General features: G+C 32.8%; 5 protein-coding genes and 1 long non-coding RNA gene across 6 annotated transcripts in view; 2 read left to right on the top strand and 4 right to left on the bottom strand.

Moving 5' to 3' along the window:
• The window catches only part of LOC143238231 (uncharacterized), a 26113-nt gene extending 24737 nt beyond the window's left edge, over window positions 1-1376 (top strand). Inside the window, exon 7 of the mRNA XM_076478288.1 lies at window positions 744-1376. Within this exon, the coding sequence (XP_076334403.1) occupies window positions 744-919 (176 nt within the window). The 3' untranslated portion in view covers window positions 920-1376. The remainder of the gene's footprint in view (window positions 1-743) is intronic.
• A 15250-nt stretch (window positions 1377-16626) lies between these two features.
• On the top strand, window positions 16627-28029 carry LOC143239364 (uncharacterized). Its single transcript, XR_013021150.1, has 2 exons — window positions 16627-16748; window positions 26786-28029. It is a non-coding gene; the product is annotated as an uncharacterized LOC143239364 (long non-coding RNA).
• Window positions 28030-28718: 689 nt separating this feature from the next.
• On the bottom strand, window positions 28719-30599 carry LOC143236133 (uncharacterized). The gene is made up of 4 exons (XM_076474420.1): window positions 30248-30599; window positions 29990-30217; window positions 29686-29760; window positions 28719-28897 (listed from the first exon to the last, which is right to left on the bottom strand). Exons 1-3 carry the CDS (start codon window positions 30597-30599, stop codon window positions 29687-29689), a joined length of 654 nt encoding a protein of 217 aa, XP_076330535.1. The 3' UTR covers window positions 28719-28897; window position 29686.
• Window positions 30600-30898: 299 nt separating this feature from the next.
• Window positions 30899-33736, bottom strand: LOC143237615 (uncharacterized). Its single transcript, XM_076477064.1, has 2 exons — window positions 33581-33736; window positions 30899-31265 (listed from the first exon to the last, which is right to left on the bottom strand). Exon 2 carries the CDS (start codon window positions 31247-31249, stop codon window positions 30911-30913), a length of 339 nt encoding a protein of 112 aa, XP_076333179.1. The 5' UTR covers window positions 31250-31265; window positions 33581-33736; the 3' UTR covers window positions 30899-30910.
• Window positions 33737-43668: 9932 nt separating this feature from the next.
• Window positions 43669-44227, bottom strand: LOC143236131 (uncharacterized). The gene is made up of 2 exons (XM_076474419.1): window positions 44041-44227; window positions 43669-43971 (listed from the first exon to the last, which is right to left on the bottom strand). Exons 1-2 carry the CDS (start codon window positions 44225-44227, stop codon window positions 43775-43777), a joined length of 384 nt encoding a protein of 127 aa, XP_076330534.1. The 3' UTR covers window positions 43669-43774.
• A 478-nt stretch (window positions 44228-44705) lies between these two features.
• LOC143236130 (uncharacterized) lies at window positions 44706-47482 on the bottom strand. Its single transcript, XM_076474418.1, has 2 exons — window positions 47321-47482; window positions 44706-45102 (listed from the first exon to the last, which is right to left on the bottom strand). The coding sequence occupies exon 2, from the start codon at window positions 45084-45086 to the stop codon at window positions 44706-44708; it is 381 nt and encodes a 126-aa protein (XP_076330533.1). The 5' UTR covers window positions 45087-45102; window positions 47321-47482.
• Window positions 47483-55203: the final 7721 nt, after the last annotated feature.

The raw sequence follows: 55203 nt of genomic DNA, 5'->3' as shown, positions 1-55203 counted from the left end.
ATGAATTGAAATTAATGAGTGATTCTGTTGATGTAAGTATTTTTGATAATTCTGGATCTTTTTTATTTTCCAAGTTTACGGATTTACAACGCTAAAATCAGGCGTTCGATTTCCCTCGGTAGACAGAGCAGATTAGCTCGATATGGCTTTGTTATAAACACGCACACACACCAATTTATACTTTAGTTTTAATTTGCCGTTTACGTAAACATTGTAAAGTCCGGATAAACTCGACCACATACTATATTAAAAAGAAAAATGTAGTTAAATATTTCGAATCGTATATTTATCATAATCTCTTTATATACTAATATTTTAGAAGAATTATGGAAAGTCATCAAACTTGTTACAATAAAAATCGATATATATATATATCCTTAATTTAGGTAACGTTAATTATACCATAAAAAATAAAACTATAATCAGAACATTTTTCACATGCAAGTTTCTGAATAAAAGTTAAATATGATATACTGTATATAACCATCTAAATGGATACTAATTGTTTCAGGCAAATCTAAGCCTATAGTACGTCTGATTTATTTGTTTGGATTGTTTATATATGCTTTTGTATTTGCATATTATATACACACACACACATATACATGTGTAAAAGTATCCAGTGTGAAGAGATTGTGGTTTCTTTGTAGTCTCCCTATAATATGTTGTGGAATTATTCATATGTAAAAAGAACATAACAACCTACAACCTTTTAACATTTTATTGTTTTATTTAATTTCTAGAACCAGAGATGAAAAGATGTCAGAATTGTGGGATAAAATTTAAAGTGACGATTGGAGCAAGGAGATTCGGCCATTGTTTCGAGTGTAATCGTAGGCTAAAGGAAAATCCTACTGTACAGAAAAATGATAGCTCTTTCGGAAAATCATCCACGATTTTACAAAGCGCTAATATTTAACTTAATTTTTACCTGTATATTTCTTTACTTAGGTCTATAGAATATATAACAATTTGTAATAGGCAACTAATTTTGAGAAATGATATGAATAATTTGAAATACGATTCCTATCGCCCATATAATAGGATGAATAGTTTTACTCTAAGGAAATTAATAGTCAACTTAAAATAGACTAACTAGTTCTTGAGACAGATTTGAAGTTCAAGACAAATCATTACGTGAAGCATATCAAAGGAAGTTTTATTTTTAAATTACTATATTTTACTAAATACATATGAATTATATACATCGTAGATAACCTAATTACCTAACATATATACATATTACGAAATACAATAATATTCAGTCACAAAAACAATGATTTAAAAATTCGTTAAGAATTGCGATAAAGTAAAATAATTTTGATTAAATATACCAGTTTGAAATGTTTATTACATAAATATTTGTAGTTCACTTAAAAAACAAGGTTAACAAAATAAAGAAAGGTTTTAAAAGCATTGTATTATTTTTCAGGTATATTTAATGATACTGTAATTTCTAAAAGAAAATAAGTTCAACAGTTTTGGAATCGTACTATAATATGCAGTTCATGCACTTACGTAATACCAATGAAAAATGGTGGATTGACATTCAAGAAAACTGCAAACTCCCCTTACATGTATTTATATTTCTATATCCCAAACAAAATCTTAAACATTACAAAATAATAACAGAAGAGGTAATTAGTGTTCCAGTTTAATGGCTATGGATGTTTTAGGTTCTAAAACACAAGATATAAAAAAAATAGACATGTAAGTATAAAATATGACAAAATTTACATAATCTTAAAAATATCCAAATAAACGTGATTAAATTCATAAACATTATATTAGCAAGGATCGTTTTACAAACAATGAAAATAGTTTATTTAATCTTGTCTCTTTCTGAACTGTTAACTGTTCTTTCAGATTTTAAAAGATTGAAAAATATAACACATAAAATAAGTGAAAAGGAATTTGAAACAAATATAACAACAACTATAATATTTACAAGATTAACGCTTGACACTTCATTTCATAACAGATAAACTCTAGTCTTCTATGAATGGGAAACCTGATTCTACAGTATTTACGAGAGTAGGTGTCAAATGCTTCTAAGTCATACTGAAGCGACTTTTAAAAGTCCAAACAAAAACTGCATTTAAAAACATAGGAAGATTGTAGATACTTAATGGTCAAGGAAAGAGAGTAAGCTACACTTTACACCCTTGTGCAAAATAATTGAAACAAATGGTCATTTTACAATATTTTCAGCATGACGGCCGGTGTAGGCTCGCTGGACCCGCTGATTTCCTTTAATAGTCATTTTTTTTCACACAGACGGCGTTATTGCAGTACGGTCGATCTATTTTTGAGATATATGACGAAATTTTGAAGAATATTACGTCATTCGAAATGACGTTAGAAGGGCAAGGAGACCAGTCAATAAACAACTTCTTACCAACTCAATGAAGAGAAAACGGTATTAATGGGATCTAAAATACAAGAACTAGACGCAAGAACAATGGGGAAGGTGTTATTCAGTGACGAGACTCATTTCTTCGCACAGGTCAAAGAAGTCTGCATATTCGCAGATCTCCAGGTGAGAAACTTCGAGAATCTCACATCAATCAGTTCGTAAAACATCCCGAGAAGAGGATGATGTTTTGGGGCTTTTTCAGCTACTATGGCGTCGGAGGCTTACATATCGTAGAAGGTATGATGCGAGGATTACAATACATCGAAGTTTTGCGGAGAAGAGTCGTTCCAGAATTAAAAAAGAGATTTTCAGATGGATCTGGCATTTTTCAGCAAGATCTAGCTCCGAACCGCACATCGAAAGTTGTGAAGAATGTTATGACTACAACGCGAATAAAGGTGCTGGACTGGCCTGAAAACTCTCTGGACTTAAATCCTATTGAAAATCTTTGGGCGATTTGTAAAGAAAGACTTCGGGGGAAAAGACTGTACTACGAAAGATAAGCTAATTGAGGCCATAATTGAAGTGTGGTACCGCGATCCAAAAATTAGTAAAGATTGCAGTCAACTCGTGGACTCGATGCCAAAGCGGATTAATGATCTTCTGAAAAATAAAGGCGGTCATATCATGTATTAATTTGTGAGTAATTTTTGGATTCTCAGAAAAAAAACGCAAAAAATTGAAAAAAAATCGTAACTTTCCGTCTTGTTTCAAATAATTTGCACAAGGGTGAAATTAGCTTAAACACAAATAGATGATACCTAGTCGTCCAATCACAAAGGCAGTTGAGGTACATTTGTTGCCGAAGCATCAAATGCAAGTTGAAATCTGGTTTAAGGAATTTGGTACTATTAAGAATCGGCAAAATAAGGACTTCTTTTACGAAGATATAAACATCCTCTGGTTAAATAACCCATTTGAAAAAATAAAAGTATTTATGGGGCTGCTAGACGAACTTAGAGACCTAGGGATTTTGGAGTACCACACTTTTAGACTTAAACCACTTTGTGTTCTTCCGATAGGATAAATCAAAATCATCATTCCATAGTTCCTTTACGTGATGCTTTCAAAGTTCTCATTCACCGCAGATTTCACACGATCTCAAAAACTGTGATTATCTTCCTTACCATGAAGTGTTGATTATCAACCATATAGGTAATTTTTTATACACATTAATTTCTGAATAAGATATGAGAAATGGATATTTAGTTGAACATATTTGATAGATTATTTACGTTTCCATAAGACTAAAAATAATATCTCTGAAATTCTTGTAATAATAGAGGTTTAATTCTAGCGACTTTAGTAAACAGCTAGCACATACAATACTTAAATTCTGATTTATATATGTTATTGCAATCTTCCAAAGAAAATCAACCACTATTTAACTTGCTGATTTGTTACACCATTCCCCATCCATGGGCTCACACATTGCATCATATTGAAAACGTTTATGATATTGTTCGTCCAAATGTGACAAAATATTAAATAATTGAATTTTTAAGTCGGATAATAAAAAACCTCGCGAACAAAATTAGTAGAATTAAGTACAATTTGTCGGTAATTTTACTTAGACATTTGTTATACCTCCGTTATTAAAGATACTGTAACCAACAAAGACATGGGTTCAAAAGTAATCTAGTGCATAAATAGTTCATGAAAATACCTAAAGACTTCATCGATAATTCTAGGGTTACAACGATGAAAAAAAGCAACAACATCAGAGATATTACTTTACGGATAAATCTCTATATCATATGCATATATTTTAGTGAAAATTAACACATTTTCAAAAAGTCAAATAAACAAAATCACAAGGAAGAACTGCGTTAATAACAGCAAATCCGAACCTCTGGCTAATTATGTTAGTTTGTTGTAACTTAAAAAACAAAAATAAATTAAACAAAAAAAACCTCACTAATTAAAAAGATCCCAGGGTACAAACTATAATGTGGAATTTTAAAATGTACCCTAGGTTTTAGAGGTAACTGAGAAAGTAAGACTCGCATTCCAGTGAGGATATTACCGTTTATCAGTCTTAACCTCCATTCGCCAGTATCGCATAAAAAAATAAAAGAGTAGCAATAAATATTTTTGGTTTCTTTGGAATTTCGCGCAAAGATACGCGAGGGCTATTTGTGCTAGCCGTTCCTAATTTAGTAGTGTAAGACTAGAGGGAAGGCAGCTAGTCATCACCACTCACCGTCAACTCTTGGGTTACTCTTTTGCTAAACAATAGTAGGTTTGACCGTCACATTATAACGCTACCACTGCTGAAAGGGTGAGCATGTTTGGAGTGACGGGGATTCGAGCCCGCGAACCTCAAATTACGAGTTGAGTGTCTTAACCACCTGGCCATGAGCAATAGATATAGAAATTTGGAGAGCAAGTTGTGGGTGCTCAACCCCCACGACGTCCTTTCACTGCAAACAGCTGTGGAAAGGTGACTGCTCTCCAAAGTAAAGAAGCAAAATTAATGAAATGGAAATAAAGTACTACAATTTAGAGGTAAGTAAGTTGAAAACGCACCTCTTGAAGTTAGCACTGCAGCCCCAATATGGCAGAAAGACACTAATTGAAAGCACAGAAGATGAATTATCTATTGCTACTCTTTTATTTCTTATGCGAGACTGGCGAGATGTGGGTCCGTCTCAGTCACTTCCAAACCCTAGGCTACATTTTATAATCCCATATTATAGTTCGTATTCTCGGATCTTTTCAAATAGTATAGCGTTTCTGTTAGAACTATGTTTGTTTCGGCTTTTTTTTAAAGTTATAACAAGCTAATATATATATACAGAAATTTCTTTATAAATGATATAAACAGTGCTGAAAATAAGAACTGTTAATTAAAATATAAGCAAGCATATAGTAACATAGCTATTAATACTATAAAATTTCATTATTACTAAAAATATAAGTTGATTACAATAAACGTTTTCGTACAATCTCTAGTATGTAGGCAGTAGTCTGAGGACATAACGCTAAATATCGGGTTTCAACACTCATGGTGGGAAGAGTAGAGAAAGCTCTTTGTGTAACTTTATGTTAAATAACAGAAAAAGGAAAAACGTGCTTACAATTTCAAATACATATATTTATAGTTATATTATTTAACCGTTTTCAAGACGCGTTTTATAACTTTACATTTATAAAAGTGTATTTCACTTATTTCAGTAAAAGTGAAATCATAGAAGTAGAGAAAAAGTTTGTGTTTTGTAATGCGGGACGAAAGAGGAAATTACGCCTGCAAAATAAATTGGTAAAAAAAAAAAATATATATATATATACCATGATTAACACCTGGATTACATAAGTTACTGTAACACATGGTTGATAAATATTCTTCATAGTTTTATAATTTGCTTCAAAATATTTTGAAATGCTTTGCTTTTATTACAACGTCGTCATTACACAATAAAACGAAAATAAAGATTGTGCAAAAGAAGCGATAGCATGTACATTAATCCTCATGGTTTATTCTTATAAACATTTAGCTGTTAGACAGAAATCAACTTGATTTACATATCTTTTCTGAATAAGACTCGTAAATATCCATAAGTTCGTCCTTAAATATGACTGTGGCTCGGAGAGAAAGATAGACTTCTGAAGAATATTACGTCCAGTATTAAGAATACTTTATATAGAAGCCAAAACAGGAAATGAAAGAATCGTATCCATGACATTTAGATTACGAAATGATGATTAAATAGAACCTTTGGATTTGTTTCTCCTCGTAGCGATAAGAAATGTTATAGTGAAGAGATGACCAGGCGAACAGAGTTAAGAGTTTCCAGTCGTATGCTTACAGAGCTGAGAGAGTATCATTCATGCCATGCGTAACATTGGATAGGATTCTACCCCTGTCTTCGTCTTCAGTAATGCATGAGTGCTTATTTGTACTTTCTGCGAACAAAACACAAAGAAAACGAAAAGCCAATTTCCTCTTGTAGTTAAAATGCCATATGCATGTCAAGTTCATAGCAATGTAGTACAAATTTTATTCTAGCTATCGCTTTTCGTTCTAATAATTCACACTCATAAAAAAACTACATTGTTGTAATTCGCTCAAAGCAGTCGCTAATTTTGAAGTGACAGACAAAATGGAATGCTGCTAGCCAATTCTATTTACTGCCATCTCGTGGGTTGCTATAACGGAATAGCGTGATTTGACCGTCACTCTCATAATTCACCTATCGCCATTAAGAGTGGAGAGTTATTGTTTTTGTTCAATTTTTCTTGGTGTAATTGAAATTGAACTACAGATCCTTGGATCCACAGTGACACTAGCTACAGATCCGCTAGTAACTAAAGTTAAAAGAGACGAGTTTTTGTAAGATTCTTTTCTAAAAAGATGTTTTTAATAAACTTGTGATATCTTGCTTGAGATTTTACCCTATTCAAAGTAAAGAATGTAAACAAATTCCATGTTGATAAAAATTGTAGCAGCTGGTTTTAAAGCTCTGAACCACGAAATAATGAACGACGCCTATTTTCTATAAAGTTTGTTTAAAGAAAATAAATGAATATCATGTAAAGTCAACCGCAGGTGATACATATGATAAAGGTCAAACAAAAGACGAAAAAATATGAAATCCTTACATTGACAGCTTTATTATATTTTTTATGCCTCTTAAATTAGTCTTATTTTATTTTAGCCCCGTTTTTAGGGCTGGGAGTAGCCCTGCGGTTATCGTCTTTAGACTGTAAATATCTACGATTTGTGTCCCGTTGCCACAAATAAACGCCATCTATTATTTGAAGCTCATGATGTATTATAAGAATGGCAGATAAATCCCATTATAATTCAGAAAAGAGATGGCGGCAGGTGCTTTTAAGTAATTTCTTTCCGTTTGATTGTTTCGAATTTCTTGGAAAGCTACACGAGAACGATCTGCGTTAGCCGTCTCTAATTTTGCAGTGTAAGACTAAAGAGAAGACAGTTAGTAATTACCACCCACCGCTAACTCTTAGGCTACTCTTTTACCTACAAATAGTAGAATTGATCGTCACATAATAACGCTCCCGAGGCTGAAAGGGCGAGCATAGTTAGTACGACGGGGATTCGAAACTGCACCCCCTTAGATTACGAGTCGAGTGCTTTAACCATCTGGCCATACCAGGCCTTCTTTCACTGTATGTGTGTGTTTGTTTTCTCACAGCAAAGCCACATCGGGCTATATGCTAAGTCTACCGAGCGGAACTGAACCATTGATTTTAGCGTTTTAAATCCATAGACCTACCGCTGTACCAGTGGGGGATCCTTCTTTTCGTCTAGTCAATCATTTTAAATCCGTGGATGAATATGAACAGGTTGTCCTTGTGCAGCTTTAGTCGAAAATGCAAATTACCCCGTTTATATTAAGTTGTTTTTATTTGAAGTTAAGCACTAAGATATACAAAGGCTTATTTGTGCTCGACTCACCACGGGTAAGAAAACTAGAATTTCAGCGTTGTAAGTCTGCAGACATACTGTTGTGCCATTGAGAAGATTTTTAATAAGAAAATAATGGAATTAAAAAAGTAATATTTTGAAGGAGTGTTTTTCACTTTTAGTAAAATTCTAGAGCAGAAAACTAGACTAAAATTTGCTACTTAACGTAAAAATTGAATATAGCTCTACGTCATTGTGAAAGCGTTATTTATTCGCGTGGTCGCATTGAAACCGCTAATTAACATTTCTGCGCATCCTGCCACAATTCAGCAGATTGATCCTAATTCAAATTAATTCTCAAATCAGATACGTTATAATGTTGTAAGTAAAATATAATCAGCGAAGTAAGTAATAGAATTGTTTCCTAAGGAAATGATTTTTAACAGCTTGCTTTTCTCCTGTGTGATTTTTCGTACTTTTTAAAATTGTTTTGTTTTTGAATTTCGCGCAAAGCTACTCGAGGGCTATCTGCGCTAGCCGTCCCTAATTTAGCAGTGTAAGACAAGAGGGAAGGCAGCTAGTCATCACTACCCACCGCCAACTTTTGGGCTATTCTTTTATCAACGAATAGTGGAATTGACCGTGACATTATAACGCCCCCACGTCTGGGAGGGCGAGCATATTTGGTGAGACCGGGATTCAAACCCGCGACCCTTGGATTACGAGTCGACCGCCTTAACACGCTTGACCATGTCTGGCCCCTTTTTAAATTGCTTGCATTCAGTCAAAGCACTTACACCATAAACAAATCATTGACGGTTGTATTGTTTTTTTGTTTTTGGAATTTCGCACAAAGCTACTCGAGGGCTATCTGTGCTAGCCGTCCCTAATTTAGCAGTGTAAGACTAGAGGGAAGGCAGCTAGTCATCACCACCAACCCCCAACTCTTGGGCTACTCTTTTACCAACGAATAGTGGGATTGACCGTCACATTATACACCCCCACGGCTGGGAGGGCGAGCATGTTTAGCGCGACGGGGGCGCGAACCCGCGACTCTCGGATTACGAGTCGCACGCCTTACGCGCTAGGCCATGCCGGGCCCGACGGTTGTATAAAGTATATATTTGAAGAAAGTAATGTGGAAGTTTCTGCAATGCTGGCGAAAAAATAACAAAACCGTTAGCAATATGAGGCTAACATGTCTTAGCTCATCACGTAAAAGTGTAATCTACACTTTTCATTAAAAATATATATTTTAGCTTACATATGTTCAAAGTACTATTGATAAAATCCTCTTCAAATTTAGGAAAATAATTAGCAGGTGATTGTTTGAAGCGGACTTTTATGTGATATAGTTTTATTTATATGCTAATCTTAACAGTTACTTATCATAGGTGTAAGATGCACGAGTATATTTACGATTACTTTCAAAAATTCACTGCCATTTACTCAGTAATCGTATTCTGAAATTTTAATTTTAAGTAATGAAAGCATTCAATTTAATTGAACGTTTGTGCTTCCAATGAGACGCAGATAAATTAGTTTATTTTTAAGGACTACGTATCTATAAAAATATAATAATATTGTCTGTTTGTTGTATGTCCATTTGACTACTTTGCAGGATGTAGATGGATCTTTACCAGAATCGGTAAAGAGATTCATGCGCTTATGGATGTGCATAAAAGTTTCAGTTTCTCGGTTTTCATGTGCATTTTTTTCATTATTCGCTGTATCTTAATGGATCTTCACCAAACTTGACATGAAGGTTATTTGTTGGATACATCATGCTTATTTACAGTTTCACGTTTTGTGTTTTGCATTTTTGAAGGCGTTTTTTTAAAATTAATTATACAAGGAAGCAACATTTTATACGCAAATATAACCTTTCCTTAATCATGTATTTATATAATTTCCGTCCAAGGGACGGATACTTCAGTTGTTATTATTTTTTAAGTCCAAAACAAAATCAGACATCAAATTTTTCAGATTTATAATCTATATGTTGGAATAAAGATATTTTCCCCGTAATTGTTACTTTCATATTTGTAAGCCCTTAAATCATCAAGTTTTAATTGTTTGTATAAAAGGTAGAACGCAAAAATCAATCGATATTTTACATGTAATACAACTATTGGTTCAAAAATAATCCCTGGTTGTTTTTGCTTTTCATAACTGTTATGTGTATAAATATCTAGGAATCTGTTTAAACATAAGAGAAAAAGTAATATATAAACATTTTGACACAGATGGTATAGGAATAAGTGTTCGATCTTTGACTTCATTCGTATGTAACACGTGTCGAGTAAATAAGAAAATAACATATCTGTATAGAAGTTCAAATGGGCATTACATGAAACAAAATTTTACTGAAATCATTTTCATTGAATTTGTTGACTCTGTGTAACATATGAAGGATATGGATATCCGGAGATTTTTTTGTCTCGTGTTAGCAGCAATACAGGACGCGTGTTCCACGATGTAGATGACGTAGAAATGGCACGTGTTGATCATTACAGCAGAACCACAACACCTGCCAAATAAGGCTGTTGTTGCGTAAATAATAGGTAGACGCTGAGATGTTATGATATAAGTAAAGCAACAAAGATAGATAGTAGAGAGCATTTACTGCTATAGAGGTCGCTTAGGTTACAAGGGCAGGTGAACTCTTCTTAATTATTAACTTTTTGGTTTTGCTTTAACAAGCAGATACTGACATACGGTATACACAGTGTCTTGGAGTTTTAATGTCGTACATGGTATGAAAGTGAACAAGATGGGTGATCATGATAGTATGTGTTAAATTTTTAACCGTATGTATAAAGAAGATATATAATCGTATAGATTAGAGATTTTTAGAATATGATTCTTACATTTCTACATTCAGTGTGGTTGCTAAAAATGACTTATTATAAAAATTACTCTGAAAAATAAAAATCAGAAACTAATCGAAATATCAAGATAGATAGAAATGCATGATAAATGTCTGAAGGAACATTTTAATTTATAAAATGTTTATATGTTTTGCCTTACTTTATGTAAAGTCATGTTGAAACACTTTTACTCACATGATGTTTGATTTTATCTTATTTCATATACTCAATATCTGATGCGGTAATGATTCACTTATACAACAGTGAAATTCTTCACATGTAAAAACAAACACCTTAGGTGTTAGAATGCTTACAGATCTTTTAAAGGATTTTTATAAAGCTGATGCTGAAATCGTGAGGATAAATTAGTATCTTTATTTCTTGACTTAACATCCCTCGTTGGTACAGCGGTATGTCTATGGATTTACAACCCTAAAATCAGGGGTTCGATTTCCTTCGGTTAATTGAGCAGATAGCCAACTGTGGCTTTGCTATAAGAAAAAAACACACATCTAACTTTTACCTATGTTATTTCTTTTTCTAGAATATTCTTGTAAGTTTTGTTTTAACCTAAGCGAAACAAACACTTAAGTATATATAATTTATAACAAAAATGTTTGAGCCATATGTATATTTTTCTTCTTCACTGTAATCTCTAAGATGAATTAAGAAAGACTAGTATTGACGGGATTTTAATTTCAGAATTGTATTTACAACTCAGCAAGATTTTGTTAACTTCTGATAGAAGCACACTATCTACAAAGATCAAGCTAAAACTCAGCCATGTAATTAATATAGTTAGTAATATCTCACAAAATCAGTGAGTCATTAAATGCGTATACCAATAAAAGATTTATTACGAAAACTTACAAATAGTAAAGATGATATATTCTTCATTGTAGTGTTATTGTTAGTTATAGTTAAATGTCACATTCCTTTACCCACGACTGTGCTGAAAATTGTGAGACTGGGAGATCTTGAAGAATGGTCAAAAATAAAGCTAGTCGTGGAGAACTTATGATAAGCCGAAATACGTAAGAAAACATTAACGTTTATATGTCCATAGAGTAGAAACAGTTGTAGAAATGTATAAATCAAAGCCGTGCTACGAGCTTGTTAAATATATGATCATTGACGACATCAATTACCACATATGTCAACTCAAAACACGGCAGAGAAACTTAAAACGTTTATTAGCTTCTATGTTTTACATACCGCTAACGGGGAGAGAACTACAACTCCTCCCCCATAGTATACCCTAACCTCACATTTCATGGCTTACTGAAATGAATAAATTTTGCGAAAAGAGGCTTGACCAACAAAAAGCAGAAAAGTAAAGTCGAGGCAGCCAAATTTTGTGAGCCAAGTGAAATTAAAATAATTAATGATTGAAATTCGTGGCGTATTAATGAAATATAGACAGAAAAGCCAGGGCGTTTTGGTCACACGACTTTCCGACAACAGCTTTTACGTCATCTTGCTTAGCAATAAAGTATATCCTAATTTGTTGCTAGTCTAGGTATTAAAAGTATAAAATGAAAGGTATAGTTAATCAAAATGAAAATTTGTTTGTTTTTTTTATTTACAGTCTCAGTTGATTAAAGATGTTTATTTTTATTAAATACTTTTATTATTTTAGATAGTTTAATTTAGAAAAGATCTATGTCTAGAATTGATTTAACATTATTACTTTCTTGATAAATTTTATGCATTTTGCTCTAAGGTAGGTGATGCCACACCATAATATTATTTCAGGCTTGTTATATTAACACGTACTACACACACAATGTTTTACCACACTTTCAATTCTCTGGCCCTTCTTTCACCCCATCACTAAAATCGTAATAGGTAAACAGTAATCGAAATATTCTATCTAAATAAACGCATTTTGGCTTTTATAACTAATATTTCAAGAAATCGAGAGTATTTAAGCGTGCCAAACATATGCTTTTATACAGTTTACATTCATGTTAGGGGCTGTATACTATCGCATCCAAGTCAATAACAGTTTAAGCACAGAAAAAAAAGAAATATCAACTTAATGTTATAAAAATAGTTAGTTTGTCTACATAACATGCTTGTTAGTATATCATTCCATGTGATATTTTTCATTGAAAATCGTGGAAAATATAAAATGAGAGCAATTAAATGTAAGTGGGGAATATCTATATGAGAATGATATTCTACAAGAAAAGTTGCTAAATACATCCAGTACAAATTACACCATTATTTTTAATACGTAAATTTTCTTTTGACGTAAGTTAATTATTCTCTCACAGTCAAAGTCAAAGATTTGAAAACGTTTTGTTCTTAATCCGAACCATTCATTTTACACTTGAATAGTAAGTAAGCTAATATTAAGACACTTGCAGTCTATATTCAGCTAAAATCCTTATTTTCAAACAGTCATCTGCATGAAATATCAACAGACGTGATGAAAAAAAAGAGAATAATTTGTACATTTTAAGTTAAGAATGGTGAGGGTTTCTGAGACAAATTTTCTAGATAAAAATTAAGTCTTCGTCTGATATATTTCATGAGTTCATCTTAAAACAAGCCAGACGCACAATGGAACAACAGTAAGATTATTTAACTTATATCTAAGCTTGGTAGAATCTAGAATTGGACATTTTCACTTCTAACTTTGATTTAGATTAAGCCAAACAAATTATTTTCATCTTTTGAAAAATACAGTTGATGGAAATAAAACAAAATAATAAACAACTACAAAACTTGCATCCCAGTTATTGATGAATAACTGTTAAACTAAAGTGAAGCATTAATTCGACGCTGAAATTAAAATATGCTGGACTCTTTTTAACTCTAAGACGACATTTTCATCAAAAAGTTAGACCACCAGAAGAATCCTACCAAATAAGGTAAGCAAGCATCCGTTTGAATTCACGAATTCCAAACCCTCTACTCTGACAATAAGAATCATTAATTGGCACAAAAAATCCAACTGACTCATACCAGAAAGGTTCACCAAAAAATATACACGAAGTGTTGCCATATGATAAATCTTTTATATAATCAGAGTTAGTCCTCTTTTTAATGCTCAGGAATCAATAGATATAACTTACACGTTTAAGAAAATGAAAAACTACTGAATGATAACGTGATATACCACAGACGAATGTTTGGTTGTAGATTACTAAGATAAAGGTTTACAAGTTATTCTTTTTCTTTCATAAAACCTACTGTTTACAATACAAATATCTGGATATGCTTCACCAATGTTTGAAGCCACAACTTTTATCTGACGGCATCCTTGACTTAGTTGCTACTAGCAAGATTGAGCACCAACATATAATAACATTGTTTTGCGAGATTATCGTGATAAACTCTTCCATGATTGATTGATACGTTAAGGAAGAAGCAAGACTTGGCCGGAAAGATCATCAGACCTCTTAATACTTGACTGTTTTTCGTAATCGTGCGTGAATTGCAGTAAAGTCCATAATTTGATAAATCTGGTAAATCTGTTGGCGGTTGTTAAAGATAAAAACATAAACACAAAACTTTGAAAGGTTAAAATCAGTTAAGAAGAAGAATTGTAATCAAAACGTTAGTAATAAAAGATGCTGTTAGCATTTTTAGTCTCATTGTTACTTTGGTATCCATCTGTCAACATGAATAATACTTAATATTGTTATGGCTGATGTTACTGTTGGTACTATACTGAATTGTAATACACTTAAGAACTCGCTTAAAAATATTTTGATAACTATCAGATCTGGGAAGTGAGGTTATTTTAATCACGGGAGTTTATCGTACGGCCAAAAAAAAAAAAACCCGCAGAACCTATTGTGTTTTATTAACAAGAGTAATAATTTAATGATTTTCCACCGTTTTAAGTTCGGACTGTGGTAATACACACTACCATATATTTTCAGAATGTAAGGCAACATTTTATTTACGCTTACGCAAAAAGTCACACAAGTTAACCATCTAAAATATTTACTATAATTTCACCTGAAAGCAAAAGTAAACAATTTTTAGCTTTTGTCATTCGGAATAAAAACGGCTGATTTACATTTTTTTGTTTGTTTCTTTTCAATTTCACTCAAAATTACTCGAGGGCTATCTGCGCTAGCCGTCCCTAATTTAGCAATGTAAGACTAGAGGAAAAGCAGCTAATCATCACCACCAACCGCCAACTCTTGGTCTACTCTTTTACCAACTAATAGTGGGATTGACCGTCACATTATAATGCCCCCACGGCTGAAAGGGCGAGCATGTTTGGCGCGACGGGGATGCGAACGCGCGACCCTCAGATTACGAGTCGCACGCCTTAACACACTTGGCCATGCCAGGCCCAGGCTAATTTAGAGCAACCATATAAAGTGAAAGGAATCATACAGCTGAACGATTATTATTTATTGACAAATTTTCTGTACAAAATTACTACATTTTATGAAATTGTCCTAATTAGAGAGAGCTCAGCTTACATGGAATTAGCTTAAACAATGAGCATAAATAATATGTTTCGTACAGCTGAAACGATTTCATGAGAGTGATGAAAAGACACTGTTAATCTATGATATCAGTGTAAAAATAAAAGTTATTAACACTGTTTTATTGAGGATAATCTTCCACCATATATTTTAAAGAATCTGGTTAGCGCTATAAAGTATAGGTCTGATCCGAACTAGGGTTGCTATCCTAAAGCTAATGTGAGCTACTTTCTTGCTGTGGTATGTTGGTGCGTATTGATAAAAAATCATGATATCTAATCAAAAACACCTTGGCTGCGAAAAAAAATGTGTGACCAAAATTTTACTGACTGTGTGACTTAAAGGAATAAACTAAAAACTGGCTGCCTAACTAGTAGCTAAACTTACAGCATTGATAAGAATTTTACAGCAAATATGCATTCAGTAGTTAACTAGGCCTCGTATTTTGTTTTTTCCACCATCGTGCTCCAAACTAAACAAAAACATGGCTTGATTAACTAACGAATGATTATTTTTAAACATTCTTATCAATGCTATAAATGTCGTTATCAATTTTTGTTTCATTCTTTTGAGTCAATGCAGAATCTTTTTTTACCGCACGTTTTAACACCAAAGTATTTTGATCAGATAACTCTGTGCGCTCTTCGTTTAGCTGTAAAAAGTGTTAATTAAACTGACATAGATAGCTGCAAATAGACGAAGTATGTTGCATTATTCAGCTACTTGTATTTGGTTTTTCTATATTTACTGAAGTGTAATTAGAAGATATCTACTAGATGAATATTTAAGAAATATTAATTCATTGAAAAACTATTCTTTTTTAACAAAGTTCCTCAACAGTTACCCACCTAATATGCATATTGTCGATATAAACAGTTCATTGTGATAACACCGTATTATACATAAAAAAACGGTCATCCTTTGATGTAAGAGAACAGGAATTATCGATAAATTTCGCGTATTTGAATTATATTCCAACAAAAGTTTCCTTCGTCAACTAAATTAACATAATTAAATTCGCACTTTTGAAATTTTTTAAAACTAATTACTACTAACATTTACATTACTTTATTAATAATTTTTGAAGTTTTGATTTTGAAAAATTTGACTAATTCTTATTTTACCGTTTTAGTAGAATGTTTCGCTATTTTCAAATTTTGTTTATATATAAAAAATAAGTAAGAAGTAGCTGACACCGCTCTATGTTTTGTTCCAACATTTATTATGATAGAATAGAAAATAAACAGGTTTATGTTCACAGCTGAAATCATTTGACTTGTTGAGAAACAATTCAAAGAATTGGGTTAACGACATAGGCAGATGTCAATTTCAAATTTACGTTATACGTACCATACTAACCAAAGACTGTTAATAGCTTCCAGGATAGCCTACTGTTTCAGCAGGTGTTATGTGCAATCGACGATGTTTGTTCTTTATACGCAAACATATTTAAGTGTGTATATATATATATTTGAGTATAATAGGCGTTTCGTTAATACCATCTCCATGCGAAAACAGTATCTATGCCTCTTAACACCTAAAACGACAAAGCAAATAGAACTAATTAGAACTCTGATTATTTGATTACAGTTTAAAATTACAAGAGGAAGGCCGTTCCAGTCAGAAAAGTAGTAAGTATTAAAACAGCTATTTTTCATTAGCCATGTTTCGTGTTATGTTTTCCATTTGTTTGTTTTCGAATTCATTGTATAACAACGGTTTTTCTTAAGCTGAAGATATGTTAAGCTATATCTGAGTAGACGTGAGACCAGGATGAAATAATGCATATATTTTTATTTCAATCACTTTGATTAGGTAGCGTCACCTAATGAGAATTAAGTAATTTACAAATTTTGCAGCTTCCGTTTATACAACAGGTAATTTGAAATAGTCGCATCTGATGTTATAAAATTTGGTTAATAACTTAGATAATAATAATAAAGAAACCTCAAAGTACATAATATGTGTAAATGATAAAATTTTCAGTTGATAAGTGTCAAATTCATTAAAAGCAACGCAAAATATTGAACAAAAATAACAATGTGATGAGCATACACTATTATCTTAATCAGCATTTTTATAAACTTTCAATAACGCTGGCGATCAGAAATTTAAAACTTGTATGTAACATTACAGCTGCTAGTCTTTGATTGAAAATCATATATAACAAAAAGTTTAGAAATGTATAACTGTAAAATACGGCGTTCGATCTCTTGTGTGGATACAGAGCAGCTACTTCATTATACAGCTTTGTTCTTAACATAAACAACCAACCTCAAGAATATCTCGAGATAAGAAAGTTTAATAAAGGATAATCAAACTTAAATATAGAAAATGAAAAAAGAAAATATTTTTCATAAATTAGTAAAAAAACACGTAGAAACAAAATAGATTTCAAGTTTATAATTTTTTATTGAATAATTACATTATTCCAGCATTAACAGCCGACTGTGAGAAAGTAGCAAATACTAGCAATGAAAAAATTTTATTCTAAAATTGTTGGGATGTAGAGATGAAAAAAGATTAGAAAATAGAGAGCGTTTAGGACAGGAAGAAATTCTGGTTTACCAGTTCCTACTTTTAGTGAATGCTCTCTAGTTTTTGATCGCTTTTCATTCCGACATCCTAAAAATTTTAGAATATTAATTTTTTGTTAGTTTCTGGAGTTTTAAGCAATAGCATCATGCGTGTCGCCATCTATTGACTTATATGTGTATTGGGCAATATTACACAGTCTATATCATTGCATATATTTTGGGCTGTAAGTAAACCATCGTGGATCATCTGAAATGGCACATGTTGATAGTAACTACACTATGGTTTATGAGTTACAGCTGACGGAAAGGAAGAAAGAAAAATGAAAATCAAGAATCAAATTCGTTCGTATATTGACATATTTACCACGTGATAATTATACTAAATCATTAATCCATATTATTTTTATATATAATTCAGAAAATTGAGAACATATGAAATAAAACATTTCTTTTGCATAAATGAGGCTATTGTTCATTTTAAAAGCTCTCTCAGTTTTACAGGAATGACTCTGACGGTTTATAACAGTAAAATTCGAGTTTTTATACACCTAGTAAGCAGAGTATAGACAGTTCATTTCAACATAACAGTAAGATATTGAAACAGATAGATAAATATATGTTAATTTTTTTTCCTGTTTCACAAAAAAAGAGAAAAGAAAAATTCAATACATATACACACAGTCAATAAAAATAAAATAAATATTTAAAATACATATATACAATAATTAAACAACTAGTCCGCTATATAATATTAAATAATTAATTCATCGAAGAGTCATATTATTGACATACCTAAATTAATTTAGGTTACTATACTGTGAATAAAACGAATTCAAAACATCTTCACATACATACTTCACTATTATATGAAGCCTAATAGTATTTTTTGGTTTTTTGATCCAAGTAGGCCTGGCATGGCCAAGCGCGTAAGGCGTGCGACTCGTAATACGAGGGTCGCGGGTTCGTGCCCGCGTCGCGCTAAACATGCTCACCCTCCCAGCCCTGGGGGCGTATAATGTGACGGTTAATCCCACTATTCGTTGGTAAAAGAGTAGCCCAAGAGTTGGCGGTGGGTGGTGATAACTAGCTGCCTTCCCTCTAGTCTTACGCTGCTAAATTAGGGACGGCTAGCACAGATAGCCCTCGAGTAGCTTTGTGCGAAATTCCAAAAAACAAAAAAAACAAACAAACTGATCCAAGCTGTGCTGACGAGCCTTGAATAGCACAGAACGGGTCCAACCAAAGAATGCACTAAGCTTCTACGTCAGATATTTTGTTTTCAATTTCATCTTGGTTTCTTTTAAAATGTTAACGCTAAAAATTACAAGGTAACTTTTCACATTGGCAATTAGTTATTTCATTGAGGTCTGGTCCAGAGATGCTAGAATATGAACAAATAATACAGAGATTTGTTTCACAAAAATGATAATTTAACATTTATTTTTAAAATTGTATACAGTTTTTAAAATGGAAACCAGCCCAGTATATTAAATTATCTGCGTTATTTACTATCTTACATTTTAGTTTACTTTCACCAGAAGCTACAGAGAGATACGAATGTTTAAATTAAAATTATTCTAAAAAAAGTAACATTCTGCTTGAATTTTCTCCAGATGAAAAGTGCTCATTTTCCATTTCCATTTTGATATTAGCCTGTTGGAAAATTTAAGCTAGTGTATTGTCACAGCAGAAGCTATACTCTTATCATACGTAAGTGAAAGAAGAAATCGTTTTGATTAGCATACTTCTGTATATATATTATATGCATTGTACAATGTAATTTTTCATCTCTGATTTTATTCATGTGTTTTAATAGCTTTACTACAAACATATAGTTTTGGCACAAATAAACCACATTTATATTATTGTAACGCTTTGTATCATTGGTTGGGTTATTTTTAATTATTCTGTTTAAAATTCGTCAATATTAGTTCTTAATCACCTTGACTTCAGCCTGTTGTATTTTAGGTTGATATTCTTTACTTCTATCTTTCCGTAGTGTATAACATTCTTCTTTCATACAAAGTTTTTTTTTTTTTAATAATGTTTCAGAAGTTCATGGTTCTGTTTTGAGCAATGGAAAACGTTGAAGCTACGGTTCTGAGTTTTTAAAGCCGTCTTACTGAAAAGGCTCAGCATGGCCAGGTGGTTAAGTCACTCGACTCATAATCCGAGGGTCGTGGTTTCGAATCCCCGTCGCACCAAACATGATCGCCCTTTCAGTCGTGGTGTGTTATGACGTTACGGTCAATCCTACTATTCGTTGGTAAAAGAGTAGTCCAAGAATTGGCGGTGGGTGGTGATGACTAGCTGCCTTCCCTCTAGTTTTGCACTGCTAAATTAGGGACGGTTAAGGCAGATAATTCTCGTGTAGCTTTGCGCCAAATGTAAAACAAACAAACAAACAAACTATCTTACTAATTGACTTCATGGATTTAAAGATAATTAACCAGACTCTTCAGTGCTGTATGGCTGGTCAAGTGTGTAAACATCTCCTCGCGTACTTAATAATAGAAATAACATAGGGCTTAAACAGTAGTTAATGGTTTGTTATGAGTTGTACAATACCTTTTTTTTGTGGCACTCGTTGTTTTTCTATAGTAGGAAATCGCATATTATTTCCTATGTTGTACCTGAGATAACATTGTCTCACTTGCAAAATAATTGGTTTACGTATCTTATGCCAGCGGATCTTCGATAGTTGGATATGTTAATACGGAAGTAATGGTTAAGAGTAATCGTCAGTAAGCGATTGCCCCAAGCCCGTGGCACAGCGGCATGTCCACTTTTCAGTTTATAAGTCTTTATACTTACTCTGTCATTTTTATAAATGTTAACTTTGCTAAAATGAATTAATTGGGCTAGGTGTGATATACTGACCCGTATGCTACAGATCAGCAAGTTTTGGATATGAAACTGGACATGCTCCAATATTTTTACAGTAGATGAGTTGTTAAAGTGAGAACCAATTCTGTTGTTTGGTTGACATATCTCTGTAGGGCCTGATACTAGTTCTTGTGATCAGTTTTAAATCTGAAATGATATAGCTTGAACCGTTGTATCTTTGACCTTGTCCCTTTAAAGATACGTCGTGTATGGAGTCATTCAGAATGACAGTACCAAATGGATAGAGTTTAATCTTTATTTTATAACTTAATTTGTAGACATTATTTTAGAACTAAAAATAAGTATATAAAACTTCAAGAGAAGCATTGTCAATGTACTCAATGGTGTGTTTTTAACCATTCATGTCCTGTTTGGGTAAGATCTGAACACTTTTGGTCACCAAATAACGTGGCATGAGTTAATAATAAAAATGTCTCATCCCACAAAATCTCCAAATATTTTAGAATTAGTTCAAATCTTTAGCTACGTGATATCAAAAAGTGTTTCGTAAAAATACAACTTAACTTGAAGTTTTATATGACGCAGTTTTATCTGATGTTATCGAGTCAGAAGAAATAAACTATCCATTGTATTAATGTAAAATCCAAATAAAATTTTATTCTTATAAAGCTATAAAAAAATTTTGTGATCAAATTGAAACTGGCAAAATAAGGACAACAATAGACACCGTACATTTCTTGCGATATTAATGTTAGTGGTAAATTGCTCAGTAACATTGGTGTTCCCCAGTGGCTCAGCGGTATGTCTGCGGACTTACAACGCTGAAAACCGGGTTTCGATACCCGTGGTGAGCAGATCACAGATAGCCCATTGAGTATCTTTGTGCTGAATTCAAAACAACAACAGTAACATTGGTGTGAAATGCTGGCGAGACACTTCATTATGAATTGTGTTTTGCTACGTGCTAAATATATTTCTAAGTAATTTTGGTATGAATAAATTGTGTTTGTGTTGTTGAATCTTGATTGTAGCGACTGTTCAGTTTAGACCGTTCCGAAGGTTGAATTGTCACTTTTGATTTTATGTTTCTCAACGATAATTTGAGTTTAATCAAATACAAGTTAGATAGTGTTTGAAAATAACTATATTGTTATGGAAGTTAGTTAGTCTGAAGTGGCAAGTCTGAAGCAGTCTGTGTCAGTATTGACAGTGAAGGTGGAAATGCTAACGCTCGTGTTGACTGTAATGGAACCAGAGACCCTACCCCTTCCCCCTTCTCAACTATAAATGTCTAAGGTCTTTTAACAAACCTGTAAATTCTTCCTCGATTTACGTCACCACAATCATCCTTCATCCCTGCCTATTGAGAAGTTTCACAGTAAGTTGGAGTTTAATGTACTGGAGTTTCTTAAAAGTTTATAAAAAATGTCTATAGGTATCAAGTACCCGAGAATAAAGGGTGAAAATTGTAGCTTATTGTTTGAGGGGAAGGTAGTTATAATTATTTAAGATTTTTAATCAGAAATAGTTTTCCAACACTGGGAAGAACTTAAAGAAACATTGACTGGTTTGTACCCAGCAGTGTTAGACAATATCGAATTGTCTTAAGAACCTTTTAATAGAAAGTACCAGTGTGATACAGGAGAGTTAGTTGAGACGTTCATTTGGAGTAACTGTGAAAATTTATAAATTATGGAACTTTGAAACTTTTGCAAGAGAAACTGTGAAGTGCATGATATCACAATCGTAAGTTTCGTTACGAGAATACTTGGATTATCACGTTGTTATAGCTATTATTGAAGTACTTACCATTGTTAAAACCATATGTTCATCGACGGAATAATAAACCAGACACTTCTAATAGTGAAGTAGGAAAACTGAGTGCCGTAATATACGTTTTGACGTTATACTTGTAATTAAATATGCCACTTATCTGTACATTGTTCCAATAAAGTAATATATGCAAATAGGGAACAAAGAAAACCAGAGCAAGGGTGAAAGACGGAGGTTTTGAGTTCCGTGAAAGTAAAACCTTCCCTAAACTAGTTAATACAACTAACCTTATTTACCTCTAATAATTAATGATGTAAAAGTGGTAGATCGTATGGATATTAGGTTGAATTATTCAGTACTAAGCGAAAATATATGGTATCAAATTAGGAGAAAATCCAATATTTCAATTAAAAACTTGGAATAAGAGTAGCATTTGTCAACCATTGGGATACTTTGAAGCAAAACTATTATCAATAAATGGTATTGTTGACCAATGTTTTGTTGTCGTCATAGTTGTATCTTGTCTTATTAGATCAAACGTCATTCAGCAAAACGAAACAACCATTAACTTCTTCACAAGTGCTCTTGAATTAGGCATGACTCTGAGACTGAAAAGATGCTGACTGAATAGGTATAATGTTTACATTTAAAAAATAAAACACAGAACAATTAAATAAACTCGTGTTAAAATATTCCGATAATTTTAACAGTAAACCTGACCTCATAAATTTGTCTGAACATAATATTGTAACCACGACAGAACATCCAATGTTTAGTAAATCTTATTGCTATTCTACCATTAAATAACAAGTGCTACATGATCAAGTAGATTAAATATTCCGCGATGGGTTAATTCAACCTTCCAGTTCTTTTTGGGCTTTTTAAGTAGTTATTGTAAAGGAGACTAATGATTTTAAAGTTCCATGTTGACTATAAGAAGTTTAATCAAGTCTCAGAACATTACCATTACCAACTGATTCATATAAGTGATATTCGAACGCTTAGTCAAGGGCAACCAGTGTCAGTGCAAACACTTATCTGATGAATATTGACAAATTACTGCTAAGATGAAAAATCGGCATCAAACTGCTTTCATAACAAATAAAGGATTTTATGAATTTAAAATTATGTCTTTTGGTCTTAAAAATGCGTCTATGGATAAGATTTTTGCAAGAGCAACTAATGATGCAAGGTTTATACTGATGACATTATAATATTTTTACCAACATTTTAACAACACTTGAAATATCTTAAATTGGTTCCTACAAGCTTGTACAACTAATCTTATTGTAAAAGTTTCTAAAAAGCACATTTTGCCAATCATAATTATCATATTTAGGATTTAAATGCTCATCAGATATAATACACACAAATTATGACAAAGTGAAACTTGTTACAAACTTCCCAACTCCAAGAAACTACAGAAATTTAAACACATTCTTGGGCATATGTGCCTAGTACAATCAGTTCATTCCAAACTTTGCTACAATTACTGGACTTTTATATCAGTCAGGAAGCAAGATTATCAAGTGGAAATGGACCCCAATGTGAAAATGCATTCCAGAAATTAAACCAAGCTCTAGGTGAATTTCCTGTCTTGCAACTTTCAAAGAAAGGTAAACTCTAGTTTATGCATAGTAATGTTTCGAGAGTTAGGAGTAGTTCTGTGCCATGACACATGCCAGTAGAACACCTAACTTTGACTGTAGCGGCATGTTCATTTTATGCCATTATAGTGTTATTCTCTCTAACTGACTAATGAGATTTGATTATCACTTTTATTACATAATCACGGTTCCAAGTGCTGAGAACATTTTTGTGGCAACAAGACTTATCACCGTATTACCAAATATGTATGCCCTTTCAGCCGTGGAGGCGTTATAATGTGACGGTCAATCCCATTATTCTTTGGAGAAAGAGTAGCCCAAGAGTTGGCGGTGGGTGATGATGAGTAGCTACCTTCCCTATAATCTTACACTGCTAAATTAGGGAGGGGTAACATAGATACTTCTCGTATAGCTTTGCGCGAAGTTCAAAAACAAACAATTTTTTAACTTCAGCAAAGTAAATGAACTGTTTACCTATTTCTAAAAATTAAAACCCAGGTTTTACTTATCTCTCGGTAGATGGAAGCAGTTGTCCAATTAAGTCGGTATGGCGAATTAAGAATTAACATGTTACTGTCACGCAGCCAAAACGCCCTTTAGATGATATTAGAATTATGTAGAACGTTCATATCAATAGTTTGACTGACAAAATCAGTTGTAATCAATGGTCTATGGTACTACTCACAATTTACGTTGTAACATGTGTACCATTTGGCATTATAACAATGAGTATATGGCAAGGTAAAAACGAAAATATACCTATATCTAAATGAAACTAATATTGTTCGAAGCCGTTTTCATATTCAGTAATTGAATTTAATTAGACCAGAGTAAGTACGAGTAACAGTCATATTATATCATAAGAGTGAAACTGATAATGAAAACATTTATCCACAGAATAATTCGACACAGAGATAAAGTATATGAATACATTTGATTGATAAGTGTCTTGAACATACAATAGTATGTAGCACTGCAAATCTCTGTTACCCATCTTGCCTTCATTTTAGAGAACGGTTGCATGACAAAACAATGCTTTGTCAGGTTTGGTGCAATTCGTAAACCAACTGATTTGAAAGAGCCAGTTAAAAACTGAAGAGCAATTTTCTCGAATATTTAATATAATATTAGAACTACAGGCGTATTTAGTATTCTTCTATACGCTAGTTAAATAGAAGCAGAATTTTGTTCATCAAAAACTATCTTACAATCTTCTGGAACATAACTTTATAGCTTTAAAATGACTTCATTACATATGCATACAATTAATTAATTTTACAACCTCACAGGATATCCTATTCTGTAAATATCATTATCAGTATTTTCGAATACTTTTGGTACTACCATACTATTATTAATTCAACATCGAAACAAATCTACTATTATGTTCTCTTTATTCTTTTGTAAAAGTGGCACTTCAGTAAGTTTGCAAACTTTCAACGCTAAAAAAACCCAACAAAAACAGGTTTTGATATCTGTGGTGGACACTAATATTAAATTATATAGCTTTGTGTTTAACTGCAAACATATAAAACGAATGAAAGGTAAGTACATTTCTAAGCATCAGGTTATTTGTTTATTTAAGACCATGAGAAGTTGGAAAATGCTTCAAGATCTGTTTATCCCTTTAAAATTAGAAAAAAATAAATAAAATAATAACAACGCTAAACATATTTGGCTCGTCGTAAAATTATTATTTTTGTTAAAGTATCTTAAAACGCCACACGTTTTTTGTTTACCATCCGTGTTAGTCATTAGTTAACACGTTAAAAGTTTCGAAGATAATTTTAGATGAATTGTTAACTTAAGCTATATCTATAACTAGTCATCATTTATAACTAAATTACATATGCATCGATTGAAAGCAATAACATTGAGCTAGGGTAATCACTTATTCTATACAATGAAGATTGATCGCGTTCTATAAAACAATGTTTCTTGGACAATTGTGCACGATCTGATACTATGAGTGTATTATTATTGTTAGACACTATTTTTACTGTATAAGCCTCCTACCAAGGATAGCGAAGTTGAGGTTAGATCACACAACTTGACAAACCTGTCACAGGCCTCCAACGTTTATAGACATCGGCTTCCAACATAATAGACTTTACAAGAACAACGATGTTTGTGCTGTGTAGCCCTTGACACTAATTTTTAATCATTGTTTGTTGATATTTTAACGAGTGAGTTTGCAAGTTTTTTTTTCTAAACACTGCAGTTATCATGCAACAAGTTTCTAGGAATGTCGGCTAGGTTACTTTTAACCTCACATTTTACCAAACGTTCTAAAGTCCTTTCACTCACCATGAAAACATACTTCCTTAGACAATGTTTAAATTAAAAATAATATATTGGAGAGACGTCAAAATAACTGTCAGGTGTGTGATTAAATGACATTGATGTGGTCAAGTTTTTTTGGGATTTTATCGTGAAAACAGTCATTAGTTTTTAGGTGTAGCTAGAGATTTGTGATTAGTTGCGTTATTAACTGTTTCTTAAAATTCAAAACCTTGTTACTTGTAAAAACGCACTAAAATTATGACCAGTTCCACTAGAATGGCTCTTTACATCATAAGCTGTTATTTGATAATCAAAATCGATTCTTTGCGTAGTGTGATGTTGTTCTGAATTAGTTCGGACTTGTGATTTCGCTCTCCGCTGTTTTAAATACTTTGATATTCGAGTTTTCCAGCTTTCCTGGTCAACACTGCCGTCTTCAAAATTCTAAGCTCTTTGCTTCTGCATCATTTAAGGATTTTCCTGTACGTATATCCTTCATCAGGAGAATTTTAAAACATACATCTATCCTAGTTGCATTACACTGTTAAATGTCTGGAAACTGCTGTGAGCAAGTATATATATAGGAGTACGAGGTCTGATCTAAAACTTTTTATGTTACAGGTGCCAGTACAAAGGCAGTAAGCCTCACTGAGGTGTGTACATAATACAAATAGTGATCTACGCCACGAACAAGCCATTTATCCAGATCTTATATCCGTGTTGCGAAAAACGTGTTCAAAGACAGACGTATCTCTGGCCCTTATTGTAATAAAAATGGAAAAGAAGAGCAACGTGTTTGCATGAAGTTTTGTGCGAAAAATGATAAAGGAGGAACAAAATCTTCGAAATATTAAGACCTGCCTTTGGTCATAATTGCTTAAATGAGGTTGTCGTTTATCAGTAGACAAAACGTTTCCAATATGGCTGAAAATTGGTGAAAGATGACCCATGTTCTGGGCGACTGTTGAAATCGTCCACTGATGAAACGGTCGCTAAGACGAAAGAAAAAAATCAAAATGATCGACGATTAACTATCCGCGAAATTTCTGATGAAGTGGACATTTCCTTTAGATTATGTCAGGATATTTTAACTGTAAAACTCTGCATGCGTCGAGTGTCTTCAAAAATTGTTCTAAAGCTACTGGCGGACGACCAAACGTTTCATCATCGACAAGAGTGCGAAGATCTAAAAAGAATGCTAGAAGTTGATCCTAATTTTATAAACGTCATTATTACTGGTGATGAGTTACTGGTATATGGTTATGACCCTGAAACGAAACTTCAGTCATCGCAGTAGAAGTCTCCACCATCACAACGTCCAAAAAAGGTACGGCAGTCTCGATCAAATGTAAAGACAATGTTGCTCGTCTTTTTTGATATTCGAGGTATTGTTCATCATGAATTCGTATCTCATGGCCAGATAGTTAACCGGGCCTTTTATAAAGAGGTCTTAATTAGTTTGAGGAAGAAAGTTAAAAAAAACCCGTCGCGAACTGTGGGAGACTGGTCACTGGTTTCTTCATCATGACAACGGGCCTTTACACACTGCTGTGTCTGTTCAAGAATTTTTAGCAGAAAAACATTCCTGTGATACCACATCTCCCGTATACTCCCGCTCTTGCCTGTGTGATTTTTTTCTGTTCCCAAAAATTAAAATTAAATTGAAAGGAAAGAGATTTGATGACATTCCAACCATCCATAATAATGTGAAAGCAGAACTTAGCTGCATAACAGTTGAAGACTTCCAGCATTGCTTCCAAAATTGGCAGGAATGTTGGAACAAGTGTATCAGCTGGGGAGATTACTTTGAATGGGATAGCATATAACACTGATGTATGCGCATTATGCTTTGGAATAAAAGCGAAGTATTATAACTTTTTCATCACACCTCGTATATACGTTCTTAATGTGACATCTTGTCTCTGAAGTGAAGCGACCTTGCTAAAGTATATACAATTATTATATGTTTGTAAACGATGCATTGACTATAATGTTCACGATCCTGTACTTCTCAAAGAAATTAGTAAAAAATAAAAAAATATTACTATCGAAATTGGATATTTATACGAAACAGTTAATAAATACATCATTTAAGATATGAAATTATAGTACTTTCTGTACTACATTGGTTCATAATTACTTGTTGTAAGCTGAATTGAACTTAAGATATTTTATGTATGACATGTAAACTAATAAACACATAAATATTTTTTGCCCCAAGGAGCACAAACGTACTCTGTACCCCGCTTGTATCGAAACCCAGTTTCTAGCGTTGTAAGTTTGCAGAAATACCACTGTACTACTGGGGACATGTGTGTGATGACAGTTGTTTGTTTAACAAGTTGTTACTTAGTTGCCTCGTATTTCAAATTTAAAATTATAATTTCTATCTTAAATAAGGGTGAAATTTAATTATTTTTCACGAATATTTTGTTGTTAAAGTTTGGATTGCTGTTACTATGGGAACCGTCTGTCAAACACTTTCTGAGTTACTTCCATCCCAAAACTGGCAATGGCATCATTTTCAAGCTAATAAACAGACTTTTCAAACATCTTTGTGAATGTAATTAAACAAAAATTTATTTAATACAATACGACAAATTTTATATACAGTTTCTTTTCTAAAAATTATATTCAAACAAAGAGTGTAAATGTGATCTTATTGTTGGTTAAAAATTAAAGTAAGTACGTTGAAATTTTAGCTTAGGTCGACGTGCTTCATGTAGGATTTCTCTGAAAGAGATTAGGCATTTGAATGAATAATAAAAATTGAACGCATTTCTTTACAAAGAAATTAAGCAACAAATAACACATGAATCAACATTTTAAAAACTTTACATCAACAAAAAGCGAGAGTTTTGAGAGCAACGGCTTTAAACTTTAGTGTAACTAGTAGACAGTGTAAATAAATTTCAACTAAGGCTGAATACATAAGTGTGCACATTTGGTTAGAGTTTAACAAAGTTAAAACACGTCTGTTTAATACTACAAATAAATGAAATATATACTTTGGGAATTATAAATGTTACTACATATTCAGCTACAAAAGTAAGATAGACTGCGGTGCTAATTATAAACAGAATGAATATATAGGATTTCATTTTTAACAAGCTTAAGCGTTCTATATTCTTACATAAACATAACGAGATAAATTTATAATTATGAGCTTCATATTAGTCTTTAAGGTGGTTGTATATGTATAGCATTCTTCATAAGGTAGGATGCAATGATTTAAAGTATTCTACCGTAATACGATGATTAAGAGCGATTTTTCTATATGTGACTTATACGATAAGAACTATATACTGTTCCTGTAATAATTAATTCAGTTTTAAAATCACAAGTGGAAAATAAAACGATGCATTTAGCGTTTTTCGTCACGTTAGCTTTCAATACACTTTGAATTTTTCATGATGAGGTAATAAGTAAAAAAAAAATTACACTTTATTTTTTACATATATATTTTTCCGATATATAACATGCTGTGAGTGTTGCTTAAAATTTTTCATTAAAATCATCACCTTAGGACTCTGGTTTGTATTCAAAACTTTCTACTTTTTCCGAAACAGGCTTCGTGATTTCCAGTTCATTGTTACCTATTACACAATAAATAATAAACCATTTAGATACATAGAATCCATAGTTCATTTAGGAAAGATATTTACAATGGCAAATTAATACATATCACGATTTTCAATAACAACAAAATATATATTAACCTAATTGATTAAGAACAAAAAAAATGAATTTGAGAAAAATATAAAATTTATTTTGGTAATATACTAACTATATAATAAGATGGATAGAATATTTTAACATGCATACCCGTAGATCCTGACCCTTTACGTCCCCATATTCCTCCACCTCCTGAAGGAAGGCACGTCGGTTTAGGTACACATCTGTAATGACATTTAACAGGATTGCAGTGTTTCAAGGAGCAAATGTAAAGACAATTTGGGAGAGTATGGAATTGATGAGAAGAATGTCCTTCACCATAGCTGTAGGACCCTCCTCCAAGTCCACCTCCTTGTCCAAATCCTCCTACAAGTCCACCTCCTTGTCCAAATCCTCCTCCATGTCCACTTCCCCCACCATGACCAACACCTCCTCCAAGTCCACTTCCTTGTCCAAGACCTCCTCCAAGCCCACTTCCCCCACCATGACCAGCCCCTCCTCCAAGTCCACCTCCTTGTCCAAGTCCTCCTCCAAGTTCGCTTCCTTGTCCAAGACCTCCTCCAAGCCCACTTCCCCCACCATGACCAGCCCCTCCTCCTAGTCCACCTCCTTGTCCAGGTCCTCCTTGTCCAGACCTCCTCCAAGTTTCCATTTCCCCACCTCCTTGTCTCCTCCTTGTCATGTCTCTGTCAGGTCCACTCTTGTCCATGTCCTCCAGTTTTCCCCACCATGACCAGTCCAGGTCCATTTGTTCCACCATGACTAGCCCTCCTCCAGGTCACTTTCACCATGATGACCCCTCCTCCATGTCCACCTTCTTAGGTCCTTCCTCTCCTCCTTGTCAGGTCCTCCTCAGGTCATTTTCCATTATGATTTAACCCTCCTCCATGTCCGGCTCCTTGTCCAGGTCCTCCTCAGGTCTGCTTTCACCTATGATTAGCCCTCCTCCAGGTCCATTTCTCACCATGATTAACCCTCCTCCATGTCACACTCCTTGTCAGGTCTTCATCAGGTCCGCCTCCTTGTCCAGGTCTGTTCCCCACCATGATTCAGCCCTCCTCCAGGTCTGTCTCACTTTCCACCACTATGTCCTAATCCTCCTCCATGTCCACTCCCACTTCCTGAGCCGTACCCCCCTCCGCTACCACCTCCAAATCCTCCACCCCCACCTCCACCGCCTCCACCACCACCACTTCCACTTCCACTACCACTACCAAATCCAAATCCACCTCCAAATCCTTTACCAGAACCTCCCCCTCCTCCTCCTCCACCACCACCACCACCGCCTGGTTTACCTGATCCCCAGTTTCCTAAACCACAACGCGGACAATGTTTGCCCTGAATTTCACTTCCTATACAGTTATATATTACAGTTGAAAGTACTAACACCAGAGAAATTTTCATAATCATTTTGTTTTCTTAGTACCTGTAAATATTTAAAAAAATATACGAAAACTAGGTTGTTAGGTATATTTGATAGCAATATAACAAAAAATTAGTGACTAAATAACAGTAAGAACTATTAATGTGTTATGTGAGAGTATGGAAACCAATCCACTTTAAATAATTATTGAAAAAAAAATCTTAATGGTAAGTCTACGACATGAAGTAGTACAAATATAATCCAGATTTTTACTGCACAGACAATGAGTACATTAACAGCACGTGATTGACTGACAAAGTGCCCCTCTCGTGGCACAGTAGTATGTCTGTGGACTTATGCTGCCAGAAACCGGGTTTCGATATCCGTGGTTGGCAGACCACAGACAGCCTTTTGTGCAGCTTTGTCCTTAATAAACAAACAGATTGACGAAAAGTACAGAACTTAATGAAAACGAATTTCTCTGTATCTCTAACATGTACCTACACTGGAGTAGTTTTGCATGAAATTTAAACTAAACGAAACGTTATATTACAAATATAAATCACGTACAAAGAAGTTATTTTATCAATATAGACTAGTGTACATCCGTTATAAATCATGAGGTATGTGCTACCAACCCATAGCTTACCTAGCAGTAAATCAGTTAGATTAACAACTTCTAAAATATAGAAACACCAGGACATTTCGGTAGCAATGCGCTCTAACAATGCTTTTATGTCTTCTTGCTTAGCAATAAAAATATATTCTAATATGTTAGTCTATGTACTAAACCCCTTAGTAGCACAGAAACGCTAGAAATCGGTGGGCAGAGCATAGATGGCCCATTGTGTAGCTTTTTTGCTTAATTTTAAATAAACTATGAAGTGAAAGTATAAAATGAAATATTGTTGAGATCTTAATTTAAGGTCTCCATTTGTTAAAGATGTTTGTTTTTTTATAAAAAGAAACAAACAAAAGACATTAGTGTTATGAAAGCAACACCATTCCCAGCAAGTTTTAACACCCATATCAGCCGTCTTGAGATGCATTGATATAAAAGAAAACACCATAAATCAAATTATTTAAATTTGAATTCATATCTTAACTTTCAAGATAGATTTTATGCACTTGGTTCTAGGCTGTTATCAAATATAAATGTGAAATATTTAACAGAATTATAAAGAAAATACAGTAAATGCACTGATAGAGAAAAAACAGTAAATTAAAAATTATTTATTTCAAAAATATTTTTAATTTACTGTGCTTTCTTTACGACTTTTTTATGTTTCTGGGAAGTGAAAATGTTTAAGATATTTTGACTATTGTTCTATATTATTCTATAGGTTTACAATACGCACACAGTGACAGAGTTATATAATATATGTCAACCTTATAACCCGACAGAAACCGGGTTCTTTCTCTAGTGTTAAATATATATACATATATTGTGAAATATCCCAAAATAATGATTTTCGTTTGTTACATGTGTAATATATATATATATGTATGTATTTATCCATATAAATGAGGAAATCAAATGTTCAGCACCTTTTTAAATAGAATATAGTTTCTCAGAGATAATAAGCATTATAGATAATATATATATATATACATATATATTCGTTACGCTGCGATTTTAAATACATTTTCTCTTAAATTTATTTGTTAGTTTAACTTTGCTAACCACCAACATAAATTTCACTCTTGTTTTCGTCTGTTGTATAACTGAAGTTCTTGTCGCAGGTAACATTGACAGATATATGCATTCACTTGTCCATTGTTAATGTATGTGTTTTCTTATAGCAAAGTTACATCGGGCTACTTGCTGTGCCAACGAAGAGAAATCGAACCCTTGATTTTAACGTTGTGAGTCTGAAGACTTACAGCTATCACAACGGGGACCAATTGTTAGTGAAAAGCGTTTCACTTAATTGTACATTTAGACATCAGTTTATCACGTAATAGTGATTAACGGTTTAAGATAAAAATAAAAGATACAAGAGTTAATAATTTTCAATAAACATACAATATTATTCTAGTGCAAACAACATTACTATCGAAAAAAATTTTAACAGAATAAATTGCAGAAACAAATGAACCACGATGAAATCATGATTAACTCTAGCTCATCTTCTCATTTCACATTTCACAAACATTTCTCACGCAATATCTTCCGCATTTTAATACCAGTGGCGCTGTACTGATTTTATTAACTCTTTTTTTTTTTCTCTACACTTTCTGCAAAATAACTCATATCATGTATTATGTTATAGCCTGCATCGTAATTAGCAACTTTCGGTGGTTGTGTATACTTTTTTTGTATTATTTGATCACTATTATCGCCCAAAGTAAAAAACAAACAAACAAGAGCATCTTACCTTTTAGTTACGAACGTTCTTTCTCCTCGGCTCTGGAATATACTGTGAACCGTATATGCTGATCCTTTATATATATACATATATACAATACCGTCATTTTTTTTTTTTTTGCTCTTGCTGAGAAAATACTTAATCATAATTTGCAAGTAACCTTTCGTTTATGAAAAAAACTTGACCTAAGGTTGCGGTGGGGTTTCCTTGACGCATTCCCGATGTGACTTTTTTCCTGGAATACCTTCAACGTTAAAAATAAATAACCTTTTTCTTGTCATACATGGCAAATTTAATAGTATATCAGCATTTGTAATGTACTGAACGTTGTAGCATATACCTTATTACTAAGAAGAACAAGTAAAATCTGGTTCTTGGATCAGTTAAGTTCTCTAGAACCTATGAGCTGGAGATCTGATAATAAGCAAGAAAACTAGTACAGAATGAAGGTATTGCGACGTATCATTTAAAAAATATAAAAGGACAAAAAGAACAATTTCATGAAAAATGTGAAACTGTTGTATTTACATTTATAGGTCATTGTCAGCTTCGTCACAGTTAATCGGTATTGGAACGTTTCTTGAAAATAAAGCACAGTTAAGAAATATTCAACTTCTAAGAACTTGACTGAGGTTTAAAGGTTAAATGCGTAATAATATTGCAAATTTTAAAACTTTGAACGAAGACGTAATATTTGTTAATTAATAAATAATCGTATTATTTCGAAGCAACATATTTTATCTGAGCTATTAGTGAAAATATGCACAAAATAGTAAAATAGTATATTTTACTTCTTTTTTTTTCTTTCTTATACGCGCAAAACGCATTATTTACTCTGAGGCTGTCTTACATGTAAAACTCGACATCTTAGCGTTATAATGTTTCAAGCTTTCCGCTTAAATCGTCTTTTATTTCTTTAATTAATTTTTTCTTAATATCCTTACACCTCAAGTAGTTTATAATGAGTTTCTTCATAAGCCATTAACTTTCTCTTTTTATTCAGCTTGTTTTTAAATTTGACAAGTTTTCAAAGACTCGAATTGCTCTCAACATAACGAAAGTGCTTGCTTCGTAGTATGGCTTTGATCCTTACCGCTGTATTAATTAAAGTGGCCTTTAGGGACGTTTAGCCTTTCTACCAAATTTCATCAAAATCATATGAAAATGTTTCGAGCTATACTGTTAATACCGTTAAAAAGAAATGAAAACAAAACGGCTCGCAGTCTGAGAGTCGCGGGGTTGAATCTTTGACTTTCCAAACATGCCCACCCTCACAGCCGTGAGGGGTTAAAATGTGACGGTCAATCCCACTATTCGTTGGCAAAAGAGTAGCCCCAGATTTGTCAGTGGGTGGTGATGACAAGCTGCATTTTTCTAGTCTTTCATTGCTGAATTTGGGACAGCTAATGCAACTAGTCCCCTGTGTTCTTGAGTGAAATCGACAACTCTTTTATTCCAGTTACTTAGAAGTCTATCCCAAAATAGTCATTAGAGATAAAAAAAAAAAACATTTCAAATAATTTTAATTCCGTTACCAAAAAATTTTTCACGGAAAAGTTTCAAATAATTTTTTGTAGGAAATAATCAATACTATTTCTTTAATAAAATCATATTATCAAGGTATAAATGTATCTCATAACAGCTGGTATGGGTGTTAACGTTTTTATTGATAAGGAGGAAACAACGTTTCGGCTTTCATAGGTCATCTTCATGTTAAGAAAGAGAGAGTTTGAATGTGACTCTTGACGGACACATGTCCTAGGAACGAAAGTATAAAAAGATAGGGGATTGTAGGGGCGTTGCAGGTGGATGTCAGGTTATCAATTAGTATAGGTATAAAGGTGTTCCTTTATATTAGTTTAATTTTGGTTTTAGTTGTTGTATAAGTAGGACTTCTTTGATTTTGCGTTTGCTTATATTTGTTTCCCTACTTAATATTTAGGTATCTTATATGGTTATGTTGTGTTTATTTGAGTTGCAGTGTTCGAAAACGTGTGAAAGTATCTTTTTTTTCTCTGAATCTAATTTCCATTTTTCTGCTTGTTTCTCATTACGGTTGTGGTCAGCTACCGGTCAGTAACCCTTTCTTTCTTTGTGAAGCTGACGATGACCGAAGAAGGTCGAAACGTTGTTCGCTCCTCTACATAGTGCTTTCTCTATCCATACCAGCCGTTTTTAAATATATAAATGTGGAAGACGTTGCTGTTTATATGGCTCTTTTACTAGTCTATTAGTTCAGAATCAGGGATAGTTGTTGCAGATTAGACTTTAATAGCTTTGCGTAAATATCCAAAAAAATTCTTTGTTGATAAAATCTTACAATAATAGTTAAAAATACCTAGCTTTTAAAACTTTTAATGTTTTCTTGAGTGTTTTATATCACAGTAAATATTCCATATTACTACAAAATGGAAAACGATTATTAATCTGATTGTTTCGAATTTAGCACAAAGATACACAATATGCTATCAGTAATCTGCCCTCTACAGGTATCGAAAGCAACTTTCTAGCAGTAGGAGTTCACCGACATACCTTTGAGCCACTGGTAGAAGTAGCTATTTATTTAAAAACAGCATATTTGCCTTGTAAGATGTTTCGAAAATAACATATTCTGATGCATTGTTCATAACATGTGAAACCGAAACGAAAATACTAAAAATCTGTATATAGCTTTTGGTATTTAAATCATTATTTGTAATAACAGTTATTATAAACTGTATTGCTGTTTATGTATTAAAATGTATTTGTGTTATGAAAATTGCGTGCATGAATCTTGTTGGCAAATGCCATAAATGTAATACACATTGCCATTCAATTAACTTCTAAAGTAAAATTAAAATGTCGGGCTATTTGAAATCGTATTAAGTGACATAATAAAGTAGAGACTCGTCTGTGATAAATTATAATATGTAACTGTATAACAGTTTTTAAAAATCGTTAAGAAACGGTATATACCTGAACTGAGTATAACGTCTAATATATGATTACCCCAATCAGTTAAGGATAAAGGAAACATCTTAAATATAAAAATGTTTATTTCTTTTTATTTAGAAATATATATCAAACACACAAACATTCCTTTCTTTAAGATCTTTCCTTTAGCTTTGGCTATTGTTTTGATTATTACTAATATAAAGTAATTTTATTTTCCCTCCCTTTCTTTATTAAGTCTTGAAACGGTTTTAGGGGTTAATGGTTTTTCTTCATTTTTCAAACTGTTTAGAAGTAATACAATATTATATATACAGCATTGTATTCTGTTATAGTACAACCATTTGTTTGTTAGAAAATAGGTTAAATTTTCCTGAAAAACATACGTTGAGTCTTTTAATTAAGACATCGAAAAGAAAGTATTGCGTAATATTTAATTTATTAAAATGTGAGGATAATATCTTGCTCTCAAAATGCAAGACTAAAGCAAGAGAACTGACACATTCAAACACTTTACAACATGCAAAGGCTACATGAGTAATAGAAGTGTTTCATACATAATACTAGGTATTATATATATAACACAGAAATCAATACGTATTTAAACTGTCAAAGAAACAACGGCGTATGTAATAATATGAGCTTGGATTGCAGCAGAATATTTCACACTTGTACATAAGATTAAACGTATATACTACTAACTATTAAGTTTGCTAGTTGATATAAAACATAAATATTAAGAATAGGATCGAGGTAAATTTTTCCTTCACATGGACAGAGTAAATAATGTTTGTAAAACATTTAGTTGTTCTACTTGCTATTAATCGTTTTTATAGGACATTAGCTATCGTTGGTAACTATTTTTTAATTGGAAGACTTAACAATTCGAAAGTTTCTTTTCTTTAGTAAAACGTCATTTAACAACAACAGAGAAAAGAAGTGTCCCAGATAAGCTTTGGATCGATCGAGTTTTTTTTTTCTCCTAAGACTTCTATACTTTACTTGATTATATAAGTGATGTTTTTCTCTTTTATTCTGACAGCATAGCAGTAGACTTGTGAAGCAAGTTGAACTTGAGGAATAGACCTAACGATTCTGATAATGCGTGATTTTTAATAATTTCAATTTTGACATTAACAGATGTTAATAATCTTGGAACAACTTCAATATAAATTAACAAGCACATATTCAGTGTACAGTACATAACACTGCTAGACTAGCATCGAGGGAGCAAAGATCATGACCCGACATCCTGAGTAGTATGTCCAAGTTCTGAGACCTTACTGAGGTCTTAAACCATTATTCTTCAGATTCTTTTGAGATCTAAGCCTACACTCGAACTCCAAATTAACTAAATCAAAATAATAAGAATATTGATGATGGTGCAGAGTAATTTATCATCAAGGTTTTATGTATAAAAATGGTTATATTTTCCAGTTGCGTACTTTCTAACTTCAAATATGTTCCTTTCATTAATAATGTTTTTAAGCCTAGGACTCTCTTCTATCAAACTAGATGGATGAACCAACCATATTGACATGTAAGCTTCCTTAAATTAGCGTACCGCTTTGATCATTCCCATACAAACTCACCAGGTGTGCGATGGCTTCTTCTGACTCGAAATTTGTTATTTGTTAATATATCTCGTTATAAAGTAGTGAACTTTATAAAGTAAGTGAAAAAAGTAAGAAGTTATAAAGTAGTGAAACAATATCTTTTCCAAATTTTTTCCTCCGTGTTATTTATTAATATTTTTCCGTATTCGTTCCGTAAATTGTAAAAATCAACTTTGAGTATTCTTCTGTAAGCCAGCTTTTGTACATTAAAAACTAGCGTATCAGATCCTCCCAGAACGACTAGTTTCATTTCTTTCAGCTACAATTCATCTGCAGATATGATACTTCCTCACATGGTAAAATCTTGTCCAACATTGGTTGATTTCTCCAAACGTAAAGATCTGGTTCCATAGGGACCGGCATGGCCAAGCGTGTTAAGGCGTGCGACTCGTAATCTGAGGGTCGCGGGTTCGCATCCCCTTCGCGCCAAACATGCTCGCCCTTTCAGTCGTGAGGGCGTTATAATGTGACTGTCAATCCCACTATTCGTTGGTAAAAGAGTAGCCCAAGAGTTGGCGGTGGGTGGTGATGACTAGCTGCCTTCCCTCTAGTCTTACACCGCTAAATTAGGAACGGCTAGCACAGATAGCTCTTGAGTAGCTTTGTGCGAAATTAAAAAACAAACAAACAAACTGGTTCCGTAAGTAGCAGTATAACACTTCGAATTACGCACGCACACACATATATAAAACTAAATTAAATGCTGCTAATGCAACTTTATAACTAGTAAAGTATTTATACAACACTTTCGCAATTATAGACGCCAACATATGGATTGATTTTCAGCAATGGTTCTTTAACTAATATTTGTATGTTTTCAAAAGTATATATTCTCTTACTGAAAGTATTCAAAAAATAAATATACACCAATGGGTCAACCTTTAAATTTTATCATGTAGCAATGTTTAACAGTAAAGACTTTTCAGTCATTTGTGTACCACTCAGTGTAATTGTACATTAAATACCGAATATTTAAATTAATTTCTTAAAGGGGAATTGGGGATTTTGTTGTTTAATATACTATGTTAAATAATATTTAATCATAACATGTGACACTGTCTATGATCCTATCATCTTTTAATTAATTTGATCACTAAAGTACTATTATTTTATCCTCATGCTATAAACTGACTTTTTTAGACTCAATATTATGATTATGGCGGACTATGTCAGATACATGAAAGTCGATGGTACCTTCTCTAGTCCACTTATTGGTCATCTTTCCATTTGACATTTGACAAATGTTGCAACAACTTTGCAGTTCATCACGGTCATTGATTATCAGTTATGGGTGTACCCTTTATCAAGAGGCAAAATTTGTTTTCTATCGTGTTTATCGATTTTTGGTTTGGAAATTAACAACAAAATATCATATAAAATCTCTGATGCGGTTCTTTGCCTATTACCATAATTTTCACCTAATATGCAACTAGCGACACTTCTGTACATTTATATATTTTGATATAGATGGATTATTTACTTAGTATTTGGTTGGAAAGAATCTTTTTCCCACTTTCCCACATGTATTTGTGTCGCCTTGTTTCAGCTTCCATTCAATGATGTTCTTCAACCGTCTACATCGTGTAATTGTGATCAGATTATTGCAGACGCTTTAGATGCATTAGTATTTAACCGTATTAAACGCATGTATTACCAAAACAATAAAATAGTCGGAGTTCAAACATTAATATTTGTAAACAGTTATATAATCTGATACTTGTCTGTTTAACATTGGCGAAACACTTGAATTTACTGAAGGTTGTGTAAGAGACGGTTTATTTTCCATTTTTATATGCTATATTATAATTATAATTCAGTTATTCTGTAATTTGTTTTGGCTCATTTACACAAATTTACACAATTTACACAAATATGGTACTTATTTGTGACTGATTAGTAAAAAATAATTACAGTGTTTTGTATGTTTCTTTTATATTAAATAAAAAGCAATATAATGGTCTATGTGTACTCTGCCCAAAACGGGTAATGAAACCAGGTTTCTAGCAGTGTAAGTCCGCAGATATATCGCCGTGCTACTGTGAGGATTTTCTTCAATATATCATGATCAGGTGTTAATGTAACTAAATAGTTCCTTATTATAGTTAGTTTAAAACAGTTTGTTAATAACGGATTCGGGTGGGTGAGTGAATGTTTCAATTAGCATTGTAAAGATAATTTTTTTACATATTATTATATTCTAGAAATTTGTACTTTCAGCCTCAAGTGTAGTGAATAATAAAATTTTTATATGTTTTATAATAATTACTTTATATGTATTATAAAGGTCAGACTGCAATAAATATTCTATTTCTCATTTCCTTTGCTCTACATGTAAGAAACTAGGAAATATTAAATAGAAAAATACTTAAATATTGAATATTTTTCAGAGATAATACAACGTCAGCGCATCACACAGATGGAATAGGAAATTTAGTTTGGTAATAAAAATTATCATTAATCTTGGATCAGTTACAAGAACTTCTAAACATATACTTAACTGAAATAAACGTGGATATTGAAATAAATATAAAACAGTAAATCAGTCATAAATAAAAAAACGATACTTCAGCCGTGTTGAAATTCACACTACTTTTGATCATTGTATGATGAAATTGTAACGACTTTGTTTACGAGATGTTTCTAAACACTACAGTTATCTTGTAATGAACTTCTAGGAAAGACAGCTAGGTTACCTTAATCCTCTCAGATTTTGACAAATGTTCTCATGTCCTTTCATTCGCCGTGAAGACGGGTTTATAAGATTGTTTTTACACAAAAAGGCAAAATAATGTATTGGAGAGACATCAAAATAACAGGCAGGTGTGTGATTAAATGAGATTGCTTTTGAATACGTTTTTACAGAATATATATCGTGAAAACAGCCATTAGTTATGACATATTGCTAGATATTTGTAATTGTTTGCTTTTTGATCATTTCTTTACATTTAAATCTTCGCTGCTTATGAAAAGCACAAGAAAACATGACCAGATTCACTAGAATGTTATTTTCCGTCAAAATCTGCTATTTCGTTGTCCGACTCGATTATTTGTGGATTGTGATGTTGTTATGAATTAACGTGGATTTGTGATTTTGATGTCCGCTGTTTTAAACACTTTCATTTGCGAGTTTTCTAGTTTCTCTGGACAACACTGAAGATTCCTGTCTCAGAAACGTGAAGCTCTTTGGCTTTGTATCATTTAAGAAGCTACGTGTATCTATATCCTTCTTCGGGAAATTTTCTAAACATAAATCTATCCTGACTGCATAGCACAATTGAATGTCTGGAAATTGCCGTGAAGCAAATAAATAAGTTGTTAAGGTGAAGTATTGTCTTTTAAATGATGCGTCTACGTTTTAGGATATACAATTGTTATACATTTGTAATCAATGCAGATATGATAAGTCCACGATGATGAACTTCCCAAATAAATTAGAAAAAAAATCAAAAACTTTTGTTAGTATTAAACTTACATATTTATACCACATAGTTAATGCATAATTTTATACATTAAATCATAGTCGTTACTGCACTGTTTCATAATTAGTTTCTGTGAGCTAAATTGAAGTTAAATATTTTATGTATAGTATTTAAAAACTAATTGCCGTATCAATATTTTAATTAATAAATGTTAATTAATATACGTATACTCACATTTATTAGTGATAATAATTGCTCGATTGCATTTTATTCTTAAGAGTTTTTCATAGGACAATTTTACCATTAAATAAAATTTTACATTGTCAGGCTATTAAAACATTTTCCTTTCAAGAAATTATAACTTATAGTTTTGACTGTAAACTATTTACTAGAGTTTGCTAGTGAAAAGGTATCCGTGTAATGATATAAATTTGTTAAATATGTAGGTACATATTTGTCTCAAATTATGTAATAATAGTTATTATACTTTCCATATTAGATAAGGATGCACTATAATTATTTTCCACGAATATTTTGTTCCTAAAGCCTGGGTTACTGTTGCTGTGAAAACTGTTTGCCAAACATTTTCTGAGTTACTTTCATCGCAAAACTGGCAATGGCATCATTTTTGAATTAATAAACAGACTTTTCACACATAATTGTGTATGTAATTAAACAAAAATTTATTTAACAAAATACGATAAATTTTATATACATTTCATATTTTTTAGGCATTACAATCAACCAAATATCTGAGACAATTCGCACAGAACATAAATGGGATCCGATTGTGGGTTAAAAGTAAGTACGTTGACAACTTAAGTAGACGTGCTTCATGCAGGATTTCAACTGAAAGAGAATAGACGTTTGAATGAATAATAAAAATATAAAGCATTTCTTTCCAAGGAAATTAAATAACAAATAGGAAATGAATAAATATTTAAAAACTTTTTACAATCAACAAAGCAAGTGTTTTGAGAGCAAGAGCTCTAAACTTTAGTTTTCTTTTATACACTAAATACACTTTTTTATTCGCATATCTACTTTAAGATAAGACAAATCTTCCCAGCATAATTGGTAGTTAAAGTAAATAAATTTCAACTAATCAGGCTGAATACGTTAGTGTGCACATTCGTGGAGAGTATCAAAAAAGATAAAGTATGTTTATTTGATACCACATAGAAAATGAAAGATTTCATTTGTGTGTTATAACTGTTGCTACAGATTCAGCCACAAAAGTAAGGTAAACTACGATGCTAGTTATAAACAGAAATGAATATATAGGATTTTTAGCCAGTTTAAGCGTTTTATATTCTTACATAAAGAGATAAATTTACAATTATAAGCTTCATATTAGTCTCTAGGGTGGTTGTATATGTATATCATTTTTCATAAGGTATGATGCAATGATTTTAAAATATTTTAACATAATCCAATGAGTAAGAGCGATTTTCTATATGTGCCTTACACGATAAGAACTATATACTGTTCCTATAGTAGCGCAGTTGCAGAATCACAACTGGAAAATGAAGCGACGAATTTAGCGTTTTTCGTTACGTTAGTTTTAAATATACTCTGAATTCTTTATGATGAGATAATAAGTAAAAAAAACATTACAATTTTCTCTATTACATAGATTTTTTCTGATATATTACGTGTTGTGAGTGCTGCCAAAAATTAAAAAAAAAAATTATCACCTTAGGACTCTGGTTTGTATTCAAAACTTTCTACTTTTTCCGAAACAGGCTTCGTGATTTCCAATTCATTGTTACCTATTATACAATAAATAATCATAAAATAATTAGACAAACAGAATGCACAGTTTACTTAAAAATGATATGATAATGGTAAAATAATAAATATCATGATTTTAAGTAGTAACAAAACATATATTAACTTATTCGCGATGACGAAAAACCCACTTCAGGTAAAAATGTATCTCAGGACAGCTTGTATGGGTATTACCACTTTTACCAAAATAAAGCAAAGAACAACGTTTCAACCTTCTGAAGTTATCTCCATCTTAAGATGCATATATTAACCTACTCGATGAATTTGAGAAATATATGAGATTTATTTTTGTAATATACCTAATATATAACAAGATGGATAAAATATTTTAATATGCATACCCTTAGATCCTGGTCCTTTACGTCCCCATATTCCTCCACCTCCTGAAGGAAGGCATGTCGGTTTAGGCACACATTTGTAATGACATTTAACAGGATTGCAGTGTTTCAAGGAGCAAATGTAAATACAATTTGGGAGTGTATGGAATTGATAAGAAGAATGTCCTTCACCATAGCTGTAGGACCCTCCTCCAAGTCCGCCACCTTGTCCAAGTCCACCACCTTGTCCAAGTCCTCCTCCAAGTCCACCACCTTGCCCAAATCCTCCTCCACCACCATGACCAAGTCCTCCTCCAAGTCCACTTGTCCCACTCCATGTCCACCTTTTTCCTCCAAGTCCACCACCATGTCCAAGTCCTCCTCCAAGTCCACTTCCCCCACCATGACCAGCCCCTCCTCCAAGTCCACCTCCTTGTCCAAGTCCTCCTCCAAGTCCGCTTCCCCCACCATGACTAGCCCCTCCTCCAAGTCCACCTCCTTGTCCAAGTCCCTCCAGGTCATTTTCCCCACCATGATTAGTTTTTCCTTCCAAGTCCACTCCTTGTCCAGGTCCTCCTCCATGTTCTCACTTTCTCCACTATGATTAGTTTCCTTCCAGGTCACCTCCTTGTCCAGGTCCTCCAGGTCCTTTCTCCACTATGACTAGCTCTCTTCCAGTCCTCCTTGTCTGTCTCTTCTGTCTGTTTCATTTCTACTATGACTAGTTTCCCTCCTCCAGGTTCAGTTCCTTGTCCAGGTCCTCAGGTCATTTCCCACTATGAATAGCCCTCCTCCAGGTCCACCTCCTTTGTCAGGTCTCCTCCATGTTCATTTCATCTTCCACTATGATAGTTCCTTCCAGATGGTCCTCTCCATTTCCCACTATGACCTAGCCCTCCTTCCAGGTCCCTTCATTTTCTCACTATGATAGTTTCCCCTCCTCCAGTTCCACCTTCTTGTCTGTCTATCCTCCTCCATGTCTGTTTCACTTCCACCACCATGATGCCCTCCTCCAGGTCTACCTCTTGTGTCAGGTCACTCTCTTGTCCATGTTCCTTCTCTATGTCTGATTTCTACCACTATGACTAGTTTCTTCCTTCCAGTCTCCTTTCACCACTATGACTAGTTTCCTTCCTCCAGTCTGCCTCCACTTCCTCCATCCTTTATCCATCCTCCATCCTCCACCTCCACCACCACCACCACCACCACCACCACCACCACTTCCACTACCACTACCACTACCAAATCCAAATCCACCTCCAAATCCTTTACCAGAGCCTCCCCCTCCTCCTCCTCCTCCACCACCACCACCACCACCTGGTTTACCTGATCCCCAGTTTCTTGAACCACAACGCGGACAATGTTTGCCCTGAATTTCACTTCCTATACAGTTATATATTACAGTTGAAAGTAATAACACCAGAGAAATTTTCATAATCATTTTGTTTTATTAGTACCTGTAAATATTTAAAAAATATACGAAAACTAGGTTGTTAGGTATATTTGATAGCAATATAACAAAACATTAGTGACTAAATAGCAGTAAGAACTAGTAATGTGTTACGTGAGAGTATGGAAACCAATACACTTTAAATGATTATTGAAAAAAAAAAACCTTAATGGTAAATTTACGACATGAAGTAGTACAAATATAATCGAGATTTCTACCACACAGACAATGAGTATATTAAAAGCACATGATTGAAAATACGTGTTATTCATAATAAATACTAATATAAAAAGAAACATATTAACTGGAACACAGTTATGTTTTATGTTATTGTTTTATTACCAAGGTGATTAGATTTTAGTATGTATAATAACTAGTATAGAAGCACATCAAAAATGAATGGAAATCATTGTTGAATGACTGACAAAATGTACTTCCCCGTAGCAGAGGTATGTTTGCGGACTTATACTGTCAGAAACCGTGTAGATATTCTTGGTGGGCAGACTACATATAGCCTTTTGTGTAAATTTGTCCATAACAAACAAACAGACTGATGAAAAGTATGGAACTTAATGAAAACGGATTTTTCTACACCCCCAAAATGCACGGAAACTTTACTTGTTTCAGCAGTCTTAAAGTAATTCTTTAATAACCTCATGTTTAATAAAAACAATGCAGTAAAATGAGATGTTACCGTGAACATAAATACGTGTGCACTCTGAAAGAGAATTAAATAACACACTTGAACCTTTTCAGTGTATTGTAGATCAGACAGTAGAAAAAATAGGTGGACATTGCGACAGAAATTTTCAACTTTTTTGTTTTATGTTTTAAAGGCAATTATTTAATATATGTGTTCCGTAACATTGTATTCCAGCAATAGTTTTTATGTCATGTTGCTTATTAACAAAAGTATAACCTAATATTGCTGTTAGTGTATGTACTGAAATTATAAAATGATATATATAAACAACGAAACTAGAAAAAAATATTTATTGATTTCTTAATTTAGTGTCCTTATCGATTAAAGAGTTTTTTTTTTTACTAAAACTTTGGCGATATAACAGAAAACACCTTAATTCAGAAAAGATATAATTTCATAATAAATTTCATGCACTTAACTCTAGGATATGTTATTAAATATAAATGTGAAATATTTAACTCAATGATAAGGAAAATACAGTGAATTAAGAATTATTTATTATCAATAAGTAATTCTTTCTCACTGTACTTTCTTTTGATGTTTATGTTGGAAACATTTTTTAATATTCTTCTATGCTAAAATCGGTTTAGAATGCACACACACGTATATAGTCATTTAAAATATTTCAACATAACACGAGATAAACCGGGCTCTTTCGCCAGTATTAAATATATATACATTGTGAAATAGCCAAAAATGTGTGTGTGTTTTCTTATAGAAAGCCACGTCGGGTTATCTGCTGAGCCCATCAAACCCCTGATTTTGCGTTGTAAATCGGAAGACATACCGCTGTACCAGCGGGAGGTTAGCCAAAAAGTGATAATTTTCCTTTGTTACATGTATATGTGCATGTTTTCTATGTAAATGAGAGAATATTCAGTACCTTTCTCATGCTGAATACTGTTTCTCAATAAATTACACTTTCTGAGTGATAACAAGTATGAAATTTAAAATAATAGGTTACACTATGATTTTAAATATATATTGCCTCAAATTTATGTGATAGTTTAACGTTTCTAACCACCAGTATAAATTTCAGTCTTGTTTCTTTGTAGTTTATAAATGAAGATCTTATTGTAAGTAAAATTGAAGTAAGACATATGAAACCACTTATTAAAGTTAGTGAAAAACGTTTCACTTGTATATTTACCACCTAATATTAGTGGTTTAAGAAAAAATAAAAGATGCAAGATTTAATAATTTCCAATAAACATCCGATATTATTCTAGTGCAAACAACATTACTATCGAAACAAAACAAATTGTAGAAACAAATGAACTACGAACCACAATGAAATCATGAATAGCTCACTCATTTTACTTATCACAAACATTTCTCACGCAATATCTTCCGCAATGTTATATCAGTGTAATTCTACTGATTTTACAAACTTTTTTCTTTGTTTTCTGCGAACTGACACATGATGTATTATGTTTTCGCCTGCATAATAATAACAGTTTTCATGGATTATGTATACTTCTTCTATTATATTTTATCAATTTTAAAAGCAAGAACATCTTACCTTTTGGTCACAAACGTTCTTTCTACTTGACTCTTGAATGTACTATGAACAGTATTTGCTAAACCTTTATATGTATATACATATATATATATAATAATGTCGAATATGTTTTTGCTTCTCTTCAGTAATAGTCAACCATAATTTGCGAGTAGCTTTTCGTTTATGAAAAAAGCTTGACCTAAGGTTGCGGTGGATTTTCCTTAACGCATGCTTGAAGTGGTTTTTTCCTAGAATACACTCAACGTTAAAAATAAGTAAACTTTTCCTCGTCACACATGGACAGGTTCAATGGTATCTCGGCAAAACAATTTTATGTAATGTAGAAAACGCTGTAACATATGCTGTTTTGTTTTTTTTTAAATAGGAAGAACAAGTAAAACCCAGTTTTTACATCTTCAATTCTCCAGAACCTATGAAGTGGAGATCTAATAATAAGCAAGCAAATTAATATAGATTAAAGGTACAGCGACTTTGTCAGTTTAGTCGCAGTTCTTTATTTCTTTTCTTTAAAACAAAGTATAGCTAAGTAAGGTTCAGTTTATAAGAACTGGATATAGATTTAAAGGTTAAATTTGTAACACAATTATGAATTTCAAAACTTTAAACTTTTTCTTATACGCGCACAACACTGTGACTACTTTAGATACTTCGATTTTCAGCGTTTTAAACACTAAATTGCTTAATTAACCTCAGGCACTCTGTATTTAATTTTTTTAATTCAAAATTTTCATAATTTCCTTATAACTTATATAATTTACAACGAGCTTAACATTTTTTTTGTAAACCATTAACTTTCTCTTTCTATCTATTGTTCTAAAATTTGGTAAAAGCTTCGTATTGCTCTCAATATAACGGTGTCCCCGCTAGTACAGCGGTAATTCTACAGATTTACAACGTTAAAATAATGGGTTCGATTTCCCTCGATTGATTTAGCAGATAACCCTATGTAGCTTTGCTATAAGAAAATACACACTTGGTATAACGAAGTGGTTGCCTCGTAGTGTGATTATGATTTTTTTAAAGCCTTGCCTCCCCCAGTACCATGAAGGTATGTCTTCTACAAACTGGGTTTCGATACCTGTGGTTAGCACAGTTCAGATAGCTGATTGTGTAACTTTGTGCTTAATTTCAACAAACAAACAAAACTTTAAAGCTACATTAATAAAAGTGGCCTATAGGTACGTTTACCCTTTATACAAAATTTTATGAAAAACAGATGAAAATGTTTTAAGTTATACTGTTAACACATACAGTTACAATAGAATGAACACAAAATTCTCACCGTAGAATGAGTTAACAGTATATGTAACATCTTATTAATAAATTTATTCACATTGAATAATTTTTCTTATTATTTTTGGCATGGAGAGATGTTTAGGGCGCTTAACTAGCAATATGAAGATCGCGGATTTGAATTCTTGTTCCACCAAACATGCTTACCCTTTCAGCCCCCTGGGCGTTATAAAATGACTGTGAATCCTATTGTTCGTTGGTAAAAGAGTAGTCCAAGATTGGCGTTAGGTGTTAATGACCAGCTGTCTTCCTTCTAGTGTTTCCCTTATAAATTAGGGACGGCTAGCGCAGATAGCCATCGTGTAGCTTTGCGCGAAACTCAAAACAAATAAACAATTCTTTTGTCCCAGTTACGTAAAAGACCATCCCAGAATAGTCATTAAGATAAAAAGCAAAATATTTCGAATATATTTAATGCTTCTACCATAAAAAATATGTTACAAAATACATTTAAATAATTCTTATATTAGAGTGTGTGTGTTTTCTTATGGCAAAGCCATGTGGGGCTATCTGTTGAGCCCACCGAGAGGAATCAAACCCCTGATTTTAGCGTTGTAAATCCGTAGACGTACCGATGTACTAGCGGGGGTTTATATTGGATAACTAATATTACTTCTTTATAAACTTGTATTACCAGCATAAATTCTTGGTGTTTGTTTCAAAAATTGTAAACAAAATTAACCTTAGTATGAGTTAACGAACATTACTACATAATCCATTATGTTTGGTTGATTCTCAGACCTTTTCCTCGTAACCTAAACGATATCTTCAATACGTGTAGCCCCTCCACGCTAAGAAATGATGTTTCAATACTCGTGGTGGGCACATCACAGATAGCCGATTATGTATTTTGTCACTTAACAACAAACAAAAAGTGAACATATGTAAATACAATATACATATTCCCCTCGACGTAATTTGTACCAAAAAACTTTATGGTTACTTTATTAACTTTTTCTTTTTCATTTTTTTTTAAATTCAGTAAATATATTATTTTACAAGCGTAAACATATTATGTAAATTAATTTCATGTATATAATTATATGTATAATGAAATGGAGAAAGTATGAAATAAATAGGTTCGGTATTTTTGTTTTTGTTCTAAGTCCATATGGTAATTCCATGAAAAGGTGTTATTATACAAACATGAATAGGAGATTTGATTTTCTTTCTCTGAAACCAAACATATGTGTGTATATATATATATATATTACGTGGAATGTACATTTCTTCCAAACACGAGTGATACTATACAAGGTTGACAACAAACATAAGAGCAAGGTGTGTGAGTCACGAAGATTCTACTGAACAATGGAAAAAAAATGACTAAAAATTATAGTTAAGAAATATATTCGAAAAATCAATGAATATAGTGCTCATAGAGCTATAGAAAGCAAAATATGTCAAGAAACAAATACTTTGTTATTACAATTAATCTTTGTTGGAAGCAGAATGTCCCCCAAATAATATAAATCATATAGAACCAAACATCACTTTACACAGTACATACTGTTAGTTTGGTAGTAGTATAACATCATAATTGAATAATTTTTCTTATAAACTTTAACTATAAATATTTTCATGAATAACCAGTAACTGATTTGAGCAAACATCTTAAAGTGTGGATGTTTGTGATATGTAATATATATGTGTATATTCACCAGTTACTTCCGACGACTTACACTCTTTATATGGGGTCTAAGCCTTTTCCTTTTTCTTTTTTTTTAGGTTCTTTACTATGAATCTGCACGTCTATCATTCGCACTTTAAGGTTGTGATTGAATTACAAGGGTAACAGTAAAATACAACAAGTCAAATAAGTGTGGTTCAAGAGTTGTGGTAGATATTGTTGATTATATGCCTTTCCAATGGTGTAATAAGGACTGCTATTGTACATTGGCCTTGAATAGCTTTGCACAAATATCCAAAAACAAAGAAACTTTCTTTGTTGAGAAAAATCTTATAATAAGAGATGAAAATACCAAGTTGTTTGAACTTTCATGTTTTCTTTAGTTTTTTTTATCACAGTACATAATTTAACTTACTACAGAATGGAAGACGATTATTAATTTGTTTGTCGTGTAAAATGTTTCGAAAATAATATACTCTTCAAAACAAGAAACGCAAAAGGGATATTTTTGTTATTCTAAAGAGAAATATATGTAATAACGTTACAAGCTCAGAGTATGTGATGTTACACGTGTTAAGGCACTGATTGTCAGACCAAAATGACAATAAAAGTTGTGCACTTTGAAAACGGAGGAAAACATCGGATTTTTCGCCAAAACGCATGCGTGTCCAATAAATTTGTTTGAGAGATCTGCATGTTCTGCAAGTGCAACATGTGCAAAACCCCTATATAAGTGACGGGTTCTCGGTTTCCATAGCTCAGTGTTAAACCATCGACACGCAATACAGTTACGCCAAGACTGACTGAAGCACAACGCAACAACGCCATTGGTCGATTGGAAGCAGGCGAATATCGATCAGATGTTGCCAGAGCTGTGAATGTCCACCCAAGCACCATCACATGGCTATGGAATCGTCACCAACAACATGGATCAACTCGTGACCTCCACGATCTGGCAGACCTCGTGTGACCACGCCCGCACAAGATCGCAACATCTGGTTACGTCACCTTCGGGATAGAACCACCACTGCGACGTCTATTGCCTCAACCATACCAGGGCTGAATAGGATTTCCGATCAGATCGTCGATGCGTCGACGAGATTCTTAGGCCCCGTGTGCAACCCATCATGAGGAACGTCAACGACGTTTTTCAACATGACAACGCCCGTCCTCACACAGCCCAACTCACCACTGTCTTTTTGAGACACCACAACATCAACGTTCTTCCCTGGCCTTCCTGATCACCAGATTTAAACCTCATCGAACATCTTTGGGACGAGTTGGACCAACGTCTGCGACGGCGACAACCTCAACTGCAGACTCTACTTCAGCTTGCAGCAGCTTTGCAGGCTGAATGGACAGCCATTCCACAGGATGTGATTCGTCATCTCATCGCTTCCATTGGCAGGAGATGCCAAGCAGTTATTGATGTTCACGGAGGGCATACTCGTTATTGACGTGAGTGACGTTAAACTTTACCTAGTGAGCGTGGACTCCACCTTTGCATACTTTGGATGTTCAGCAGTGGATGTGCAAAGTTTCACACATGTCATACAGAACTACCCGGAATAAACTTGTTAACAATTTGTCTCAAATTTTGCCTTTTGCGTTTCTTTTTTTGAAGAATATATATTCTGACGCATATATTTGAAAAGCTACTTCATAATACGTGAAACCAAGAAAAACAAATTAAACACATATTAAAACATAAAATAAATGTAAATTAATCTGTGCTACTATGGTATTTTGGTCCTTAGAGCATAACAGGATACATAATTTCCAAAACACCTTTAAGAATGCCATATAATTGAACTAGGTCCAACATCTAATGCATAATTACCCCATATACTCTTCTTTAGAAGAAGCATCTTATATATAGAAAATTTTCTTTATTTTATATTTAGAAATATATATACCAAACGCACAAACATGAGCTAGAAGAAGCATCTTGAATATAGAAATATTTCTTTCTTTTATATTTAGAAATATATATTAAATGCACAAACATTCCTTTATTTAATAATTCTCACCTGTCAAGTGTATTGCTTACTACAAATATCAAGTAGTCTTATTTCCTCCCTTTGTTGTTAAGCCTTGAAACGTTTTCAGAAGTTAGTGGTTTTGCCGAACTATTTCAAGCTGTTTGAAATAAGTGATAATCATATATACGTCAGTGTATTCTGTTATAGTATAACTAGATATTTGAAGATATATTTGATCGCTGGAGAACAGTTCGTTTACGAAATTATTGAAAGTCATTTCGTAACTGATTAAAGTTTTTATTGGAAAAACCATATATTGAATCTTTTAATTAAACCATTGAAAAATACGTATTACACAATACGTAATATATTCAAAAAGATGATTATGTTTTGCTTTTAAAATGCATTGTGAAACGAAAGAATTAGCAGATCGAGTCTCATTATAAGAGTCAAAGAATACATCACTAAGGGAAGAATTTCATATACAAGTGTTAAATATTATAGATAACACAAAAATCAATACTTATTGAAACTGCCTCAGAAACAACAGTCAATGTAATAATTTGAACTGATCTTAGCAAAGCAAAATATTTAAATAACACAAACAATATTAACCGTATAAAATACTGACTAACAGAATAGCTAATTTAATCGAGCTTCCTGTATTTCCGAACAGTAGAAATAGTAGTTTCTTTCAAACTTCCCATACATATACATATATATGTAGTTTTTGATTTTTAGTAAAACTACCATGCTTACAAATTATAGATTTATTTTAGATATTTTATACTATAAACATTGGTTTATTACATAATAATTCTTATGACCATAAAAAGTGACATGTATATACTGCAAAATGTGTCATTACAATAAGAACTTGCTGCAATTTTCAGTAGAATGAAGATGTACAATAATTTTCTTATATTCTTTTGTACAATGTATACGAAGAAAACTTTCGTCAGAGAAATTAGTTCTCACGCCGTCGACTTCAACAAAGAAAAAATAATTTTGGACAGGTTAGATCTTGGAACACAGCCGCTTATATTTTTTATAGTCTTTGGGGTTTTCCAGTGAATTAAACAGTGTAAGTGTAAATGCTGATTTTCCTTATCATCAATCTGCCTTGCCACATTCGTCTGTCTACGGTTAAGATTGTTAGGTGAAACAGATGTTCCAAGCTGTAGCAGAAACACATAATAATCAGTTGAGCAGAATGTACTTTTAGATATAATTTAGGTTTAGAAGGCTAGTTTGTTTTTAACACAAAGCTACCTGTGCTTTATCCACTGCAAGGATTCGTTAGCTGAAAGTTTAACGTTATATATCAGTTAACTTATTAACGTACTGATTTACAGCAAAGCAAGATATGGTTTATTTACTCTTTAATGAATGCTTGCTATTTATTCTAGTAAGACTTTCAAGTGTATAAAAACACTTATATGTGTTTTAATTTATGATCTATAGCTTTAATTTCTTAAGACAGGAAATTTATATTTGAGTTTAAACTGAGAAGTTAAGTTTTATATTTGTAGCCTTTATGGGATAAAGCATACACGCAATTATTTATTTCATTCTTTCTTTATTTTAATAAATGAAATAATAAAATGAAGTCACTTCGTCAAATTGTGATGTGTATAAAGTATGAAATATATTATTGCTATTGAATATACTTTATCATATTTAAAGTTCACTTATGATCACTTCTTGCTTACTCTTATAAATTCCAAATTCTTATAAATGACCGTCATAATTCTACCACGGCTGAAAGGACTAGCATCTTCGGTGTGACTAGGATTCGAATCATGGACCCACAAATTATGAGTCAAGTCTTCTAATCACTAGACAATGCTAGAGTTATTTCGGAAGAAAGGTATTAAAACATAGCGTATATTTTTTGAGAAATTAATATCTTTAACAAATTTTACTTGGAATTTACGTCAAGTGTTAGTAATTTTTTAGGACAGTATCACACAGATTTGTGTTTACTGCGTCTCATCCGAAATTCAGAGCTCTACCATAAGGTACAACTTGTTTTTTCTTTAAATGGCATCTGGTATTGGTAGAAGTTGCTGAGCAGCTTTAAATGACTGATTTCTTCATTTGTTGTTGGTGTATTTAAAATCTGAAATAGTGTTACCTCTTATACTTCATTCCTGAATGGTCACTCCTGCTGATTATGTGGTAAGTTGGAGGTTTATAACATTAAAAATTCGGTTTTAGTACTCTTGGGCAGCACAGCTAGATGGCCCATTATATTATATAGCTTTGTGGTTAACAAAAAATAAAACAACAAACAAATGAACATTATTGAATATAGTGAAATATTTTGCATTGCAATGTTTTTAAGATGTTTTAATTCATATTACACTTATTGTTTCTCCTTTTATTCAAAAGGGATTTTATTATTTATCAAACGTATCCATAAGCTAACACATTTTAAATAATGTTCACTTTGATTAATATTTATAATAACATATCTTATTTTTAAACTGCTAACAGTTTATTTTCGTATTTCAGTGCAATTCGGGTATTTATTAAAGATCATTTTATATGACTGTCTATTTTTAGTACACAGCTACACAATAGAATACTGGTGCTCTGTCTACGACAGGGAAATGAATCGTGGATTTTTGTGTTATAAGTCCGTAAACTTAATGTTGAATCACTGAGCAGACGAGCTGTGTTGATTAATTATAATATACTTTTTCAATGCAGATTTTTGTAGTTTAAGGGGAAAAAAAGGGTTAATCGTACTTTATCTGAGTGATGTTTATGTGCTGATGAAATAGTATGTTGCTGCATATGGGATTCATGATGACTTGGACGACACGATTTAGGACCTGTATGTTTTATTTCCAGTTTCCGATCACCGAACAGTGCATTGTTGCCAAGAGTAGAACTGTGGCTATAAAACCTTTTGCGAAAAGAAATCTTCCTACAGCAAGTATGTTTAATAATACACAGTCCAATGACACAGC

The sequence above is a fragment of the Tachypleus tridentatus genome, chromosome 13 (genome assembly GCF_004210375.1).
Source record: "Tachypleus tridentatus isolate NWPU-2018 chromosome 13, ASM421037v1, whole genome shotgun sequence".
NCBI classification, from domain to species: Eukaryota; Metazoa; Arthropoda; class Merostomata; order Xiphosura; family Limulidae; genus Tachypleus; species Tachypleus tridentatus.
Note: the sequence above shows the minus strand (reverse complement) of the source record. Positions and strands in the feature narration are given on the sequence as shown.

What these genes read in the sequence shown, in the direction of transcription:
- LOC143236133 (XM_076474420.1), bottom strand. Translation starts at nt 30,599, where the DNA reads ATGGTGGAACAAATGGACCTGGACTGGTCATGGTGGGGAAAACTGGAG. An exon ending in TGTTGGTCATGGTGGGGGAA is followed by an intron (nt 30,218 to 30,247) that starts GTGGACATGGAG and finishes TTGGACAAGGAG; the next exon opens with GTGGACTTGTAGGAGGATTT. An exon ending in TAAAGGGTCAGGATCTACGG is followed by an intron (nt 29,761 to 29,989) that starts GTATGCATGTTA and finishes ATTGTGTAATAG; the next exon opens with GTAACAATGAACTGGAAATC.
- LOC143237615 (XM_076477064.1), bottom strand. Translation starts at nt 31,249, where the DNA reads ATGATTATGAAAATTTCTCTGGTGTTAGTACTTTCAACTGTAATATAT.
- LOC143236131 (XM_076474419.1), bottom strand. Translation starts at nt 44,227, where the DNA reads ATGGAGGAGGACCTGGACAAGGAGTGGACTTGGAAGGAAAAACTAATC. An exon ending in GGGGCTGGTCATGGTGGGGG is followed by an intron (nt 43,972 to 44,040) that starts AAGTGGACTTGG and finishes ATGGAGTGGGAC; the next exon opens with AAGTGGACTTGGAGGAGGAC.
- LOC143236130 (XM_076474418.1), bottom strand. Translation starts at nt 45,086, where the DNA reads ATGATTATGAAAATTTCTCTGGTGTTATTACTTTCAACTGTAATATAT.